Source organism: Bos javanicus, chromosome 13 (genome assembly GCF_032452875.1).
Source record: "Bos javanicus breed banteng chromosome 13, ARS-OSU_banteng_1.0, whole genome shotgun sequence".
In the NCBI taxonomy this organism is placed as follows: domain Eukaryota; kingdom Metazoa; phylum Chordata; class Mammalia; order Artiodactyla; family Bovidae; genus Bos; species Bos javanicus.
In genome coordinates, this window is record NC_083880.1 from 61,121,133 (window position 1) to 61,182,080 (window position 60,948).

Here is a 60,948-nt window from a genome sequence, read left to right on the forward strand (position 1 = left end):
GCCAACCCATGGCAGGATAAAGTGGAGGCTGTAGGAAGACTGTGGCTAGGTTTTTACTCTCTCCCAGCACACAAACTCAGTCTTATTCTAATGAATACACAAGGAAGGCCCTAAGGTAAAGGGGTTCCTTCCTAGTGGGATGTCAGGGACATAGGACACTGTCCCCAGAGTCTGAGCTTGTCTTCTTTTTTCAAGCCCATGCTTCTCTCCAAAAGCACCAGCTTTTTCAGGCCTACCCTGAGGAAATCTCCATTCACCTTTCGGAAAACCCTACTCCCTACTGACAGATGTAAGCCTTTCTTCAGAATTATCCCCCTCCCTCAGCAGTAATCTTCAGAAGTCTGAGTTATTGGGGTTGTATTAAGATCCCAGTTATTGGGCTTCCCTGGTAGCTCAGACGGTAAAGAATCTGCCTGCAATGCTGGAGACCTGGGGTCGAGTCCTAGGTCTGGAAGATCCCTTGGCAAAGGGATAGGCTACCCACTCCAGTATTCTTGGGCTTCCCTGGTGGCTCAGACGGTAAAGAATCTGCCTGCAATGTGGGAGACCTGGGTTTGGAAGGTCTCCTAGAGGAGGGCATGGCAAACTACTCCAGTATTCGTGCCTGGAGAATCCCTATGGACAGAGGAGCTTCGTGGGCTACAGTCCAAGGGGTTGCAAAGAGTCGGACACGACTGAGCAACTTTCACTTAAGACCCCAGGTGTTCCAGCAGGGCATTCAAGGGTGTTCTTGGCTCTTTTTTTACCGCTTCTAGTCTTACAAAACAGCCCACAGTAAATGTGACCACTCCAAACTTAGTCCTTTTTAAGGTCTGCCCACCTGTGTGAATAAGTTTCCATGCCTTTTCTCACAGTCTGTTGTCTAGGAAACAGTTGGATCTTATATACATGTGTGTATGTACGCACATGTGCACAGTGACTCCAAAACCAAAAAGGGTCACTAATGCAAGTGCTCACAGAATCAGAGAATATAAATCAGTGAAGTCAACGGGGTAACAGCATTAGGAAGCATCAAGTTCTGTGGCAAACTGAAGTCCTGCCTTGCCTAGAGAGACAGAACTAAGCTTCCTGTTAGTCCTGTTAGGATGTGAACCCATTGTTACCAGATATTTCAGTTTTTCTAAGAAAGGCAGCAAGCCAGATATTTATGTGAAGTATCCCAATTCCTAAATAATTACTGCTAATTCCAATTTTTTTAAAGCTCTAGACAGGAAAAATAAAACATGTCCCCCAGAAGGATTCTGACCAGAGGCTGAGAGTTTGTAACCTCTGGTCTAAACCCAAATAGTGATAGAGAAATGTATTTTAAGCCACCCCCTAGTCTGCAAGGCCACCCCTCATACCATGAAGTTAGTACTTAATTATAAAGAACAGTTTGTTCTTTTTGTTCAAGAGTGCCTCTTCAGACTTATTGGGATTCCAAAGGTGCCCAATGCCAAGTGGTACATTTTTTAAATTGAACTTTGAATTACATAAATAATACATTTTAATTATAAAGATAAATCAGAGCCACATAAAAGATACGGTAAAAATAAAAATGCATTTATCTGTTAAGCTGCCCTCAATTGCACATGATACAAATCCTTATAAGGATATTTTCTTATAGAATGTCCAGAAGTAAGCAATTCTAAGGTTGATTCACCCACCTTATAATATCAGGACACTGGGTCTGCATCCCCGTAAACCTCTAGGCATTTCCTTCATGGTTGCAACATGGCTGCCACAACTCCAAGCATCACATCCTCACACCAGTATTTCAAGCAAGAATGGACGGGGAAAGGACAGAAAGAGGTTTTCTTTTTATTAAATTAAGGAGAAAGTTATTCCCTTGACAGTTTCCTTTTGTATCTTCACTTACAAGACTGAGTCTCATAGCCATCGCTAACTGCAAGGGACTTTGAGAAAGCAACTATCAGTCAAAAAGGCATGAGATCACCATACCTGGCTTGAGCCAATGAGTCATTCCTTTTGCAAGCAACAGAGAAGCGGGTCAGGTTTATTGGATAACAGTTTTAGTACTTTCTACATGACTCCTTTCATTCTCCCCCCATCCCACTCCTCTCCCCAAAAGTACCTACTGTTAGCAATTTGGGGTGTATCCATTGTGATTTTACAGCCCACTTAGACATACACTGTAGCAGACATTTGGCCATATTTCTTTTCTTCCACACTGTCAAGAGTCACATTTTGCCCTGTTGTTCTCCTTTTCCACCTTGGAATAAAGAACAAATCCTGGTAATTCCCTCGTGGTCCAGTGTTTAGGACTCAGCATTCACATTGCCAAGGGCCCAGGTTCAATCCCTGGTCAGGAAACTAATAGACCACAAGCCCCACAACACAGCTTAATTAATTAATTAATTTAAATTAAAGATGGACCTACAAACTTGGAGGGTTCTTGAAGAAGTTTCTTTGCCTTTGAAAAAGAGATGAAAAACAAGCAAGCAAACAAAGAGTTGCAGCAAAAAGGGGAAGTCCTTTGTCTTCTGGTCATTGAAGTGTATGAACATGTTTCCCAGAGCTTGATCCCATCTTGCAATTATGATGGCATCTAGTCAGAAGGTGGCAAAGCTGAAAGATGGGAAGCCCCTGAGCCCTTGGTGATGAAGTTGAGCCACTGAATGAGCCAACTATGAAGCTGTCCCGCCTCTGGACTTACTGTTATGTAAGATAATACATCTTCAATGTATTATCTTGCAAATTACCTTGGGGATTTCTGTGTCGAAGTCAAAAATCAACCATCTAGCACACATATATAAGTTTGTTTGCTGTTTTTCCCCACATAAATGGGGTCATAGTAATATGTGTTTAGTTGCATAGGGATGAAAGCTACAAGGGACTGAAAAGTTGGAAGAGATGAAATCCAAAATAGCAGTGATGGAAACAAGATAGAAGTATGTGTCTCTCTCATAGAAAAGAAATCCAGAAGCAGACAGTCCAAGGCTGGCATGGCTCCTTCTATCTTGTGACTCCACCATCTTTGACCTATTATACTGCGTAGTCACATCCACATTTCAGCCAACAAGAAGTAGTTAGGAGCTCAAAAAAAAACACTGCCTCTCAGAAAATGTACGTATCACTTTTGCTTATATCCTATTATTGACCAGAGCTTAGTCACATCACCATACTTAATTGCAAAGAAGTCTAGGATACTTTATTTCTGAATAGCCATATACCAGCTCAAAATCAGGGAATATCAGGGATTCTATGTTTTAAAGAAAGAAGGGACAGCAAGGGGCAGCAAGCTATTGCTGCCTTGATGTTGTTGTTCAGTTGCTCAGTTGTGTCTGACTCTTTGTGACCCCATGGACTGTAGCATGCTAGGCTTCCCTGTCCTTCACCATCTCCCAGAGCTTGCTCAAACTCACGTCCATTTAGTCAGTGATGCCATTTAACTATCTTGTCCTCTGTCATCCCCTTCTCCTCCCTTCAATCTGTCCCAGCATCTTTTCTAATGAGTCAGCTAGTCACATCAGGTGGCCAAAGTATTGGAGCTTCAGCTTCAGCATCAGTCCTTCCAGTGAATATTCAGGATTGATTTCCTTTAGGATTGACTTGTTTGATCTCCTTGCAGTCCAAGGGACTCTCAAGAGTCTTCTCCAATACCACAGTTCAAAATCCATTCTTTGGCATTCAGCCTTCTTTACGGTCTATCTCTCACATCTACACATGACTACTGAAAAAATCATAGCCTTGACTATACAGACCTTTGTCAGCAAAGTAATGTCTCTGCTTTTAATACACTGTCTAGGTTTGTCATAGCTTTTCTTCCAAGGAACAGTGTCTTTTAATTTCGTGATTACAGTCACTATCTGCTGTGATTTTGGAGCCCAAGAAAATAAAGTCTGTCACTGTTTCCATTGTTTCCCCATCTATTTGCCATGAAGTGATGGGACCGGATGCCATGATCTTAGTTTTGTGAATTTTGAGTCTTAAGCCAGCTTTTGCACTCTCTTCTTTCACCTTCATCAAGAGGCTCTTTAGTTCCTCTTCACTTTCTGCCGTAAGGGTGGTGTCGTCTGCATATGTTTAGTCACTCAGTCGTGTCTGACTCTTTGCCCACCAGGCTCCTCTATCCATGGGGTTCTCCAGCAAGAATACTGGAGTGGGTTGCCATTTCCTTCTCCAGGGATGTATGAGGTTATTGATATTTCTCCCCTGATACTATACATATTATGTATAATCTGCTTTTATTTTTCATATTTATTTATTTGGCTGCACCAGGTCTTAGTTGGCAGCACTTGGGATCTTTGAACTTCGTTGTGGCATGCAGGATCTTTAGCTGTGGCGTGAGTCGCAGTATGTGAACTCAGTTATGGCTTGTGGGATCTAGTTCCCTGACCAGGGATCGAATCCAGGCCCCCGGCATTGGAAGTGCAGAGTTTTAGCCACTGGACCACCAGGGAAGTCCTTATAATTTGCTTTATTCACTTAATTTATCCCACCCTTCTATCCATGCCAGTACATATAGATGAACCTTATTATCTGGAGATTTATTTTGTCCTTCTTTTTCTAGCTTCTTAACATAGAAACTTAGATTATTTGGGGGGACCTTTCTTCGTTTATAATATAAGCACATAAAGCTATATTGGAAAAAAAAAGCTATCAACTATAAATTTTCCTCTAAGCAGTGCTCTAGATGCATCCTACAAATTGTAGTATGTTGTGTTTTTATTATTCAGTTCAAAATATTTTCCCTTTTCTCTGTGATTTCTTCTTCCCATAGGTTATGCAGAAATATATTAATTTCTAAGTATTTGAAAGGTTTTTATATGCCTTTTTGTTATTGATTTCTAATTTAATCCAACTGAGAATTTTAGATTTGTTTTATATATAGGGTCTATCACAATTCATGTTCCATGTGTGCATGAAAATAGTATGCACTCTGCCATTGTTGGGTGTAGTCTTCTTAAAATGTCAATTAGGTCTAAGTGATTGAACATGCTGTTCAAGTCGTCTATATACTCAGTGATTTTATGTCTACTTGTTTTATCAATTTGTGAGAAAGGAGTGTTGAAATCTTCTGACTGTGATGGGTCTTTTTCTCCTTTCAGTCCGTCCATTTTTCTTTAACTTATTCTCTTTCATTGCTGCAAAATATTCTACAATATGGATGTACATATTTTACCAATCAAAGGTGAGTGAATTTAGGTTAATGTAACTGTTTTGTAGTGTGGCAGTAAATATTCTTGCACTTAGAGGAGAAATTACCCAATCCACATTCACTAAGTCAGAGGGCATGTACATTTACATTTTGACAGACTGCCAGCTTGCCCTCCAAGAGAGGTCTTTTTATTTATATTCATATCAACACTGCCCAATTCCCCACACTAAATTTTACCAGTTGCTATAATGTAATTTATAGAAAATATATATTTGGTCATTCAGACAACCAAAATACATTCTTCATATATATTGGGTCTTCATCCACTGTTCTTGCCTCACAGATCCCAAAACTCTCGGGATAAGTCATAAGAGCAATGGGAGAATGTTTTGTTATAATATTTGGTCTCTTGTCCTCGTTTCTTGAAAACTAGCTTCAAGACCATAAAGATGAAACGAGTTTCTTGTTATTCATAAACCCTGTGTCACCACAACATGTTCATGAAGATGACTTTTGGAAAGCATCTAAGGATGGGGCCTGGTTGCCAGGGGAACCAACCCTGAATAGAGGGGTGGAACTTTTGTTTCCACCCTGTGATTTCCAGGGAGGGGTAAGGGGCTGAAGGTTCAATCAGTCACCAACGGTCAATGGGTTAATCCATCACGCCCAGGGGAAAACCCAAGAGAGGGTATTCAGAGAGCTTCCAGTTTGGGGAAACCAGACCATTTCCATGTATCTCCCTGGCAGACTCCAAGGACCTCACCCTACGTACCCTTCATCTGGCTGTTGATTCCATGTCCTTTTAATATCTTTTGTAATATATCAGTAAGCTAGTGAGTAAAAGGGTTTCCTGAGTTCTGTGCGCCATTCACCAAACCCAAGGGGATCGTGGGAACCTTTAATTTATAGCCAGTCAGCCAGAAGTATAGGTAACAACCCAGACTGGCAATTGGCATCCAAAATGGAGGACAGTCTGTTGGGACTGAGCCCTTTGCCTGCATGATTGGATGCTATCTCTGGGTAGATGGTGTCAGAATTGATACCAGCAAGGTGTCCAAGAATTGCTTGTTGGTATGAGGAAGCACACACAAACACAGACACTACACACCACACACACACACACATACACACACACACACACACATTCTCTCAGGCACAGGGTGAAAGAAGTTTGGGAGAAAAGGTGTCTCACTGTTGACTTGCATTTCTCCGATTCTTCCAAAGTTGAGCAATATTTCAACGATTGTGCCTATTCACTGCCCAAAATCCCAGTAAAGCTTTGAAATTGCAGCTTCCAAGTCCTGGAGTGAAATCTTAGCCTGGGCTACTCCATTCTTCATACTTTTCTGCCTGGAGTAGAGGGGTGTTCTTTCTTCTAGTTACCAGAGCTGTTTCAGTCATCTTCACAACAGTAAGAGACAACACCATCTTACAGGTGAGGAAAACCGAGGCTCCAAGAGACTAAGTATCTTGTCCGAAGTCACCCAGTTAGGAACCTGCAGAGCTAAGGATTAAATCAACAATGTCTGACTCCCAAACCTGCTTCCCAGGGTAGCTAGCTCATCTCATTGAATAGGAAACTGAGGTCCAGGGAGATAAAATAACATATAAAATTAAATTGTGAGTGAGCAGCAACCCGTTGACCAAATATTTCCCCTCCTGCTGGGTCTGGGTGACCAGCTGCAGAAGAGACAAGAGAGTGGAGGCAGGGACAGCCACCCAGCAGAGGAGTCAAGAGCATGGAAAATGTCTCTTTCAGCCAATTTTCCTGAGGAACCCTGGCTGAGGCTCAGGGCTGGGAATGGAAAGTGCGCAGGGAGGAGGCGGCAGCCGTGTCCACCCCCATCCGGAGAGGCTGTTTGCAAAGTCCTGCTGGGAGAGGCAAGGAGGTGAAAGCAGAGGGGAGGGGACCAGATCCGGGAGGCCAAGGGTCTGGCATCGGCCCAAGGCTTGGTCTCTCGGGAGAGGAGGAGCAGGCGTCCCCCGAGCTCCCTGCTTCCTCCTTGGGCTCTCCCGCTCTGCCAGCTCCTGCTGTGCCTTGCCCGCCTGTTTGGGCATCAGCCATCCTGAAACTGAGACACTGGCAAACCCGAGTCTCTGGGGACTGTGCACAGCTGACTCAGGGAGGTGCCCTGGCCAGGAAGAGGGACTGATTCTACTCTCAGAGATGTTGACCAGGGCTGGGCTTGAGAGTCATTGGTTTCACCAGTGCGGCCCCTTTGCCTGGAAAATCTCTCTTTGCTGCTCACAATGCCTGCAATTCCACTATCATAGATATGATTGGGGCTGGTGTTCAGCCAGGATGCAAAGTATGGTCACATTGGTTGTGAAAAAGATTTAGATACATTGCGACTAGCTGTTAAGAACCCCTGCCTTGAATGCCCCCAAGTACCCCACCCCGAGTAATGGCCACCCCAGACCCTCCCCTGGAACCACACAGACCTCCCCACTTACAGCCACTGAAGACTTAGTACCTGCCCATAATGTGTGGATACATTAGTGAGTGGCAGTCATCACAGTTAACACTTTTCATATCATTCCTGGAAATGACCCCCTTGCTTGGGCTTCGCTTGTGGCTCAGCTGGTAAAGAATCCACCTGCAATGCAGGAGACCTGGGTTTGATCCCTGGGTTGGGAAGATCCCCTGGAGAAGGGAAAGGCTACCCACTCCAGTATTCTGACCTGGAGAATGCTATGGACTGTAAAGAGTCGGACACGACTGAGCCACTTTCACTTTCACTTTGGCTCTTGTTTAAAAGCAAATTGATAGAAATTTAGAGATGAAAGGGCCTTACGCAAATCCTTCATTTTCCAGATGAGGAAACTAAGGCGGAGAGAAAAGCAGAGACTTGCCCAAGGTCACACAGCCTGTCAGCATAAGCAAGGGCGCTAGATCACAATGACTGACTCCTGACAAATCCCTGGGTCAACTTGTCTGGCCCCACAAACACTAAACTTTAGCAGGTGATGGTAGGAGGTGGCAGGGAGCAACCTGTCCCAAGACAGAACTGAGAGCCAATCACTTGGTTCTTGTACCTGGTAATCATAGACTTGGCAACAGTCTCCTTGGTCACCATCACCTCAGAGATAGTTGTCATGGCAATTACCACCCAGAGCCCCAACTTCCTGACACCAAGAGCCCTAAGATAAACCCTGAAGCAAGTTTGTTCCACAGCACTGACCTAGATCAGAGCTCGGCATAGGAAAGAAATTTGTCCAGCATCACAGAGCAAGTTTCTGGTGAAGCCAAGTTTCCTGAGTCCCGAGCCCAAGGTCACAGTAGCCCCGCCCTTTCCGTGGCTGACACCCCCGCCCCTGCCCCCGTTTTTATGCTTGCCTTCGTGCTTCCCATATTCCTCCTGCTCTCAGTCAAGGTCTCCTTCCCACGGCATCTCACCCTTGGCTGCCTGTCAGCTACTCATCTTCCTGGGAACTGGCTGACATAAGCTTAGTGGAGGATTCATCACAGGGGCTTTCATCATTACATTAGCTGGGGCTCCCTGAAGACTGAGAAGCCTTCAACACCCTAAGCACCGCAGAGGAAAAGATCTCCAGTGGCGGAACTTCAGGCACTGTTAGCTCAGAATCGAGGTGCTCTTTCTGGGTGGTCAGACCCTCTGTGATGCCAGACAGAGCTGCCTCATTGCAGAAAGTACTCTGGGCTGGGAGGCCAGCAACCTGCATTCTAGCCCCACTCCGAATCTCATCTCCTGTTTTGCTTTTATCAAGTTCCTTCTCTTCTCTGGGACTTTGTGTCCCACCAGAGAAATGGGGATGAGCATACGGTGTTCTATAAGCACCTCCCTCACCATCACCATCATAAGGTGGCTGGAGACCAGATACAATCTGGCATTGGAGTATCACCAGAAATGGGGTGGTGTGGCTTAAAGAACTGGCCCACCTTCCCGTTAGCATCTTCCAGAATAATGAAATCTCATTATTTATCTCTTCCAACCTCTGGTTTGGAAGGATGGTCCCCATATAGGGAAAAGCTTGAGCAAAAGCAGGGGGCTGGAAAGAATCTAGGAACCTGTGAGTAGTTCACTTGTGGAAGTGCAGGGTGTAAAGCTGGGAATGAAGAGAGGAGACTACAGGAGGGGTCAAAGGTGATTAAAAAGGATCAGTCACATTAGCCCCAAGGGTGAAGACATTGGCCCGTGGGCCTCAGGCACTCACTGAAGGCTCTGAGACAGTCCCCTTCCAGGGTCTGACCCACTTAATTACAATATTGTGGATACTACTATGTGAGATGAGGGACAGCCTGGAGGCAAAGAGAGCAAGGTGCATGCCAGGGAATCACTCATCCATTGATTCAATGAATGTCTGTTAGACACAGCCAAGCTGTGTGACCTTGGGTGAATTATTTGGCCTCTGTATTTCAGATTCCACTTGTATGAAGATGCCTGCCCATAGATAGGTGGTGTGAAGCTCAAATGAGTCAGTTAATACATACATGTAATTGTTAACCACAATGAATGAAAACAAGTGCTCCATAAATGCATGTTATGATTACTGAGCATCTGCTTTATGGCAGGCTTCCCTGGTGGCTCAGATGGTAAAGAATATGCCTGCAATGCAGGAGATCCAGGTTCGATCCCTGGGTCAGGAAAATCCCCTGGAGGAGGAAATAGCAACCCACTTCAGTATTCTTGCATAGAGGATTCTATGGACAGAGGAGCCTGATGGGCTACAGTACATGGGGTCGCAAAGAGTAGAACATGGCTGAGCAACTGATACTTTCCACTATGTGCTAACACTTTTTCTTTTACTATGTGCTTAGCACCCTCCAGACAGTAGATGTACAGTGTGGACCTTGGTAAACACAGTACATTTTTCTGCCCTCAAGGGGCTCACAGTCTAATGGGGGAAACAAGCTGAAAGCCAAAAACTTCATAAAAATGGAAACAGTAAAAATAATTGCAGGGACCTCCCTGGCGATCCTGTGGTTAAGACTCCAGGCTTCCACTTTAGGAGGCACAGGTTCAATCCCTAGTCAGGGAGATAAGACCCTGCATGCTGTGCTCCACTGAAAAATAATAATAATTACGAATCACTGCATCAGATGTAAATCTTAACCCCCAAACTCAGGTGGGCAAGAAATATTCATTTCCCTGTTTTCTCAAAAACCAAATTAAATTCTACTCCTATTCCCTAATCCTCTGGATTGAAAGGAAATTCAATCTTCATCCTTACCAGAGGCTACTTCTTGCCAGGGGACAAGGAGGGAAGCAAGCGGACTCTCCCTGGCACTGGACCACTTCTAAGTACAGTACCCAAGAGCCTGAGGTCCAGCAGCCCCTACTTCCAAGCCAAGGAGGGACTGGGAGTCTTGATGGAGGCTGGGATCACTAGGGCTGGGTCCAGCCTCTCAGCAGCACACTGTCCATTAATCCCCACAGTCTGACCACCTCTTGTGGCCCTGCCAAGAATGGAGAGGATCCCCTGATCCCAGACTCCACTGACATTCCTTCACTTCACAACCTCCAAGAGCCCCTTGCTCTCCCCCATACTAGACCTCCAAAGAAATGAGCCCCCTGTCTACACCAAAGCTTTACAAAGTCTTTAAGACTCCAGGGACCAAACAGGCAACCAAAAAAAAGTGTGAGACTTGGTGATCAGAGAGCACATGTCCCACCTAAAGAGGGCAACGCAGTTCAGCTCACCAAATTGCCAAAAGGCAGCTTTGCCTGGTGGTTAGGAGCCCACATTCTAGAGCTGTGTTGCCTAGGTTCAAATTCTGATGCTGCTGTTTAGCGTCCGTGGGTTTTTAGGCAAGTCACTTAACCACTCTGTGCCTGTTTTCCTAACCATGAGAAAGAATACTACTCATACCTCCTGTACAGCAACTTCAAGTGAGAAAGCACTTTGAACAGTGACATTAGTAGGTACTCAGTAACTATTAGTGCCCATCGCATGAAAATGCAGGGCTGAGCCTGCCAGATCTTCTAAATAGTCAAGAAAACCAAATACCCAAATTTTTATTTCGAAATTGCTCTGTTTTTTTACTTTGGCAACTGAGTGAACACAGTTGTTAGACCTTGGTGAAGGTCGTACAGAACACATCTGGGAGCAGGGTAGGGCCTAGGAAACACAGTTCGCAGTATCTGCTCTATGATGTTTAAACATGTGGAAAATGAAGCCAGAAAGGAAAAAGTCTTGGAGGCAACTGCTGCTGTGAATCCTATGACCCAGCCTCCCTTGAGAGTACTAGTCACTCAGTCGTGTCCGACTCTGTGCAACCCCATGGACTGCAGGTCACCAAGCTCTTCTGTTCATGGGATTCTTCAGGCAACCCACTTCAGGCTGGAGTGGGTTGCCATTCCCTTCTCCAGGGGATCATCCTGACCCAGGGATCAAACCCAGGTCGCCTACATTGCAGGCAGATTCTTTACCATCTGAGCCACCAGGGAAGCCTCCAAGGGTTTGCAGAAAGGGGATACAGAAAGGGAAGGAGAAAATAGAGGGAGCAAAAAAAAAAAAACAAATTAACATATCAGGTTATCCTGGTAGATGCTGCTGCTGCTGCTGCTGCTGCTGCTGCTAAGTCGCTTCAGTCATGTCCAACTCTGTGCGACCCCATAGACGGCAGCCCACCAGGCTCCCCCGTCCCTGGGATTCTCCAGGCAAGAACACTGGAGTGGGTTGCCATTTGCTTCTCCAATCCATGAAAGTGAAAAGTGAAAGTGAAATCGTGTCTGACTCCTAGCGGCCCCATGGACTGTAGCCCACCAGGCTCCTCCGTCCATGGGATTTTCCAGGCAAGGGTGCTGGAGTGGGGTGCCATTGCCTTCTCCAATCCTGGTAGATAGCACATTGCTAATGGAAGGGCGATGTGCTATGAGGACTTTTTTTTTAATAGCTGAGAAAGAATAGGAAAGTGGTCAGGTCCCGCGTAAACCAAGCTACTCAGCCTCTTTTCTCCACTGAATTTTTGATCCAGGGTATTCGAAGGAGAGACGGCATAGGCGAGGATCAGGATACAATAGCTTCAATTAGATATTAATTAAAGATATAAAGAGTAATAGAATAAGGATAGCTCAGTAGGAAAATTCAGTGGAGAAAAGAGGCTAGTAGCTTGGTTTACGCGGGAGACCAATAAAACTTCAAGACAAGAAGTTTGCACCACTTACGTAGGCCGCAGGCGTCCTTCCGTTCTCCCGAAGGAGAGGAGACACTGAGGCCTCCCCGGTCGGATCTTAGAAGCCCAGGCATAATTAGTAAGCATGGTGGGTTCCGCGCTCCAGATGGAGACTCAGCCAGAGTGAGAGAGAGAGCGACATGGGGAGACCAGTATTTCGAGAAACTGATCCCAATTCTTTATTTTCCAGAGTCTGTTTTTATACACTAAGATGTTATACAAAAGTCACGTGGGGACAGCAGTCCTGACTTTTATTAAAGTCAGGTGCTTCACACAAATGTATACAGAGGTCTTAGGGGTGTTACATCATCTTCTGGCCAGGGGGGCCTGCTGACAATTTACGACCCTCTCCTTGTGACAGCGGTCAGTCAATCAGGACACTTATTTCTCCAGGGCTGATTATTCTCAAAACAGACGCCACCCAAGTAAAGTTACATTCCTACAGGGTGAGGGTGTAGTGGGTTTTAGTTAAGGAAAGAATTTACTTAGCCTAAGGTCTAACGTGATTAATATCAAAGGTTAATACTTATTTGTTCTATATATTCATTAATGTGTGTAAAGGCAGGGGATGTGGAGACTTAGCAACAAACATTGGCTCAACAAATGAAAAACCCTTCACCAATACAATTTCTAATCAGCCCATTATACTAATAGTTTTCTAACTTTTCTAAGGAACCTGTTTTTAGAAGGTTTAAAGCATCTCGTGCCTCTCACGGTTGGGAGGCTGTGAGCAATCACATGTGGCCGGACGAGCCTGTCAGGCAGGCTAGAGAACCTTCAGAGGAGTTTGTAGGTTAAAACACTCTTGTCACACCCAAGAGTTTTTATTGACTGGAGCTCTAGGTTCTCCTTCTCCGAAAGAGGTGGTGGGGGACAGCCCCCCGTAAAGTCAGAGGTGTAGGTAAGAGCACAAAGTAGTAAAGTAGGCAGGCTCTGGTTATGGGGGTAGATGCTCGAGGATTTCCAGGGGGACTCCTGAGGCTCGATCCCGCCTTTGCGTATGTCGAGCCTCTTTCCTCATGACCTTTGCCATGGGCGGAGTACCTCACTCTGGCCCCCAACAGTCAGGGAAGGTGATGTAAGCTGAAATCCATGAGAAGGAACTAGCTTAACAAACCATCAGGGAGAGAGAAGATCTGGCAAGGGCAGAAACTTATGCAAATAGCCTGAGGCAGAAAAGAGCTTAATGCAAAAGAGGAGAGGAGTCATGGATGAGTTGGGCATGAGGGCAGGGGCAGTACAAGCAGGGCCTCAGAGCCCATAGTGAGGAGCATAAGGTCATTTCAAGGGCATATGGGAGACACTGAAGAGTCTCAAGCAAGGAGGCGTGATGTACAGGTGACTTCAGGAAACAAATAAGGAAGTTGTTAAAATAGCCTGGAAGAGGTGATGTGTCCTGGATTGGCCAGCTGCCTTGGACATGGACAGCCCAGATTTCTGCATCTGAATTGGCCTCAAAATCAAAGTCTGGATTTAAGCCTCAGAGCAGACCTGCTGTTTTTACATCAGCCAGGCAGTGGCCTTTCCCATAGCCAGGCCGGCTTTGGACATCCCCGTTTCACCCGGGGCCCAATCTGTAAACTGGCCTCGGCTGCCCTCTGCTGGCAGAGGAGTGGACTAGCGCAAGGGGAGCAGCTGCCTCCTGAAGCAGCACAATTAAGATAAAGAGAGGATATCTGGCTGGCATCCAATCTTCCCCCTTTGAGTTAATAGAATCTCTATCATCCAGTAGCTTTCCCTCAGTTCCCACCAGGGAGTCCTGTTGATCCTATTTTCTAAATAAAATCCTAAATCAGGAATGTCTTTATATCTAATCATGTCCACTTCTCTCCAACTTCATCAGCCACACCCTAGCCAAATCCACCACCATCTCTTCTTTGGTCTGTTTGTTCACTTTCATTCTTGTCCTGGCCAATCCATTTCCTACTCAGCAGGAAGAGTGCTCATGGTATATTCCGACTCCAAAATCTTTTCTCCTTAGTGTATATTTCCCCATACCATTGAAGTAAAGTGAAGTGAAAGTCATGTCTGACTCTTTGTAACCCCATGGACTATACAGTCCATGGAATTCTCCGGGCCAGAATACTAGAGTGGGTGGACATTCACTTCTCCAGGGAATCTTCCCAACCCAGGGATCAAATCCAAGTCTCCCGCATAGCAGGCAGATTCTTTACCAGCTAAGCCACCAGGGAAGCCCCCCATGCCATTCAATGTTGAACCAATAGGAAAATCCCCGATGTACACACAGCCCCATCCACCCAGGGCATACTGCAGGTATGGAAAACTGTATGAAGATTCAGGAGAAAAGAGATGCTCACATCAAAGCCTTACAAATGCATGTGCATGCCCACAGCTGGCATGTATCCTCTCTCTCCACACGGTGTCCCAGCCTCACCATCTCACTGGCTCCTCTCCTTTATCCATCCTCCCTTTCATTTCTGTCTGTCTTGTTCTCTTCTTCCCACAAATACCTGATCATTTCTAATGCAAAGCATATTTGCCATCTCTGTTTCTTTGGCACCTGCCAGAGAGGGTTCTTGGGGTCTCACATTCTCTCAAGCAGATTGTCAAGGTTCTCTTCCCATGCGTGTATGCATGCTAAGTCGCTTCAGTCATGTCTGTCTCTTTGCCACCCCATGGACTGCAGCCTGCCAGGCTCCTCTGTCCATGGGATTCTCCAGGCAAGAATACTGGAGCAGGTTGCCATGCCCTCCTCCAGGGGATCTTCCTGACCCAGGGGTCGAACCCATGTCTTTATGTCTCCTGCATTGGCAGGCGGGTTCTTTACCACTGGCACCACCTGGGAAATCTTTTCTCCCCATACTATATGTATATATATATACAGTTCCGTCCCCAGGAAAAATACCAATGCCAAGACAGTAACATTTTTACCTGAGTGCAGTGCAGTGCTAACATTCTATGACTAACATTCCATCATTCCAACATCTTATGGTATGGCCCAAGATTATGTAAATCCCCACTGACCCCAGACTCAGACCATGTAATATAAGCTTCATCCACCCACCCCCCCAAAAAAGAGGACTCGTGTCAGTACAGCTGGACACCCTGACCACACTGAGTCGAGAGAGCCTACAGTTTCCTGAGGCAAACACAGCATATTAACTCAAGCCATTGTCACACACAGGTTTGCTAGGGAAGAAAATAAAGACACTGTGCAGAGAAAAGCCAAGAAAAGATCCTGACAATACAGACATCCTGGTATTAAGTGGGTAACTGAAGTCCAGCTCTGTCCCTGCCTGTCCCAGCCAGGGGTTGGTTTTTCACCTCTTCCTAGGAGTTCTAGAACCCGTACATTCCTACCTTTGCCTAAAGTGCAGCTGGCTGGTCTTCTAGCCCTCACCAACCGCGTCACCCTGCCTCGCTGCTGTCAGAACAGGACTGTCTTTCCCTTGGCAAACCCAGCATCTGTCCCCAAACCAACAAGGAAGACAGGGAGTTCAAAGTGATGACTTTTTCTTAAAGTCTTCAAAGATCTTTTATTTCCTATTTGAATGTCAGGAGTAGAGGGATGAGTTCATCATACTCTTTCCTTCATAGTAGACTACCTTCACTATTTTCCACAAGGTCCCTACTTTACTTTTGTATGGTTTTTTTTTGCTTGTTTTCATTACCAACACCCACTCTTATTCCCATCCCTCTGTATGCAGCCATTCTAATGTGCTCAATGTGTGTTCTTTAATATGTAAATATCCTTGTTAGGTTTGCAATGTTGCTATGTAATATGTACTTTTAAAATTTATTTCATTGAAGTATAATTGATTTACAGTGTTGTGTTAATTTACATGGGGGCTTCCCCAGTGGCCCAGCGGTAAATAATCCACCTGCAGTACAGGAGGCATGGGTCCCATCCCTGGGTCAGAAAGATCCCCTGGAGGAGGGCATGGCAACCCACTCCAGTATTCTTGCCTGGAGAATGCCTATGGACAGAGGAGCCTGGTGAGTTAGAGTCCATGGGGTCACAAAGAGTTGGACACAACTGAAGCGACCTTAGCATGCGTGCACATTAATTTATATTGTACAGCAAAGTGATTAAGTTATGCATTCTTTTTCATATTCTTTTCCATTAGGGTTTATCAATGTGATATGTACTTTTAATTTACATAAACTGTATCACACATTTTTCTTAATGCTCAGCTCTATGTTTTAAAGATCGACACATGCTGAGGAGGGCAGGGGTATTGTAAGGGATGTAGTTGGAACCCCATTCAGATGCTCTTTACCAGACATAGTGACCTGACCCCTACTTGTTGTGAGTTTTGGCTAAGAAACACTCAGCTGCCACCTTCTCTGGAGAATTGCCCTTGGTCAAACAGAAGCCAACTAGACAGGGAGACTTCCCTTCCCTCCCTCACCCCTAGACTGTGGCCAGTGACTGACAGACACAGGGCACAGGAGGCCTCAAATTTGTGCAGTAGGTGTGCCCCAGAGGTCCCCTTGGAACCATGCTGGAGCAAGTCCCCAGCTGAGACCCCATTCTCACTTGGCCTTTTCTCCCCTTCCTTCCTTCCTTCCCTTCCTCCTAAGGACACTCCCCACCAAAGGCACTAAAACAAGAATTCTCATCTTAGGCCCTCTGACCTATGAGGGTGCCCATACATTATCATCCAAACTAGTATACCCTTGAGAATGCAAGGGGTTCTATTTGTATTACTAGTCGGCCAGGGACTTCCCTGATGGTCCAGTGGCTAAGACTCTGGGCCCCCCATGCAGGAGGTCTGGTATCGACCCCTGGTTGCGGAACTAGATCCCACATGCCGCAGCTAAAAGTCAGTATGCTCACTAAAGAGTCCATATGTCACAATTAAGACCTGGCACAGCCGAATAAGTAAATATTTTCTTTAAATGATAATAATCAGGGAGGTTCAAGAAGGAGGGGACAAATGTACACCTATGGCTGATTCATGTTGAGGTTTGACAGAAAACAACAAAATTCTGTAAAGCAATTATCCTTCAATTAAAAATAAATTAATAATAATAACAATCAGGGAATTCCCTGTGGTCCGGTGGCTAAGACTCCGTGCTTCCAACGCATGGGCCTAGGTTTGATCCCTGGTGAGAGAACTAGATTCCACACGCTGCAACTAAGAGTTAGCATGCCACAACGAAGATCAAAGATCCTGTGTGCCATAACTAAGACCCAGCGTGGGCAATAAATAAATAAGAATATTTTAAAAGAATAATAATAAGCCATGGCAAAAGGCAGAAACCATGCCTGTCCTGCCCAAACCAGGACACGCGCTAACCGAGCAGGTACTTGGCCATGGTATACACCCAACACATTTTGTCTATTTGTTCCCCAGGGGCACACACCTAGGTTCACTCTGACTTCCTGCTACCACCAGGGCAAAAAAGAAAAACAAACAAACAAAAAAACCCTGCAGGAAAATTCTCAGACAAGTTCCCTAATAGAGCTGGGTGAGAACTTCTCTAGGATAATAGAACTGAAAACATAGCCACATGAGCAGTTTGGGCCTCCAAGAAGATCTTCGCAAATGAGGATTCCGGCCTTACTGTAAGGAGGTATGGGGCACAGAGAATGCTTCTCCTGTTTCTTTTATCTTAGTAAAACTCCGGTGGCACTTACTGCTGGCTCTGTGCTGCTAGAAGTAACAGGAGTTCCCTGAGGTTCTCTGAGGAAATCACATGTGACTCAAGCTTTGAGGGATGCGCAGGGGTTAAGCAGGGTTGTGGGGAAAGATAAAGTAGGTTAGGTGGAGGGAACAATATACTCATTCATTCGTGTACAAATATTTATTGAGCACATATATTTAAAGGCCCTGTGACCTCAGCAGATAATATAACAGCAAACATTTACACAGAGTTACACTGTTTTCCTGCCTGTTCTCTCCGGGATCAAGAGGACAGGATCCCCTGGGCTCCTGAGGCAGGAATATACCTCCTACAAATGCAAGAGGTCTCCTACACCAGCATTTGTCACACAAAATGTGCATTTGGATCACCTGGAGATCTAGTAGGTCTGGTGGAGCCTGAGGATCTGCATTTCTTATAGCTTCCAGCCGATGCTGCTAGTCCAGGAATCACACCCTGATCAGCAAGGTCCGACTGAACCACAATACCATTATCACACCCAAACAATCTACATTCCAATTTTCCCAAGCGTCTGAAAATTATCTTTATAGCCTTCTTGAAAATGCTGTGATCCAAGATCCGATCAAGGATGATACATTACATTTGCTTTTTACCTCTCTTCAGTCTCTGTTCATCTACACCATGATTTTTTTTTCTTTCACAGCACTGGCATTTTTGAAGAGTTCTGGCTAGCTGTCCTGAATACGCCACAGTCTGACATCTTCAGATTTTTCCTGATGTTTCCTCATCAGTAGATACAGATTAAACATGTTTGGCAAGAAGACTGCTCAGGTGATGTGTCCCCCACATTGCATCACATCTAAGTCCTTTTGTCCCATCCCATCCAGTAATGGCTAAGTTTGATCACTTGGATAAGGGAGTGTCCACCAGATCACTCCACTATAAAGGCAAGTTTTTCCTTTTATAAATAACAAGTCATCTGTTATTGTGTGACTATCCTGCACCTTAAAAACCTTTCTCCCACAGCTTACCATCCAATAATGATCCTTGCTTAGTATTTTCAGAATTATTTAAGCATATAATAGGTGTGCAAGTGTGTGTGTGTGTGAGAGAGAGAGAGAGAGAGAGAGCATGTATGAGAAAAAAACTGGAAAACCTGAAATCCATTCACAGTGACCAAACACAGTAATAAGTAAAAGGGGAAGGAGTAGGATCTACATTTTTCTTTGGAGCAAGTGTTTGGTAATTTACCTATTCCAGGCTAACTAGACAGGCTCTGTTCTTGACCTTGGCTCAGATCTCCTCTGGGAAAGTAACACCATACAGGAGGTTCCAGCAGATAAAGCCTCAGGGCACCACCCCGCCTCCTCAAGATTGTCTTATCCCTGTCTCCAGAGACTATCAAGACAGGCTAGCTCCAAGCCAGAAATCCAACCCTTCAGAAGCCTTGACAGGAGCTTTCTGAACTTGAATCGACCCCTCAGTTCCCTGGGTCATATTCACAGTCTCCCACGAGGGTAAAGGTAGATGGCCAGATCTGCCCTGGGCCAAACTAAATCAAGTGCTCAGCCTAGCACGAAGCGAGAGTGTCTCTGATTTCCAATTGTACACTCTCAGATGAAGAGCCTGGAGCCATGAGGCCCAGCTGCTGGGCAAATCCTGTGGCCTGAATTATTGATGGATGAATTCATCAGGCACACTGCCTTCACCCATCCACTCAGGTCATGTCCAGCTTCTGAAAAACAGAGCCTGAAACTGTACACCATCTGCCCAGAACTAAGTCACTCTGGGAAAAACTCCTTAGCCTTCTTTGTAGCTGAAATATTAGAAAAAGCAGAGACTTTGGAGCCCTCTAGACCAGACTTCACGTCTCTCCTCTTCCTCTACTGAACTGTGTGACTTGGCTGGCTAGTTTATCTCTGTGAGCCTGCTTCATCATCTGCAAAATGGGACTAATCGTATCTCAGCAGTGTTACTGAGATCAAACAAAACACTCTTAAAGTTACTAGTACAGTGCCTGGCACTAATTAGGCAAACAACTCTATTATTCAATTTTTTTAGTGTGACTCCTTGCCTTTGTCTCCTCTCACTATGAACCCTATACTCCAATCCCACCTCACCACCTGTCCAGCTTTGACCCAGGCTGTTTGATTTTTACACTATCTGTATCACTAATCAACTTACTGCTCTAAATCTACTATTTTTGCCAGCTCTGTGATAATGGAGCTGGACCCTGTCAATATTTCTCCCTTAGCATCTGACATATGTTAAGTCTTTTCAGTAGAGTGTACTAGAGGAATACTGGAAGAGAATAGATCTTCCCTTCCTGGCTCGAGGTTGGCTCACTTCCTGGGTTCCTGGAGAGTATGCTCTTTTCCCACTGCTTGGTCCAGAGTTTCTCTGGTGCTTGGTGCCTGCAGGGTGCAGCTTTCTTCAGTTTATCTGCCACCTACTTTCTCCAGCTCTTAACTAGGGCATCAGAAGCAGCGCCAGGAACCTCAAACAGTCCAGGCATGCACCCAAGCCCGAGGCATTCCTCTCCACACCCTCTCCTCACCTCTGAACACACATGACACTGGGACCCCCACAGGCCTGGCCACCAGCAAAGCAAGCCTCCTGACCTTTGTCCCCTGGAACCGGCTGGAACCACTCTGGCCCAAGCCATATACAAAAATTCACTAGATTCCTAAAGAGAGAGGTCTCTCTAAATTATTAATCGCTCTTAACATGCTATATAACATATAACTACACAGTTACATCGATTTTTATTTTTATTCATTTAATTTATTGTCCTCCCAACACCCCCTCCCACCACACTAAAAATGCAAGCTTCATGAGAGCAGGGGCTGACTTTTGCCTATTTTGTTCCCTTCTGTGTCTCCAGAGCCTAGGACAGTGCCTGTAATGTAATGGGATACTCAGTATTTAAGGAATGAGGGGATGATTAAATATTGGATGAATGCATGCATGTGTAAACAAATCGTTAGTTATTAGGAATTTCGGGGAGTGGGGCATCCCGGGATTAAGGAGATTGACTGGGAATGGAGAATGGGGTCCTCGGGTCTCCCTCGGAGTGGATGCCCCCTGCAGTGGTCCAGCGCTACTTTCCCTACCACCAGCATGTTGCTTAGCAACCGGCCTCCTGGCCCTCCGCCTCCGCTAGAGGGCGCGCGGGCGTGGAGACATGAACGCGCACGCGTGCGCGGCGCGGGCCGGCGAGGGAGGCACGTCACTTCCTGTTTCCTTAGGGGAACGTGGCTTTCCCCAGAGCGCCGGATCTTTCTCTCTGCGTCTCCGCTGCAGCGGCTGGACCTGGAGTTGGACCCCGAGCGCAGCTTCGCCATGGACTCGGCCGTCAGCGACCCGCATAACGGCAGCGCCGAGGCAGGCGGCCCAACCAACGGCACGACGCGGCCACCTTCCACGCCAGAGGGCATCGCGCTGGCCTACGGCAGCCTCCTGCTCATGGCGCTACTGCCCATCTTCTTCGGCGCCCTGCGTTCCGTGCGCTGCGCCCGCGGCAAGGTAGGGTCCGCGGCAAAACCGGGCGCTGTCCACCTCCCACCCTGACACGGCTGACACGGACCCTCCCCCTACCCCCGCCCTAGACGGGACAGACACCTCTTCTGTCCGGACACTGGCCCTTCCCAATATCGCCCACCACGGCTTCCCCACGCCAGGTTCACATCCCGGGGCTGACCTTAGGTGCCTGAGGATGTGGGCACCCATCCGCGAACCGGGTTCCCGAACTGACCCCTTCCTCAAATAGGGACTGCGCCCTCCCTCTGTGCGTCGTGCTGGAAGCACCGTTGGCAGACCCTCACACTATGATTGAGCACTGTTTCGAGCCTCCTGGTCCTGGCCAGACCAGCTTCACCCTCGGCTCTCGCTGCTCATTCCACCTGGGACACTCGCCGCATCCCAGGCTCTGGGTCAGCATCCCTCTGTACCTGCTGGCTCGCTGGTCCTAACACCTCCTGAATGGTACAGTCTCTTGTCATTCCTCACCCTACCCCCCTCCCCGGGTAAGTTCTGGAACCCAGGCTCATCCCTAGGCTCTCACACCTGTCCGGCTGGAATCTGTGACCCATAGAGTCTTGCCCCACCTCAAAAAAAAAAAAAAATAACACAGAAATATTAACTCCTAGAACCCCTAGCTCAGGCCCCAGTTTTTTTGTATCACTTTGTGGAACCAGTTCCAGTCAGCCAGCTCCTCAAAACTTGGCACTTTGGTGCCTCTCTTTTTTAACCAGTCATAGACCCCAAGTTTGCTGGTTTCCTCTTCCCTGCCTAACACCCAAGCTTGGACCTATCCTAGCCTGAGTCCAGATGCTATTCCTAACCCTGTTCCCTCCCCAGACCCTGACCCTACCTCAAAGTAGCTCCTCTCTTCATGCCCCTTAAGACAGTCCTTCCACCAAATTGGAGTAACTCAGCTGAGTTAGTGAGCTGCCATTGGCCTCTCTTGTAAGACTGGGCCAGACTCCATCCCTGGTCTTCAACATCTGTCCCGTTGTATACCTAAGAGGATCCCAGGGCCTTCCACCTCCAGACTTCCTCCTTCCCACCCTCCTTCTCTATAAGAAGCTCTCTCTAGCCTTTTGCGCCAATGGCTTCTCACTTCCTGTCAGCCTGTCAGTCGTCCTCCAGCTCCTGATCTGCGGCTCCCTGCTGCTCCTCCCCACGCAAACCTGAAGTTGAACCTTAGCGGAAGCTCTCTTGCCCAAGGAGGGCAGACCCACAAAACAGCTGCCGCTTTTGAAACTGCTCTAACCCAGGTTCTCGAAACATTACCCAACTTGAGCAGTGACTGGGGCCTGCCACCTTTCTTTCCCAAAATCGGAGAACTTGCTGCTGGTTCCCTCTAGGTCAGATGCAGAGGGGATTGGTCAGGCAGGGCTTAGATGGCCCCGTTTGCCTTATTGTTCTGCCTGTTCTAAGCAGAGTTCAGGTGGCTTTCAGCCTCCCTGTCATGCCATACACGCAAACACTTGGTGCAGGGAGAAATTCTGAAATAGATCAGGACAAAGGAGGGGAAGGGCAGCATGGAATGAGCTAGGCACTTGATGTGAGGGGCTCCCCAAACTTGAGTAATTCTCCATAGCACCTTCTACACATGGATTACTAATCTCTTTAGAAAACATCTTCCAAACAACAGAATTTCCTGAACCTCCACTGTTGTCCAGGACAGAGGAATGCTGCAAAGATGAGTGGGTCAGAGCCCTATCACCACGGAGTTTGGGTGTGTGGATGAGCGAGGAATAACTAGATCTGAGATTGTAATACAAGTAGTGCTGCCGGGTTTAGGGAGAAGATTGAGCGCGCCTGGGGCTGGGCAGGGCAGCTTTGTGCTGGAGGTGGACTCGAGCCTTCATGTAGAGGTTGAATTTCAGCCAGAAGACATTCGAAGCAAAGGAAACTAGCGAAGTAGCTGCACACGGCAGTTCAGGAGTTGGTGGAAGGTCTGGAGTGGCTGGAGCAGAGGGTAATAGAAGAGAGCTTTAGATCTACTGTAGCATCTAAATACCTCTCCCCAGCATCTCCTGAGAGACAGGTGGACTGGAAGACTGTATGGAATTACAAACAGCTTGACCATTAGTAGCCTCCAATCACCAGGGTATCCTAAAGCTTACAAACCTTCACTCTGATTCTCCCAGCTACTGACTGAGGCAGGCAGAGCCAGTTTTATTATTACCATTGTATAGAGAAACTGGGAGGCAAAGAAAGGATTTCTCTGCCAGGTAGGGGCAGAACCAGATGTTCCTAGTCCTGGGCTCTCTCCTGGATGCAGTTGCCTGCATCACACAAGTGGCATTTTGGCCTGGGGAGAGGAGAGGCTAAATGACTCCCGTTTTCTACCCTGAGTCATGTTTCTGTGATCATTTGGCAAGGGGAGAAAAGTTAGCTTGGGGGCCCAGGAATTTTGATTTCACAGTAGGGTTGGACCCCCACCGCCAGCTGAGAGAGAGCATGTGAGGACAGAATTCTCCCTGGAGCCAAGTTGTCCGTGACAGAGTGAGTTGTGAAATCGTGGGAGGAGAAGGTGAAGCGTCCTGGAGTGTGTTGGGAGGAAGTAGCCATGGGCGGAGCCATCCAAGAGCAGTGCCTATCCCTGTCTGAGACCTGTGTTCCCAAAAGGGAGCAGGTCCCAGGAACAGCTACTCATCAGATTGATTCAAAGGCCTTTGGCTGGTAACTCAGAGGAGCCCCCCAGCCAGCCGGACTGGGCTCCTGCTCTATGCCAGGCCCTGGCTGGCTACCAGGAGTGCCGGACGAAGAGGCCAAGCCTTGCCCTCACAGAGCTCAGTCCCCAACAAGAAATAGCCATGTGACCAGCTGACTGCTCGAGGAGGCCGCCATGATCTTTGCCGGGGTGGGCAAGAGCTCAGCGGGCAGGACATGAAAGGGAGATGTAGGACCACAGGTGTGTTCTGGGAGGTGGTGAGCAGTTTGATGCGAGTCCAGTACAGGTGCTGGGGTGAGGTAACAAGAAGATGCTCCAGAAACCTGCAGCCTTTCTGAGGTAGGGAATCCGGAAGGCAATACAACAGCCGATCTTCATAGCCACTACATGTTTTGTGTTTGCAAAAGTTCAAGCAACACAGAAGCATGAAGGAAATCCCCGCCCCATACCACTTCCTTGGAAGTACCCAGTGAGCTGTTTGGTGTGCATCCTTCCCCATCTTTTTCTGTGCGTATACAGACATGTACGTGCCCGTGTATGTATACATATGTGAATTTATGTTTATAAAAATGAGATTTTGCAGTACCTACTGCTCTGAAACCTGATTCTTCGTTTTTTTTTCCCAAAGCAGTATATCTTGGTCATTCCCGTGTGTCAGTACATGTAGACCTATCTTATTGTTTTATGGCGGGGAGGGTAGGTTATGCACACCCGTGGTATAGAATTCCAGAAGGACTGAGCAAAATCTCCCTCCCACCCCAGCTGCCCAGTTTCCCTCCCCAGGGGCATCCCCTACTGCCTTTTTCTTGGATATCCATCAAGAGGTGTCTGTGCCTTTGCAAGTAAATAAGCACGTGCTTCCCCCACCTTTGCTATATAGCTGTTGCATTTTGGTATTTCTGTGGTTTAGTCGCTCAGTGGTGTCCGACTCTTTGAGACCCAATGGACTGTAGCCCACAGACTTCTCCATGGGATTTTCCAGGCAGGAATATTAGAGTGGGTTGCCATTTCCTTTTCCAGGGAATCTTCCCAACCCGGGGATCGAACCCATGGCTCCTGGCGTGTCTCCTGCATTCCAAGCAGATTTGTTACTGGGGAAGCGCACATTTTGTTGTAGACACACTCTTTTTTGCACCTTGCTGTCTCCACCACTTAATATGCTTCAAATCTAACACACCAGTACCCATGGAGAAGTTCTGTTCTTTAATAGCTGTATGGTGTCCCCCTGTACCCCACAGCCATGATTCTCAAAGTGTAATCCCTGTACCAGGAGAAGGCAATGGCACCCCACTCCAGTACTCCTGCCTGGAAAATCCCATGGACGGAGGAGCCTGGAAGGCTGCAGTCCATGGGGTCGCTGAGGGTCGGACACGACTGAGCGACTTCTTTCACTTTTCACTTTCATGCACTGGAGAAGGAAATGGCAACCCACTCCAGTGTTCTTGCCTGGAGAATCCCAGGGACGGGGGAGCCTGGTGGGCTGCCATCTATGGGGTCACACAGAGTCGGACACAACTGAAGCGACTTAGCAGCAATCCCTGTACCAGCAGCATCAGCATCACCTGGAAACTTGTTAGAAACACGTATCTGTTCACAAGCCCTACTGCCAATTCTGACATGTGCTCAAGTGTGAGGACCTCTAATTTGGAGTCCTCCGCTGGTCAGTTAGTTTGTGTCAATCTTCTGCTATCATAAGCCATGCTGAAATTAATCTCATTATACATTTGTTACTTCACGCTTCTCTGTGTATTTGTAGGATAGATTCCTTGAAATCGATTTGCTGGGTCAGAGGCTCTGTGCATGTTTAATTTAGATGGATTTCATCAAATTATCTAGTGCAGAGGTTGTACCAGTTGATAACTCCCACCCGCAGTGACCTTGATTCTCATTTAATGGCTGCTTGGTAGTCCATTCTCCAGAGGTTTCTGAGCTGTTGTGTGATGCGATCAGGTCCTTCAGAAAGAGCTCCTAATAGAGGAGGGGGCAGGCAGGAAGGGGGCTGGTGAGGTGGTGCTCATGGAGCCTGCAGTGGAGGGTGAAGGACTCGGGTGGGGGTAGTTTGGGAGATGCTTGGGTGAGTGAGTGCACGTGCAGTGAGGAGAGGAGACCTGGGGTGCCAGAATGGTCGGTGAATCCCAGATCCTTTGTAGGGCATGGCCTGGAAGCAGAACTCCCAGAGCTCCAGCAGAGCCAACGACTTCAATGAAGTTGGCATCCTTCTTCCTTTGCTACTTTTGCTTCCGCTCTGATAACTAAGCGTCCACAGTGTCACTGGAAGCTAAATTTATTTCTGCTCTTTCTGTCAGCTCCCAGCCACTCAAACCCACCCCAGGAGCCATTGCATTTGCATACGAACATCTAGTTTGAAAATCTAAATTGAATCAGTGGAGAATCTGGCCAACTTCTAGTATTTTTGAAACTACAGAGATTCTGTTGCTGTCAGGATTCTGTTCCTCAGAAAGGTCACAGGCCCCCTGAGCATTTTGACATAACTTGGCAGCAGAAATTTCCAGATAGGAAAGACAGAGGACTTCTAGGGGGTGATAGCCAAGAGTCTGGGCTCTGGAACCAGACTGCCTCAGCATGCCTCCTGGCTCTGCCACTTGGCCAGCTGTGTGACCTTAGAGCGAGTTACATCACCTCTCTGAGCCTCGGTTTCCTTATCTGTAAAATGGAGGTATTAAAAGTCCCTGCTGCCTGGGGTTATTGTGAGGATGAAATCATGTAAAGTACCTAGAATGCTTGGCACCTAGAAAGCCCTCAGTAAATGCTGTCCGTGTTACCGTCCTGGTCAGTCAGATTTTAAGTCTTCCGTGCTGACTCAACATTGCACGTGGGGTGTTTCTAACAGTCACCCACAGAAGACCGGATTTAACTGTGTGGTGGAGCATCTGTCCAACCTGGTTTGCCATCAAATAATACTGAGCCTCTTCCCACCCAGGATCCTGGGCTGAATTGAAGTGAATGTGTGGAAATGAGCAGTCACTCTGGTTTGCAGGTGATGCCAGAGTCTGTGGGTCCTTTCACACCACGTGCCCTGCATCTGCAAGTCCCTCTGCCTGTAAATGCTTCCCTTCCTTGTACACAAAGCAGACTCCTCAGCTCAGTCAGCATTTATCTGGCTCCTGCTGCATACCAGACCCTGTGCTTGGCCTTCACAGCTTTGCTTAAATAATACCTGCTCTAACCACCTCTGACACTCCCTGCTTCCTTGCAGAAGTAGTATCCTGTCCACTTTCACGTGACTCCCTTGTACATAATAATGATAGTTTGTACAACTTGTGGGAAGCTCAAGGCACAACACTTAAGTACTTCCAATGCAAAAATCATTGAATCCTGGCAACCCGTTTTACAGCTGAGGAAATTGAGGCTCTGAGAAAGAAAATAACTTGCCCAAGGTCCCACCGCTGGGAAGAAGCAGAGCTGGCAATGGGGCTGGGCCCGCTGACGTCAGAGCCCTCCTTCCACCACGGGCTGCTCGTGCCACGTATCGAGGCAGTTCTACCACGGGTCACGCTACCCGGGGATATTCTGTTTACACGTCAAAGCCTTGGCCTGCCTGCCTGTGAACACTTTAGAGTCGGGAGCTCATTTAGTTTTGTGCCCACCCTGCTGCTACACAGGAAATACAGTGACTCTGTGGAGGTCCACTGAGAGGGCCATGAATTTGCCCACACCCTACCACACAGTGCTGCCAAATGCAGAAATCAAGGGCTGGGAGGAAGGAAGGAAGATGGGCCTACCTCTCCATGTCATTATTGCTCATCTGCTCCTAGTGGAGCTGCCAGAGAGTGACTCACACAGCTACCTGGTCCTTCCAGGGGGGAGGATCTCCCTCAGCCCCGCCTGGGCTGCAGGGCTGTAATGTAGCCATGCCTATGTTGGGATTTGGCTTAGGGCCTCCCACCTGCCCCTCCCTGATAATCACAGCTCCTTGGACAGCCACAGTACTTGACAGTTTGCCAGGCTCTTGGACATCTCATTCGATTTAAGCCTCTTGGCCCTTTTAAGTGAAGTCGCTCAGTCGTGTCTGACTCTTTGTGACCCCATGGACTGTAGCCCACCAGACTCCTCCATCCATGGAATTTTCTAGGCAAGAGTACTGGAGTGGGTTGCCATTTCCTTCTCCAGGGGATCTTCCCAACTCAGAGATCGAACCCAGGTCTCCCACCTTGCAGGCAGGCCCTTTCCCTGGTCTGAGCCACCAGGGAAAGCTATAGACATTGTCGGTCTGTTTGACAGATGAGTGAACAGGCTTAGAGAGCACACGATCTGCCTGAGTCACCCAGCAAGCCATTGTTAGGGCGGTCACTCTAGGGGCATCGTCGTGCAGTGACGGTCGCTGGGTCCTTGTGGACTGTGAGCACAGAAGTGGGTGGGGAGCCTCGTGGTCCTGAAAGCTTTTGACCTTTAGATTTATATTTAAAATGTTTTTTAATATAAATTTAAACAGAATTATTGGAGAAGAAAATGGCAACCCACTCCAGTATTCTTGCCTGGAAAATCCCACGTCAGAGGAGCCTGGTGGGCTACAGTTCATGGGGCTGCACAGAGTCAAACACGCCTTAACGACTAAACAACAACCAGAATTACACCAATATAGATTTTCATTAGGAAATCTTTTTGTCATGAATTCCATGGAGCTGATTTAACTTTCTGTGTTGTACTGTTAATTCCATTTCCTTTTTTTTTTTTTTCATTTTAATAATACTGAAGTGATTTTGCTTGCATTCAGTTGTTTCATGTAAGTATTTATCCTCCGTCAGCTCTATACCCAGATCCCATTCCTGCTATCTGCCATTGTGAGTTTAACTGTGGCTTGTACTCTGACCAGATTCATTTTCCCAGTCACTTGAGTCTGAGTTTTGTCAAGATTTGCTTCTCCTTGCAGTTGTTGTCTTCCCAATGCTCAGTTTTAACCATTGTTAGTTTTGTTTTGTGGTTGGTCTGTTTCCACTTAGAATATTCACTACCTACTGAATAAAAGACTGGCTATCTTGACACCTCAGCTAATCTGTAAGGAAACTGGAAGTAGCCCTCATGAGGCCGAGGGCTGCTCTCCTGTCGCCAGTGTCCAGTGTTTTCTCTTGCAGTTGTTAGGCACCCACTGCTTCTGCCGCACACGCACTGGGTCCTCCAGGACTGTCCCTGTCGGGGTCCCGGTCTCGTCAATAGCAAGTCGGTGGGATCAGAGCATCCTGCCCCGGGGTGGATAGACCATAGCCCTGGCAGAGGGAACAGCACTAGCAAAGCCTTGAGTCAGGAAAACATGGGGACCCCTGAGGCACCTCAGTGACCAGGCATAAAGCGGGGAGATGAATGAGCTGTCATGGCACCAAGTTCCCACCAGTGTCCAACCCTTGCAGGCCAGAACCAGTCCCCTCTCAGCACGGCCTTTTTTCATCTAGAACGCCTCGGACATGCCCGAGACGATCACCAGTCGGGACGCCGCCCGGTTCCCCATCATCGCCAGCTGCACGCTCTTGGGACTCTACCTCTTTTTCAAAGTAAGTCCTTTGTCACCTGGTGTGTCATTTGGTTTAAATATTTTATTTTGTTCTGTTTTTCCCATCACAGGAGGCATGCATGTTCATTTATAGAAAATAAAGAGCAGGAAAAGTAATAACAATTCACCCCTCGCCCCCCTTCCCTGCTGTGATGTCGGGGGGCTCCTTCCCACCAGACTTTACTTCCCTTCTCCGTGGAGCTTTCTGTTCTGTTCTGGTTTCTGTTTTTGTACTCTCCATGTTGGGGTGGGGTATAGCTGTGTCTCGGACATACCTCTACCATACTAATTGCTTTTCTTTTTTTTTTTTTTAATTTATCGAGGTTTATTTTCCCAATAAAAGTTACACAGGCTCAGTGTTGAAAACCTGGAAAACACAGAAAAGTAAAAAGGGGAAAACAGCAGCCATCCAAAACCCCCCTGCCAGAGACAGTCACAGAGTCCCTTTGGAGGTGTGTCCTTCCCCTGCTGCTCCCGTGCATGGTTCCTCCGTAGCTGTGACCACGTGGCGTGTTCAGTCCTGTAGCCGCTTCCCTCACTTCACATTGATAGCATCATAAGCATTTTCTCATGCACTGCAGACTCACAAACTTTTTATCTTAGTCTAACATGTACTGTTTTCTGATGACAAAAGTAATTTATGCAGAAAACAGAGAGGAGAAAAACACGCAGGTCATCACCATTAGCACCTTGGCATATCTCCTCTCAGACTTTTCATAAGCATGTTTTTAACGTAATTATAGTCATTTTATAACTTTTTTTTTTTAAATAACACAGTACAAGCACTTTTTTCCTGGTCATTGAAAACTTTTCAAGGACTTTTTTTTTCTTTGCCACCCTTCATGGCCTTCCCTGACCAGGGATTGAACCTGTGCTCCCTGCAGTGGACGTGCAAAGTCCTAACCACTGGACCACAAGGAAAGTCCTTCCTTAAGGAACACTTTTCATTTACATTTTAAAAATACATGTATAGTTTAAAAAAAATTTTTTTTTCAATGTAAGAGGAGATGCAAATAAACCATAATACTCTCCCCAGCATAGTTTCTTGTGAGTTATTCCGTTATGCATAGATCCACATTTATGTAAAAATTTTCAAACAGCTATATATATATCAAACATACCGTTCTTTCCAGGGTGATATTTTTGTATGAGCACCATCAGCTCTGCCTCCTTCCCTGTAACAGCTGCCTGTGGTTCTGTTTCCCGGATGCACCCTGAGGGGGCATCCAGCGGTGGGAAGTCCCAGCACTGTAGCCGTGGGCATCGTCGTGGGCGCCTCAGCACAGTCACGTGTTGTCAGGTGTATCTGCAGTAGGACTGCCCGCTCAGACAGCATCTCCACGTGGCAATCGGAACAGACTGTGCCACATCCTTCTGATTTTACCAGTTTAAATGCCCTCCCAGCAGTTACGAGTGTGCTGGCTTCCCTGTACTCCCACCTACACCGAGCACCGTCAAAATCCTTGACTCTTACCAGTCTGTGGATGAGTCAAAAACAGCGCCTGTTTGCAGTTCCATCGCTCCCTCATTATTGGATCAGAACCACCCCTTTTAATGATTTCAGAATATCCCTTCCAAGCAGATACACCACGGCTGACTGACAGCATCCACCTCACTTCACACAGAAAACGTAGTTGTGATTTTTACTCCTGTCAGTGAGAAGGCATCAGGTCACATTAGGTGTTCACCGTTTTTCCTTTTCCTCTTTTCCTGGACCTCGGGAGAAGAGGTGGATTTCTCACGTGCTTTGGTTCACAGCACACCGCCATCAGCCATGCCGGGCTGCCCTGCTTGTTTTCTTCACCCCTGACGCCCATCTCCATCTTCCACCTTCATTTCCCTTCACCGGACGCACCTGCCCTCAGGCGTTTGTGTCGTTGGATGTGAGTCTTTTTCAAAGGCATATGGTCTGAGTGTATCTGTGTGTCTTTGGTGAGAGTCTCGTCTCCATACGTGGCACTGTGTCCCTTTCCGTTTCCCCTGTACTCTTGCGATCTCTCCGTGGCTCCGTGTACATGAGCGCGGTGCATCCGACTTGGCTTTTGGCAGATATTTCTCAAGTCTCTACTGTACTGAGTGCTAGGAATACACACCCAGGCCTTTGCCTCAGGACCATCTAATATTTTCAGTATTTAGGATTCTCTCCTTAGGTTAGATTCCCTAGAAAGGAATTTCTGGCAGCAGAGGGTGTGAACATTTTTATTTAAGGCTCCAGACACCTGTTGCTCAGCTTGTCCTCCTCTCCAGGCAGGTAAGCCCCAGCCTGCCTTGCGCCAGAAGACACAGTGTCCATCCCCACCAAGTCACAAGAGTGTCATGTTGTGATTTCTGAAAGGCAGCTGCCTGGATAACACAGACACCAGTTTCTTCCCAAATTCCAAACTGACCACTGGATATAGTTTGCATAACAGTGGCTCTCACTTTCTCACTAGGCCCCTTTCCTCCTCCTGGTTAGGGCACTGGAGTTTGTTGCATTTCTCAAGATCATAAAATTTACCTTATCGCACCTCATTTAAACCTGATTGCTTTGAGGCAGCTTATGAAAATTAAATCCAGTAGCATAAGGAAAATGAAGAAATTGGGGTAAAGGAGAAAAAAGAATAAAATAGTAGAAAGCAAGGAAGCTTTGGGTGAGGACCCTACCCAGACCCTGTGCTCTAGACTCTGCAGACTTGTGCTTCTGCCAGAAGTACCCCTGACACGGGTATAGCCCTGACTTCTAAAAGTTCAGAATTGGCGCACAATTCGTAGGCCACACAGTCAAGCTGACCAGAAACTCAAAGACATGGCCAGAGGGAAATTTCTTCCCCCGGCCCGTGTTGAAAGAGCACTGTGTAGTGGGGAAACACATCCTTGCGAGTTAACTCGGTCCACACGCCTGTGCGGGTCGGAGCGTTCGCCCTGTGCCCACTGATGTTCAGTCAGTCTACAAGTCTCTGTTGAGAACTCACACACAGGTGCTGTGCTGGGTGCTGGCACTGCAGTGGGGAAAACTGCTGGCCCACCCCTGCCCTCTAGGAGCTTCTTAAGTGGTGGAGACAGACACCAGTCTCGCAATCAGTAGATACACATGCAGTGAGAGTCCTAGGAAGCGCTGTGGAGTCGAGGCCTGTAGCACCAGAACGCACGGAAGGACCTGCCCCTGCCCAAGCCCCCACCTCAGACAGCAGCCCCTTACCTGCCTTGCTGCTCAGCCGAGAACCCTAGACGTGCCCTCCCCCCACAGCCCGCAGCCCTGGGCACGTCCTGCTTCTCTAGCTCAGAGAGCTGGAGTCTGACCCCCTTCTCGCCATGTCCTCCATCCTCCCACACGCAGTGCCCTTCTCGCTGGGCTGTCACCTTGGACTTCTGCCCTGTGGGGTGTGCCTTCCCCACAACTGCAGAGGAATCCTCTCAGGCCATCAGACTAGGTCACAGCCTTGCCCTCAGCCCTGCAACACCAGCGTGTCTTACCCAGACGAAGCTAAAGCCTTTTTCACAGCTCTGCAGCTTCTGTCTCCCTCCTGCCGTCCTGGCCTCGTCTCCTGACACTCTGCTTCCTCCCTCCGCTCCAGGCCTGCAGACCCTCACTGTTCCCTGCACACGGGCACACAAGGCCCCCTGGGGACCCTTCCCGCCGCCTCCAGGGCTCTTCCCCCAGACCTCCTCACAGCCGCTCCCGTTCTGCCTTCAGATCTACTCCTAGGTGAAGTGTCGGAGGCTTTCCTGGGCCACCTGGGTGACAGTCCCACCCCACTCTGCTTACACTGCTGTGCTTTTCTTAGCACCCGTCTCCATCTGACAGTGTGTTACACTTTCATCTCTTGAGATTCTCCCCCTCTGGAGCCTGAACTCCGTGAGAGCAGGGGCTTTTCTGCCTATTCCAGCACTGAGCACGGCGTACGGCACGTAGCAGACAGTAAACATGAGCTGAAATAATGAAGGTCATGTCGAGGAAAGCTTCTCAGAAGCCCAAGTGAGGAGAAGAGAGCTTCCCAGACAGAGGGGCATGTGCGCGGGCCGCCCGCGGGTGGGAACATAGCACACCAAGGCCAGTGTGGCGTGAGCTGCAGCCAGAGAGGCCTGCGGTGGTCACCACGAGGACACGAGAAGCCAAGGAGAGGGTGTGGACTTGAGCAGGGAAGCTCAAGCAGGGAACCTGCTGAGAGGTGTTAAGCAGGGGAGCAAGGTGATCAGACAGGCGTTTAAACAGATCCAAGAACAGCCTTGTTTGACAGTCATCAGTGGCCCTGTGTCCCACTCCACAGCACATTATTTCCCCCCCAGTAAGAGGGCCTCATGATAACAAAAGACAATATGATACTGTGACCGTGGAGCCATATAACACAGCCTTTCTAAAGTCCAGAGTTAACAACATGTGACCACTGGCTCTGGAGCCCTGTGAGAGAGAATGTTCCTCAGGTTCACCCAAATAAGACCCCGAAGCAGCTGTCAGGGCCTGCGTCAGAGCTTCAGGCATCGTTGTGGGAGAGGCGGCCCAGGAAAGGATGGAGAGGGGACGGGGTGCAGGTGACTCATAACCGGGTGGCCACCCACAGGCTCCCTCAGCCGTTGAGCAGAGAGGAGGAAGCTTGAAAGAGTTTGTTCTGGGGTTCAGACGGCTCTCTTGGGACTTTGAACATCAGGCTCCCCTCCCCTGTGTCTGCCCCCTACACACACACCCCATTGCCTGTCTCCAAGTGGAGCCACCAAGGGCAAACCTACAGACTGCTTTAGTCAGTTCAGTTCAGTCACTCAGTTGTGTCCGACTCTTGGCGACCACTTGGGGAGGCATATCTGAGGGCTTGAGGGTCCTTCCCTTTTTCCTGTTGCCATAGAAACCGGAAGCCCCCCTTCCCAGTACCATTTGAGATTCTTCCTGACACTGTTCCCCATCTCCAGAGCGGGGAGACCATCTCCAGAAGAAAAGCAGGGAATCTGGTTTCCTCATAGCCTCCAACAACCCTGACGTCCTGTTTCTCTTTGTATCTCTGCCTCAGATATTCTCCCAGGAGTACATCAACCTCTTGCTGTCCATGTATTTCTTCGTGCTGGGAATCCTGGCCCTGTCCCACACCATCAGGTCAGAAGGCATCTCTGCGACCTTTGAAGCAGCTTTCTCAAGAGCCAGTACAGGGTCTCGGATGAGAACATGACCTTTGGCGTCATTCAGAGCCAGGTTTGAGTCCTGGCTGTAAAAACCCAAGGGAACTTTTCCCCTGTGTTATACCGTGGGTGACCCTGCACAAGAACCGGAGCCTCTCTGGGCCCCGGTTTCTTTCCAAGGAAGGATAAGACTGTCCGGTGGGCGTTGGCCACCACAGTTGTTAGGGAAATTATCTGTGAACAGTAGTGTCGTGGTAGTTGTCACAGTACTGAGATGAGTGATGCCGGTGCCACCTGCTGCGTGTGGTGGCTGCTGCGCACGCGCTAAGCTGGCTTCTCACTTGTGGTCTCAGCTCATAAGAGAGCAAGGCAGTACTGAGAGAAGTTAGGAGCACAGGCTCTGGAATTTGACTACCTGACTTGGAATCCAGACTCTGCCACTTAATAGCCCTGTGACTTTGGGCAGGTTACTTAATCTCTCTGTCCTCAATTTCCTCACCTGAATGTGAAGGAAAATGATCATACCTTTCTCATTGGTCACGTAGAAACTTTTAGGACAGTATCTGACACTCGGTGTGTTCAGTAGCTGTTAGCCATTGTTGTAATCATTGTAATCTGTTGCTTTTAATCCTATGACACATTCAGAAATTGAAGCTCAGAGAGGTTAAGAAATTTGCTAGGATGATACAGCTGATAAGCAGCAGAACAAAGATTCAAATCTAAGTTTCTGTGGCCGCAGAGCCCATCCTCTTTTCACTGCCACCCTGTTCAGATCGTCACGTGCTGTGTCAGTTCAGTGGGGGTTGAAGGAACTAAACCAGGAGTCCTCAGGTGGGTCTGCTTACCCGACGGGAGTGGTGTCCCCAGCCCATCCCCTGGCTGTGACTGCACAAGCACCCCAACCTGCTTCCATCTGGCCCCTTGAAGAGGTACAGCCTCAGGCTGACAACCATGGAGGTGGTCAGCAGACCAGGAAAAGTTCCCGGAAGGCAGGAACGCAATTTGAACTCGGCTCCGAAGGGCAGGAAACCTGGAAGAGGGTGTAGGAGGGAGAGGCCAGGCCAGGAGCCAGAAGGTCTGTGCACATTGTAGGTGCAGTCAGAGAGGAAGAGCGGGATCCTCAGGGAAGCCCTGGGAGTGGGCGGAGCTTGGCCTGGTTCCTCGAGGCAGGATCTGGGAGTCAAGAATGTGGGCCCAAGAGACAGTCAGACCTGGAACCAAGGCTCAAGTTACTCAAGCTCTCTGAGCATGAGTTTCTTCACCTGTGAAATGGAGATACGGGGAGTACCTCCTTGGAGGGGCGTGGGAAGGTTCAAGTCAGCATGTCTGTGACATGCCCAGAGCAAGGGGGTATGTCCAGATTCCACCGAGAATGAGAGCAACTGGCTCAAGTTCACACAGACATATGGGACCGAGGTCAGTGTTGTCTTCAACTTCACCCACCTTCACCCACAAGGCCGTGTTCTAGGGCCACACCCCAGCCCCCCAATCCTTCTGGAGATCCAGACTGATGAGCCCAGCAAGATAGTGGCAGACCTAGTCACCCTTCCCCAGTGAACAGACCTCTTCTCTCCTGGTGGACCAAGTGAGGGAGGTCATTTCCCATGCTGGTTGTGCCAGTAACTCAGTTGTGTCCAGCTCTGTGACCCCTGAACTGTAGCCCACCAGGTTCCTCTGTCCATAGGGATTCTCCAGGACAGAGTGCTGGAGTGGGTTGCTGTGCCTGCCTCCAGGGGATCTTCCTGACCTGGGTTTGATCCCATGTTGCAGGTGGATTCTTTACCGTCTGAGCACCAGGGAAGCTCAAGAATACTGGAGTGGGTACCCTATCCCTTCTCCAGTAGATCTTCCCAACCCAGGAATCGGACCAGGGTCTGCTGCATTGCAGGCGGATTCTTTACCAGCTGACCTACCAGGGAATCCCATGCTGGTTAGGAGCCCCCCAGTTCTAGCGCATCCCACCCTCCTCAGCATCTGCAAGAGTCGTTACCACAGCCCAAGCACTGCCTTAGCATGAAAAAATATATTTTGTTTGACCAGGTGCTGAGGAGTTGATTATTTCACTTTATTTCAACAGTCCTACAAGAGAGATCACCAGCCACTGCCCAGCAGGCTATTTTGAACCTGTGTCATTTTGACACCCCAGATCTTTCTTTTTTCCTTTTAGGACAGTAACTGAGAAACATTGTCCAAAATTTCTCATGGATTAACCAAGAAAGAGTTGTCTGTCTTTTAACTAGTTCATAGTTTTTATTGATAGAAATTATCAGCAGAAAATAGAACCGAAGCCACTAAAACTGCACATGGTAAAATTTGCCAGTGACTGTCATTTTCTTGAGACGATTTAGAGCACACAGTGTGACTTGGGAAGGTGAGACCTTGTGAAAATGATGACTGGCCGTGGGCATAAGGGGTACTCACCATTCAGGGTCCAAGCTATCCTCTGAAACAGAAATTGATACAGACTGAAAAACTGGGATGAATGGGATTAAAGAAAGCCTTACTATAAAATGTACAGGGAAAAGAACTGAATCAGATAAAAATAATTTTAGCAGAAAAGGGGGAGGGCATAATTTAATTGTGCTATTTAGATAGTTGATCTAAGAATTAAGTTTACCTTCCTTTGATCGAATGGAGTTTTCTTAAGTATTTTCTCCTAGAAGTCTACAGTACTGTTAAAATTTTGGTTAGTTGTTTGTATGTATCCCCAAACATAGACCTTCCTCAGAATCCAAACAAGGACTGCAGGTTCAAGACAGGAAAACTGAGGCTCAGAGAGTGTCACAGCCTTCAGGAGCAGAGTGGTTTTGAGCACGGGTCTAACTGTGCAGCCACGTATTTTTTGTAGTTTTGGCGAAAATGAAGGAGAAAAGAGAGCTTAAAGATGGGACCTGGGCACGCGCTCTCCGATGGGCCTGTAGTCTCCTGAGGACAGCCAGAGGAGGGTTCTGTCTGCTGAGAGGCTGTGGGGGCTGAGCCCCAAGCCAGGGAATCCAGGCGGCGGTGTTTGTGGGATTCCTTCCACTTCCCCAGCTGCCGTGAGCCTCCCAGGGAAGAAACCACAGCCTACAGCAAAGTGAGGGCCCACAGCCTGCCTTCACCCTCTACAGCCACCAAGACTCATGCCTGTGCCAGTACCCTTCCTGCCAAGGGAACCGTGCAGCTTACTTTTACCACCTCTGAGCTCATATCCCACCTAGCTGACCTTTAGAGGATAAGGTCCCTAAGACCACGATCTGCAACCCCAGGAGGGAGAGGCCACACACCAGTTTGCCCTTTGCCTTCACCCCCAGGGGAGAAGGGCAGCAGGATGTGGTTTCCCAGCAGAAAGCAGTGACCTTTAGGCTTGACGTGAGCCATCAAGGGCTGGAAGGAGTGAGTCTCTGCCTGCTACAAAAACCTGCATTCAGCAAGCATTTACCAGCTGCCTCTCAGGACCCTTGCCCTTAAGGCAGGCTCACACCAGCCAGGTTGCTTGTCTCTTGCCCCGTATTATCCAGCAGCCCCTCTTCTTGGGATAACAAAGACATCTGTCTAGAGACTTCATACTTGGAGTTGAAGCTGCAGTTAAGCTTACAGGGTGCCAAACATTCATGTAATCCTCTTAATAATCCAATGAGAAAGGTATTGTTACAGTGTTCCAAATGAGGAGACAGTTGCAGGAACAGTTAAGTAACTTTGCCAAGGTCACACAGCTCAATGGCAGAGCCAGGATTTGAATCCAGGAAACCTGGCTCCAGAGTCCATGCTCTCAACCCCTTTCCCTCTGCTTGTAGGGCTCCTAAGTTTAGCGCCTCAGGCCTTCTCTCTGCCTCTACACACACCGTCTGGCTTCATGCTCCTGAAACGTGATTCAGTGAACTGAGCTGAAACTGGCTTCCAGCCTCATCCCTCCCAGCTGCTGCCTCCCACCTGCTCAGAGCCTGTTTGTGGAAACCCACTCCCAATTGCATCTTGTATCAGTCGTGTCTACATAATCACAAAGCCTTGTCATCATTCATGTCATACCTCTGTAGACGGGAAGGGATTGGCTGTGTGTTGAATGGAAACTTAAGGCCCAGAGATAGTTCTTAATCCACATTTTCTTCCTCCAAGCTCCAGGGTCTTAGAGAGCTCCCTTTTCCCTGCCTTTACCTCTGTGCCCTGGGTACCCCTTGGCCTGGGTCCATTTTCCTTTAGCTGGGAGCACCATTGTGGATTTGCCTGCCTCATCAGTCATCAGTCTGATCTGGTATTGCTGAATGCTTTCAAGTTCAACCACCTGCGATGATAGACATTGAGTACTTATGACCCCTGTTGAGGATCTAACGCTGGGCTAAACTTCTCCGTCTCCCCTACTTTCACAGCAGCTCTTTGAATCAGGTGGTATTATCCCCACATTCAGCAGAGAGACTGATGCACTGAAGTGAGCCCAGGGCCTCATGTGGCAGAGCAGGCATCAGGGCTGGGCCACCCCGGTTTGTGTCTGCTCCACGATACTGCTTAGTATCCAGACCCAGACTGAGCCAAAAGCCCTGGTTTTCCGTTCTGTTCTGAAGGCAATCCAAAAAAGAAAGTCTCTGCTCCCTGCCAGGCCAGGAAGTAGACCATGCTGAGTAATCAGAATGCTTCCAGAGACGAGGCCAAGCCCATCCTGAGCCACAAACAGGCCCCATGGAAGGAGTGAATGTGAGCCCGCTCTCGCCCAAGGGGCTGTGATTCATCTCACTTATCAAGTCCAGCCGAGTTTGTAAAAATCACAGGCCTGGCAAATTATGGAGTGGGGTGACCATCAGGTCATCTGACTTAATAGGTCTGGAAGGGAATCCAGGAATATGCAATCTTTTTTCTTCTCATGTTTAATTTCTTTTATTTGTATTACGAAACTGACAGCATGGTTATTACTCAAATTAGAGGTGACAATAATTCAGCTTATACTGTTTCCGCTTTATCTGTGTTGGCACAGTTTATATAATAGTTAAGGAATCATCTAGAAGGAATTGCTGCTTTCCAGCATCTCTAAGTGTTCTGGGAAACTGATAATTAAAGGAAATGGTCAAAACAAATCCCCTCAAGAAGAATACTAGTCAACTCAGGCTTGCTTCGGGTCTGCTAACTGCTAAAGTGTGCTAGATTTTTGCAGGATTTAAAAAACATATTAAAGTAGTTTCAGACACTTAGTAGGGTTTTTTTGGGGGGGTTGATCCCTGAGTCAGGAAGATCCCCTGGGGAAGGAAGTGGCAACCCACTCCAGTATTCTTGCCTGAAAAATCCCGTGGACAGAGGAGCCTGGGGCAGCAGTCCAAAGGGTTGCAAAGAGTCACTGAGTTCCAAGCACACACACAAGAGGCTACCTGTGAAAGAGTGATTAGATAGCCATTTTAATGGGAAGTCTCCAGTAGCCTCAGAACGCAAAGGAAACTGCAGCTTTGATTTGTCACACTGCACACACCTGGATTGCGCTTGAAATAAACAGACTTCTGAGAAATTGGGACAGAGGGTTTACCTTTTTGCTTCTAGAGTCAACAGCAAAACTCACGCCACCTCACCATCTACCTCTCTGCCTTGAGCCCAGGAGAAAGGGCTATGCATCTCATTTCCCTTATGAGTCTGCCCACAGTTTGTGCATCATGGCTTTACTGTGGACCAGGCTAGGTCCACTGCCTCTGGCTGGGCAGGGAGCTGGCAAGGATGTGGTTTATCTGGGGCTGTTTGCAGTTAATGGTCCCCTCTCAGCTGCTGGCCTTCCAGCCGCCTCAGCAATATGGGCCCAGGCAATCTCACTCTAAAGAGTCAGATCTCACCGGGCTACTAGTCGGCCCCTTATTTCAGCTCTGCTGTCTGCCTAGACTCAGCGGGTCTCCTTGAAGAGTCAGGACTTACCCTATGCAGGCTTAAGCCAGAATATGCATTCTTGACAGGACTCTCATACAGATTGTGGATAAACCAGACTTTGGAATCCATTGCTGTCCTAAAAACTGTTTTATGTGAAAGTCTGCCTCTTTTGTGTTTCTTGGGTAATAACTAGGAGGCTAGGTTCAGGTCTCAAATCAGCTCAAGATACTGATTTTCCATGTAACCCTGGGCAGTCACTTGCCCTCTGAGGGCCTGTTTTCACATCTCTACAATGGGCACAATAACACCTACCTCTCAGGGCAGCTGTGAGGTTGTTGGGAGATAACAGCTTGTAAACAAATGTCTGGGGTTGTGGGACCCCCACAGGGGCTCTGTTTGCCAACCTGCTTTATCTTTCCTTTCAGCCCTCTCATGAATAAGTTTTTTCCAGCCAACTTCCCAAACCGACAGTACCAGCTGCTGTTCACACAGGGCTCTGGGGAGAACAAGGAAGGTCAGTGCTGCCGCCACCCCCTGCCTTGGCCATACCTTGGATTTCTTCCCGCTCCCTCCCCTCCCCTTTGTCTCTCCGATACCGGGACTCCCTGGTACAGCGAGTGATGGGCAACGTGGGCTCTGGGATGACATCCCCACTCTGCCACTGGGTACACACTGTTACCTCTCTGAGCTTTGGGGGGTTTTGTTGGGCTTTTTTGGTTTTGTTTTGTTTTTTCATCTGTAAAATGAGCATCATAATGTAGTACCTCCCTTATAAGCATGTTGTTAGGACTGTGAGTAACTGATGAGTGGAAAGCATTCAGCACAGCGCCTGGCTCAGTAAACAGTAAACAGTCGGCTCCTGAAGCTATTTTTATCATGTCTGTTTTTAGTGTGATTACTTCCCTAGCTATGATTTGAAAAGGAGGTTCCATGGCTTTTGAAAAAAATGAAAGCCACAGGGAATTAGGGAAAGCCTGGGTCCTGTGAGTGAGTTAGGGTGTGGGTTCGACTGCTGTAACAGGATTATCAACAGCTTGGACAGGTGGAAGGTATTTCTCTTTTGTGTACAAGTCTGAGCTTGTGAATGTCACACTTGTTGGGGATGTGCCCAGCACACGCTGCCTTGTCCCTGGAGAGCAGCGATTTTATATGATTCCTTTGTGCATCTGTAGGCATCTGTGCCCAGTCAGTGACCATGGGGGTTTTCACCTGTCTTGTGCTCTGCTGCACTCGGGTCAGCGGGTCCAGGGTAGCACACCATTGCTCTGCAGACTGTCCCAAAGGACGGAGAGGCAGCTGTTCCGCAGGCCCATTTAGCTGCAGGGGAAGCTGGAAAATGTGGCTGAGAGCTAGTTGGCCTCGTTTCCATCAGGGTATTGTCACCACAGAGGGGTGAACAACGGTTGGGGCCAACCAGCAGTCCACTACAGTCTGGAATCTGAAAGGAAAGCCTGCGCTCTGTAACCCTGGGCAGGCTCCACCACCTCTCTGGGCCTCCTCAGTAGGACACTCGGAGATGATGGAGAAGGGGTCTAACGTCAGGATGTCTGCCACAGGCTCCCCAACAGAGCAGGCTCAGGGCCTCCCGCTTGCCGCTTCTCCAGGCCTCTCTCTCTCTCACCTGCTTCCTCCTCTACTGGTGACACAGGGCTACCAGCAACCTTCTTGACTCCTTTGGCGGCAGAGTAGAAAGATTCCTGAATGAACTGGGACCTTGTAAGGGCCTTGGGCTCAGTGCAGTCAGCATTGGTTGAGCACCCACTGTATGCAGGCTCTGTGCTGAGTGCTTTGTAAGGACCACCTCACTTGCTCCCCATGGCAGTCCTATCAGGGAGGTGCTGTGACCCCCATTTTTTTGTTTTGTGTTTATTTCTTTGGTCACACCTCTTGGCATGTGAACCTTCCCCAACCAGGGATCAAACCCGCGCCCCCTGCAGTGGAAAGGTGGAGTCTTAACCCCTGGACCACCAGGGAAGCCCTGTGATCCCCTTGTTACAGATGAGGAAACTAAAACTCGAAGAGGGAGCCGCCTCCCCAGCTGGCTGCCCAGCTGCTAGTGCAGAGCGTGGGCTTCCAGCACCGTGGACCACCTCCCACTGACCCTGCGTCAGGCCTGGGTTCCCTCCGGGCCTCCATTCCCTCCTCTAGGAAATTGGAGCGTCTGGGGTTGGGGAGGGCTCCAGTGAGCACCCCCAGCCTGTGGGTCTCTGACGGAGCCCACAGCCATACCCTCCTCCGTCCAGGGGCTGACAGGTGGGAGGGGCAGCCCCGCCCCGGGGAGTGGACTTACCCGGCCTCTCTGCCCAGAGATCATCAATTATGAGTTTGACACCAAGGACCTGGTGTGCCTGGGCCTGAGCAGCATCGTTGGCGTCTGGTACCTGCTGAGGAAGGTGAGTAGCCAGGGCCTAGGCAGTTGCGGGGGGTGCTGGAGCGCTGGAGGGGCAAGGTGGTGACCGGTGAGGTGGCCTCACTCTCTCCTTCCCCCAGCACTGGATTGCCAACAACCTCTTCGGCCTGGCCTTCTCCCTTAACGGGGTGGAGCTCCTGCACCTGAACAACGTCAGCACTGGCTGCATCCTGCTGGGCGGGCTCTTCATCTACGACATCTTCTGGGTGAGTCGGGCAGGGACGCGCGGGAGGTCCGGTGGAGGGCAGCCACCTTGACCTGCAGGTAAGGCCCTGGATCAGGTCCTTTCGGGGGCAGTGCCCTCGGCTGTGAAGTAGATGACAGAGCAGAGTCCCACCCCTGCTCTCCGAGAGCTCACCTTTCTTTGCCCTGTGCCTGCCAGCCGTCCTCTCTTCCTCACAGTGAGCCCGGCAGGGAATTGCTTATCCCATGTCTCTCCAGCAAGCAAGTTGAGGCTCAGAACAGCTGAGGCAGGGGTGGTTAAAGCAGAAGAGTGGACACTGTTGAGCAAGACACTGACCGTAAGGACAGAGACTGTGCGCTGGGCTAAGGGACCTGCCACCCTTGCTGAGAGGCACCCCTGAATGAGTGGTGCTGGAGGACTTCCTCTCTTGGGAAGGACAGAGCCCTGACCTGACAGGATGCCCAGCCAGGGCATCAGAGATCCTTTCCTAACTCCTTGGACTTGCCCCTCATTGCTGTCCAGACAAGGAGCCCCAGGAAGTGTCCATTTAGCCATGTCGTTGGCTGCCTCATCTCAACTTTACATCTGCTCTGGAACCCTTCTTGGCTCCCTGTCCCTCTCCCGCCCATCGCAGGCAGCCCCTTGTTGAAAAGCCACGCACAGCCATTCCTTCCCATCTGCACACACTTCCCTCCAGACTCCTCTCTTCTCCTTTTAGGTATTTGGCACCAATGTGATGGTGACAGTGGCAAAGTCCTTTGAGGCACCAATAAAATGTAAGTGACCACCCCACCATGGGGAGCCCGTCTGCCCCCACCCTGGTGTCGCATTCCCGCATGGTCCCTGATTCAGTTAATACCCTCCCTCAGCTGTTTCTTCTCCAAGTTCCCTGGTGTCTAGGGCCTGGTTTCCTTCTCTTTGATTTGTCAGCTGTATTCCCACACAGCCATCCTCTGGCCACCTGGTCATAGAGAGCGGTGTCTAAAACAGCCTGTGGCAAGGCAGGCGGGGCCTCCAGAGGAGGACACCCCCACATCAAGACCTGGAGCCCCCTTCCTGGATCCCTGTAACACACAACCAGCAGGTGTTGTCTGCCTCACTCCTCTCACACTTCCCTGGTTGTGTTCTTCAGTGTATCCATTGTTAGAAATATTAGAAACCTCACCTACAGACCTCTGTAATGTGGAAATGTTGTCCTTTCACTCGGCAACAAGCCCGGTGGCGGAGCATCTAGAGTTGGGTTTATGACCATCGGTGGCATTGCCAAGAGCCAGGGTCACCTCAGCCCTCCACCCCACCATTCTCAGCATGTTCAGGGGCAGAAAAGGGGAACTTTATGTCTCCCTTTCATCAGAGAGGGATGTTTTTTCCTGAATTCTCCCTGCAGCCTCTCTCATATTTCACAGGCCAGAATAAGGTCACAGGCCCAAGTTCATTGTTCCTCATCAGAGGGGGATGAGAAAAGCATGATGAGCTTGGGGTTTAAGCCTTAGACTATCAAGAACCACTCCCTGGCATCGCGAGACCCAAAGAGGAGGACGGAATCCATCAGACATGATGGAAGGAGGAAGGGGGATCCTGTTGGGCAGTCAGGATGGAGCCGGCCCCAAGAGCCAAGCAACAGCTGTGCTCCTCATGGTCTGACTCCACAGCTGCACACGGGTCCTCTCCGTGAGCCGGAGAGAGGCTCACGGTCACACGGCTGCTCCTAGATGCTGCACAGGGTCACGGCTCAGTGACCCCAGAGGAAAGTTCCTCCCAGCTTTGGCTTGGATGAACCCATGGGGCCTCTCCGGGCCCAGGAACTAGGTTCTCCCATTGGGAGTGGTACAGAGGACAGGGTCACCGCCTTCTGCAGTGCTTGGGGGCAGTGTTTTGAGTTGGCAGCCTCCCAGAACCAAGGGTGTAAGGTGAGGGCAGTCGTGCAGAGCAAGAGAACAGATGCTGGCCAAGCCAGAAGAGCAACTGTGCCTCACATGCTGTGATGGATGAACCCAGCCAACAGGTCAGGAAAGCTTTCCTGGGTCCCAAAGAATGCATATGCGTTTAGCAAGCGTGAAGGGGCAGTAGGGGCATTTGAAAGAGAGAACAGCTTCAGGCCAGCGCTGCAAGCAGAAGAATGCGTGAAAGGAGCAGAGAATCGGAGAAGGAGCATGGTGACTTTAGGGGAGCAGCAGAAAAGAGGCCAGATTTGAGGAAGCCGAGGATGGCATGTCAGGGAGCCCGGCTGCTGCCCAGCGGGCAGTGAATGAGCCATTGGAAGACTCTGGACAGGGAAATGACAGTCCCCTCTGGTTTCTGGTGTTTGGAATTGGGGATTTTGTCTTACGGGGAAAGCTTGTTGCCCTCTACTGCTAGGAGTAGTCTAGTAGAGTGGTTAAGTGGACAGTTAGTGAAGTCAGAAAGTCTGGATTTGAATCCCATATTTGATATGTGCTGGCTGTGTGGCCTGAGTGGGGAGACTTCACCTCTGTAGGTTTCCAGATCTGCCACTCAGGATTGAATGATAGGTTTAGGAGGCTCAGACAAGGAGGGCTGTAAATCGCTGTGACTGTATTCAAGGCAGGAAAAAGTGGACAGGGAAGGACTCTGTCCGATTCATTAGGGAAGCACAATCTTGGCCCAGAACCCACCCATCTTACCTCTGTTTATATGCCATTGGCTGGAGCTGGGTCACATGACCACCCCTAGCTGAAGGGAAGTCAGGAATTCGGAGACCAGATTGTCCTGACTGTCTTAGCCTTATACCACGCTTGATTCATCACCTAGGAGGGCAGCCTCACACAGAAGCAGGACTGGGTTAGTAAAGACGTAACAGTTAAAGTTAACAGTGTGTTCAAATAACCTAATCTTCATCACAACACTATAGGGTCAGTTCGGTTGTTATACCCATTTTACAGGTGAGACAATTAAGGCCCAGAGTAGTTAAGTAAACTGTACAAAGTCACACAGCAGATCCAGGATTCAGACCCACACAGTCTGACCCTGAAGCCCACACGTAACTGGTGAACTTCTGCTCCAAGGCTGTCTGGGTGAAATCCAGTTACAGCTGCCCCTTGCCATAACTGGACATACAGGGAGGCGTTTTCCTCAATCTGTATTTATCCAAACAAGTTGGCCAGCAGGATTTCTGAGTAAGGGGCTATAAGCAAGGGATTTGTAGGTATGTAGCCTCCTCCTTGACTGAAGTGACTTAGCAGCAGCAGCCTCCTCCTCATCAACAGGTACAGAAAGCCTGTAGCCCAAGCTCTTCCTTCTTCAGAACAAGGCTCTGTCCACATGTCCTGTGGTGAGATGGAAAGCCTATTAGATGCCAGCACTGTGTGGGCTCTTTCATCTTTTATATGCTGGGCTTTGGGGTCAGTCCCATTTAACCAAAGAGTTCTGGCTATTAAAAGGCATTGAAATTGTATGACATGTGAGTTATAGCTCAGTAAAGGCATTAAACCTTTAGCCTAGATGATTCTAGATTCTTCCTGCTCTAACTAGCTGTGATTCCAGATGGACACACCCCCCTTCAGCTCGTCAGCATCCTCTTGACTCCCCATTCCCATCCTCCCACCCAGCAACGCAAGTGTGTAAGTTCCATACACCAGAGATGGAGGCTAGGAGTGCATGAGCTGGCTCTCACCAGCTCCTCACATCCCTGCCTCCCCCTCCAGTGGTGTTTCCCCAGGACCTGCTGGAGAAGGGCCTGGAAGCGGACAACTTTGCCATGCTGGGACTCGGAGACATCGTCATTCCAGGTGACGGGGCCAGGGTAGGGGCCAAAGTGCAGGGGGTGGAAGGGGATTCCATGGAGAAGGAGTCGTCCTGTGAAACACAGCCTCACTCACCAGGAGAGGGAAGAAGGAAGGGTTAGGCTGTGCGATTCCCCCATCATCACCTGCCCAGGGTTTGGTGAAGGGGGTCTACCTCAGCACACATGGAGCAGAGACGTGGGCTGGACCCTCGGAGGAATGGTGGTGACTGCCCTCATGGAGCTTGGCTGGGTGAACAGACATTACTCGAGAGCTGCAGAAATAAATGTATATGACAGATTGAAATATAAGCACATTCAGTGGCAGTCTTAAAGGAATCTGGGCCCCTCACATTTGCACGTACACACACCCTTCCCAGCGTTTACAGGTGACACAGGTGTGCTAGAACTGCCACAGTCTCCTTGGCCCCCCTCTCCCCAGTGCTGGGAGGACACCAGGGAGAGCACGCACTGTGCGTGGACACGGGGCACACAGCTGTGCTCCTGTGTCTGCAGTTTTAGCAGAGGGACCAGTGGCCTGCACCTGCCTGGCCACACGACCTGGCCTCTGGGTCCATTATATGTGTGTGGGTGCTAGTCAGCACGCCTGTGGATATGGGCACAGGTACGCCTGTGTATGGGCCTGAGCATGGGCACGCATCCTGGGGGCCTGCAGCCCAAACTGCTGGTCAAGAAACTGGGCAAAGCTGAGCTGCCTCTCTCAGGGCAGGTAAAACGGCTGAGACTTGGATGCTGTGTGCCTGGAAGACCTAGGCCCGGTGACAGAGGTGCTGCACACCCAAAGAGCATTCTTACTCCCTAGTCACAGAGGCTCGGGTCAGAGGGTTAGAAGCACCCCTGGTGTTTGCTTAAAAGAAGAAAGCTTGAAACAAATTAAAAGCCAGTTTGTTTTCCAGTGTAGGAAGTAATAGCCATCCTGCTAGTGAGCGGGAGTGTACAGGCACTTCTGTGTGACACTTTCCTTTTATGATACGTATGGTGGTGAAGCAGAGGCTTTCTCTCTCGTAGCAGTGAGCAACCTGAGGCTCAGAGGTGAAGGGACTTAACGTAAATTCACACACTAGCCGGCAAGAGGGACAGGACTCAGACCAGGTCTATCTGACTGCAAAGAAAGGTGATGCTGTCAAAACTGCTTTTATGACAGTAACAACCATAGTAAGATCACGATCCTGGAGCCGTCGTTTGTTAAGCACCTGTTGTTTGCCAAGCAGTATGCTCAGTGTTTTCTTATATATTATCTTTGCTACTTTTAGCAGCCCGATGAGGTAGAGAGTATTTCCATTTTGCTGATGAAGAAACTGAGGTTAAGAGAGACTTGCCTAAGAGGTCATGCATGGTCTTGAATCCAGGTGTCCCATAGCTTGTGGTGCTGGGGGGCAGGGAAGAAGCCCCATCAGGGATGAAGAGATGTGTTCGGTTCGCCCTGCAGAGCAGGGTCTGTCCAGGCACCCACAGACTTCCCCAGGCGTCCTTGTTGGGTGGTGCTGGGCTCCAGGCCTGCACAGGACATCTCTGCATATCCACCAATCCCTGTATGTATCAGAAGTCTTCCAACAGTCACAGTTGGTGTGACAGTTGCATCCTCTCAGAGCCTCAGGGATAATCTTGAAGGAAGAATAGGTTGCGGGGTGTTATTTTAAGGATCAAATGCAGTATTATGAGTAGAAGAAGCTCTTGGGAGCTCTGACCTGTGGATTAGTTGAAGAGCAGTTGTAGAATTCAGCTGCCAGGGGCCACTGAATTCCTAGTTTTGTTTCCAGAAAGGCAGCATTTGTCTGTTCTCACCACCCACCAGCTCCCAGCTGTAGTCTTCGCTGGGGACTAAATCATTTTCTTCTTTGAAATGAATCACATGTTGCCAGTCGGTGCTTCTCATCAGCATAGAATGTTTGCTTCCTAAGAGCTTGCTCTCAACCAAATGAGGTTCAGCCCTGCTGTGTCTGAGCCCAAAGACAAGTCAGGGAGAGACACAGGGATGGCCATGTGTGTGCAACATACCGAGGCTGGACTGGGTGGCTGTGTCTCAGGGACTCAGGTTTCTGGGGATGACTAGGCCAGATTTCAAAGTGCAAATAGGAGTGCAGTGGGTGGACAGAGTTCACTGTCCCCACCTGAGCTCCTGCAGAGCCTCCTAGTGTCCGCTTCTGCGCTCTCCCACCCACCAAACAGCTGCCACATGGGTCTTTTTCGAAATCTTTTATGTTATTCTCCCACTTAGAACACTTCCAGAAGTGTCCCCTTACTCCTAGAATAAAGACCCAACTCTTCTCGCCCCCACGGGGCCCTGCCTGGCAGATCCGGCCCCCAGCATCTCCTACTCTGGGCTGCAGCCTGTCCTGCCACACCTCCTGAGCTCTGTTTCCTCAAGACCTTTGCACATGGTCTTCCCTCTCCCTGGCAAGTGTCACTTCCTCAAAAAAGCCCTCTTTCCTCCCCACCCAGCACCCCCAGCTTGGGTCTCATCCCATGATAGACCTTGCCATGACACAGGAGCACCCTTTCACAGTTACAGTCTCACACTGGTCTTTGTTAACATTTGATCAGCATGCCCGCCCCAGGTTTTGCTCCCACTGTATTGCCTACAGCATCTAGTGCCTAAGCATCCTGTAAATGTTTGGTTGCACCCCGGGTGGTACAGCAAATGGTGCTGTGAGGTGCCAGTCAGTGTGGTCCCAGGCCAAAACAGTCTACCTGGAACAGTTCTGCCACTTCCTCCCTCTTCCAGTGAGGCTCCCCCATTGTTCCAGGTGGACTGAAGGTAGAGAAACAGGATTTCTGCTGGCAGTTGGCAGTCTCAGCCACACCTTGTCCCCTGATGATTGCTCTGTGGCTGAGAGTGGCAGGCTGGGACCCAGCTGTCAGTTGTATGCTTCTTCCCTATCTCCATCTAACCCTGGTTTTCTCCCCGCAGGAATCTTCATTGCCTTGCTGCTGCGTTTCGACATCAGGTAAGCCACTTAGGAACCCTAGTCCTCAGGTTCTACAAGTGAGGCCTTCCCTGACCCAGGCAGGAGATTCTCTAGGGTTCCTCCATTTGGAGGAGCCCAAAGAGGGTAACTCAGGTCACAGACCCTCCACCCAACAGCAGCCGGAACAATTCTGATTTTATCTGCATTGTACATTCTGAGATTCTAAGTGCCCAGAGAGCCTGGAGAGGGTGGGGAAGGTGTGACTCACAGGCTGAGGTGGAATCCCAGAAGGTCCTGGTGGCGCCCCTAGTGCTTTCTCACTGAGTGGTCTTGGCAAGGAAACTGACCTTTTCAGGCAAGGTTTCTCATCCTGAAGCTAGTGGTCGTTCCTGCCTGGGGCTGACGGGGACAATGTGGAGGGAGTGCTGAGACCGGCTGGCCTCGGTGGCTCCCAGGGCATCCAGCAACAGGTGCAGCCCTCATTGCCACCGACTTTTATCAGCCACGGGTCAGGTCTCCGTATCCCAGCTGCTCTCACTGTTACCCACCCTCTCCTTACTCAGACATTCTTCAGTCCCTTGTAGAAAGTGAGCACAAGGGAGAGGGAAGGGGGCCAAGCTGAGCCACCACTTGAAACTCAGAAAAGGTTGCACCTTTTCAGGTGGGTGAATGCACCTGGGCAAAGCTGGGCCTGCCACCAGTAGGTGGCACCCAGTCTTCCTAGAGGAGGGCTTTCTGCATGTATATGCTTAATTTTGAGCTGGTTTATGGACTATTCCTTAATCTCCTTATGTCCAGTAGTTGCAAAAACAGTAATAATGTTGAAAGTGGTAGTGAGAAACCCATTGCCAGCATCATGGAAGTCCAGGCTGCATGCAGAACCGAACTTTTCCGCTGCTCACATCACTCTGGGTTGTTTGGGTAGGGCCACTGTGGAGCCTTTGGAAGGGACCTGGCCGGTCTCTAAGTAGAAACACGTCTGTGCTGTGCTGGCTGCTCTACTGCTAGGTTTCCAGAGGTCATACAAAGAGAAACCTATAGGAGTCTCCAGGCCATTTGCTAGAGAACCAGGTTCAGCTGGCAGCACCCTCCAAGGAAGAATCCTTGTCCTGCAGGTCCTTGGGAGCTTGTTCCAGAATCTGCACCATTCCCAAAGGGAGTCTCTTGTACTCCAGGCTGCACAGCAGGACTGTTCTCAGTGGACTGCGGCTCCCAGCTCGGAAGCCGCCAGGGCAAAGGGAAAGGAGTCGGTCCCCCTTCATTCCAAAGATGTTGCTAGACACACACAAAGGTCCTGAGCTGGCTTCGTGAAAGGGCATCAAGTGATGGCAATGCCAGGATGCTTGTGGGTCAGCTCTTATGAAGCTGATCTTAGGCGAATTGCCCAGGAAGCCACTGGCATTTTATCCTCGTAATCAGCATCTTTTTAGTATCCATAATGGGTTACTGAACTATTAGCTCCACTGCACTTAAAAGTAAGAACTTAACTTAAGTTTCTGCATCTTAGTTCCTCAAAACATGAGCCCCAAACCAGCAAGGACCTACAGTTTAGCAGAAGGAACTGTACTTAATACTCTGTAATCACTTATAAGGGAAGAGAATCTGAAGAATATATGAATATCTGAATCACAGTGTTATACACCTGAAACTAACATGATATTATAAATCAGCTACACATTTTTAAAAAGCCAAAAATAAAGTTATGAAACACACATACACACAAATACCAAAATGCAGATCCCCATACCCATTCAGATTAGACTCCCTGGGAACTAGGCCTAGCACTCTGTTCTGTTTTGGGGGGGTTTGGGTTCTGTGTGTGTTTTTTTGTTTTTTTTTTTGTTTTTTTTGACCATGCTGCTCAGCTTGTGGGATATCAGTCCCTTGACCAGGGGTTGAACCCAGGCCATGGCATTGAAAGCCTGGAATCCTAACCGCTAGGCCGCCACGGAATTCCCACACAGTTCTTTATTTTTTAACATGCTGTCCGGGTGATTTTTATGCTGACCTGAGCTTCATAGCCGCTGTTCTCGATTATAGCATTTGGTATTCAGCAACCATCAGGGAGATGGCGCGTGGCATTCCTGTTTTGCAGATGATTAAACTGAGGCTGAGCGAAGGAAAGTGATTGGTCCAGAGATGCTTAGATGGGGCAGAACCAGAGTGCACGCCCATCTCCACACCCCACAGCCCATAACCTCAGCCCCACACAGCTTCCAGGGTCTCCCCAGCTACTCTCCTAAGAGGGCATGTGGCTCTGCAGTGCTTGTGTCTCACTTTCTCTCTCTACCCCATGCCGTCGCTGAAGCTTGAAGAAGAACACCCACACCTACTTCTACACCAGCTTTGCAGCCTACATCTTCGGCCTGGGCCTTACCATTTTCATCATGCACATCTTCAAGCACGCCCAGGTGAGCATGACTGTCCTCCGTGTACAGGGCGTGCTTTCACTGCAGGTGACCAGGACTCCCATGTCACACGTGCAGGCGACCCAGGGGTGCAGAGCAGCTGTGTCTGTGATTCTCTCGGGCTTTCACCCATAGTTGGTGCAAGATGGCAGCCCGGCTTCAGGTAGTACATGCACGCTAGTGGTGAGGAGGGGGAGGAGGAAGGCTGCAGCCGAGCCTGTGACCTTCAAGGAAGGCAAAACCTTTCCCTGAGCCCTCTCAGCAGATTTTTGCCCACATCTGGGCCAGATGAGTGTTGCGTGGCCCCAGCTGTGGCTTCTCAGCCTCGGTAGTGGTGGCAGACAGAAGAACGGAATCGGGTGGGTGTTTGTTGCGGTCTCAGCCCATTGCCTGCCCCCCAGGCAAGTGATAGGATGTCAGGATCTCCCTCCCATCATCCCCCAAGCCAGCCAGGCTCTGCCTTCTCCTAGATGGGTGCTGAGCTGCCAAGTGGACCAGGCCAGGAGCTGTCAGTGTGGCCTGGAGAGGAGGAGTCGGGGAGGGGAAGCCAGCAGAGAGGGTTGCTCTCTGCTGGAAATCAGAGTACTTCCTTTGTGCCAGGCTCTGCTCGGTGCTTCGTGAGGGTTCTGTGAACAGATGAGGAGCTGCAGTTCAGGTGCTCCGTGGAAAGTGTGATGGACCCAGAATTCAAACCTGTGTCACACGAAGACCAAGCCCAGGTTATGAACCCCCAGCCATGGGAAAGGCCGTGTGGAATGGAGTCTAAGAGAGCCCTGGTGGCCATCCAGGCTCTACTGTCTGAAGTTACACTTAGGATTCCTCATTGATTCATGAAAACAGAAAATGAGGATAAATAGTAGTAGCCACCTTGGGGTTATTTGAGAGTGAAATGAGTTAATGTAAGTGAAGTGCTCAGATCCACGTCTGACCCAATTGGTATTGCTGTGCTCCCTCCATCCTTCCCCCTCCTCCTTTCTCCCTTCCCTGGGCACCGGCCACAGAGAAGCCACCTTTGAGTTAATCACAAAAGCTGCTGACCCAGTTAGTCTGTTAGTTTGCCAGGCACTGTGCAAACTAACCTTTTGCTCATTAACTCATTGAGTCCTTACAGACACTGTGAAATTGATACTAACACTATACAGAAAGTTCAAGGTCCTCATCAGTAGAGAAACCAAGAACCAGTGAGGAAGCCCCTTTCATTCACATCTGCTCCAGATGACCTCAGGAGCTGTGCAAGTTGAGAGGGACATGCACTTAGGAGTACTTGGGCCTTGTCTTGGGAGGTGTCTTCTCCAGCTGTCAGCCCCAGCAAGATTCCAAGCCCAGAGCTATCCCCTAGGTGGCCACCAGGTGGCAGGCTTGCCTTCTGCCTTAGACTCAGAGAAGGCTCCATTGGGAGCTCTCACACAGGCTGGGGGCAGAGGTGGGAGAGGTGGTCCTCTACATGAGAGAAAAGGAGCCTTCCCTACGTGACACAGCAAGTCAAGCTCGGCCCTGGCTGGAGCCCTAGACTCCTGACCACAAGCCGACCCTATTGCCTAGCAGCAGCCACCTATTCTCCCTGATCATCCACATGGGTATCTCCCTGAAAGTCTTCATTGAGGTGGGCTCTGGACACAAGGGGAACCTGTTCTTTGAGCTCCTCCTCCCTCACCAAGACATAGGCAGTCCCTATGCCAGCAGTTCCCTAGGGAGGGTGTCACCTCTGCCTGTGTGTCTTTTAACCTCTATCAAAAATGTACTCCAGGCCAAGACTAGCAACCTCCAAAGAAAGGTCCTTAATGATCATCAGGTGCCCTCACTGTACAGACGGAGAGGGAAGCCCAGACAGGAAAACGGACTATCTGTGGTCACAGAGCAAGCCAAGGCCTGATGGAGACCCAGGAGTCCTGACCCCCAGCTCACTGCCCCAAGCTGTACATCCCATCCTCTCCTTAGCACTGAATTTCTTTGGAGAGGTTCCCTGGTGCCTTGAGAGGAAAGAAAAGAATAGGTTTGTATCCCTCTGATACTAAGCAAACACTTCTTCCCAAAGGAGCACCTCAATTGCTGTTGGCTCTTAGGTGAGGAAGACCTTGGTGGGGCCAAATATCTACCCACCTTCCTCCCAGGAAGCCCTCTATTTTGCCCAGCCTGGCCTTGATGAAGAAGACACTGGATTTAAGTGACAGGGAATCCGTGTCTGTATCCTGACCAACTATGTGATTTAGGGCAGATCCTTTTTTCTCCTCTGATCTCAATTTCATCATCTCTTAAGTGTTCTGCTTTTCAGAAATTAAATTGTATTAAGTTTGTATTTGCTTTATTTCATTAATTTTTGTTTTGCCTTCATTCTTTTCCTCCTTCTTTGGGGCTTCCTGATTTGAAAACTTGCATTGTTTATTTCTAGTCTTCTCATAAATGCATTTAGAGTTATAAACTTTTCCCTTAGTACTGCTTTGGCTGCCCATCTTGAGTCCCGATGCAGGCTTTTGTCATGATTTCTGTCGTTCCTGGCCCAAAGCTGATCTCATAGCAAAGACTTGATGCAGGGGAAGAAGCTCAGCTGCCTGAGTTTAAATCCCAACTCAGCCACTTACACACCCTGTGTGACTGCAGGCAGGTCATTTCCCTCTGTCTGAACCTCAGTAGCAGCATCTATAAAACTCAGATCCAAGTGCTCAGGGTGTAATTAGGTTCAAGGTTAACCTGTGTGAAGTGGGGTAGTTCACAGCCCATCCATGGCAAGAGTCTGAAAATGGTCTGATGGTCAGCTTTCGGGGACTGTGGAGCCCTGTCCTCTAGCCGGGGGCTGGCTTGGCTTTAGGAACGAGGCTTGGCTTTAGGAACAATGTCTCCTTCACTCTTACCCAAGTCATCTCCAGGGCACCCTCTGTATTTTGTGAGGGAGCCATTAGCTTAGTATTCACCAGGCCCTCTTCTGAGTAGTAGGAAGACAGCAGTGAACAAGATAACTGTGGAGCCTGCCCTCACAGAGTTAACAGCCTAACAGGAGAGAATCTCCAGCCTGTAACAGCCCAGGGATGTTTCATTCCAAGTTGCTGGAGAATGCCGTGAAGAATTGCAGGGGCCCTGAGTGTGCAGCAAGAGGGCCTGACTCAGTGCGAGCAAAGGCTTCCCCACAGAAGTGACTGCTGAGCTGAAGTCTGAAGGAGAAGCAAAGTAGGCACAGATGGGAAGAACATCCTAGAAATGGCACGTGCCGAGATCCTGTGGCTGCAGGTGACAAAGAGGACCAAAACGAGACCAATGTGGCCAGAGCAGGGCAGGGCGGGTGAGGTTGGAGAGGGAAACAAGGGTCACATCTCCTGAGGACGTCAGGCCACTGGGAGCAGTAGGGGCCATGGAAGGCTGAGCAGTAGCATGAGGTCCAGCTTTCAGACACTGTGAGCAGAAGAATGGCTTTGGAGTCTAGGGGTACCCGAGTTCAACCCTCAGTTTACCACTTAGGCTCTCCAAGGCCTGAGCTGCCCACTCCCCACTCCCAAAGCACGAGCCTTCCGCTTGTACAGAAGGAGGAGGGTCATGGGGTTATGGAGGTGGACTGAAGTACTCGCCAGAGCCTGTGTTCAGGGCACAGAGTAGGTTCTCCAGGAACAGTGCCGGCCGGTATAATTGTCCTGTCCTCCAAACCCAGCTTCACCAGGAGTGTCCTCACAGGCTCTGGGCCCTGACCAGCTGGGTGACCTTGATCCCAGGACACAGCAGGTGCTCCATTCATAGCAGCTGTGTCATCATCATTGTCATTATAACAGCATCTCCTGGAGTGTCTTTAAAAGTGCAGACTTCCAGCCCCAGACCTAGGCAGTCAGGGTCTCTGGGAGTAGGACCAACTCACCAGGAACCTGGTGTCCTGGGCAGTGGGATGCTGCCAGCCAGACTCCAGGAGGCCCTGAAAGCCCTGCGTACTTGAGTTTCTTTGGGCTTCTTGCTGCTGCTTCTAGGGAAGTCAGGAGCCCCAGTGCAGGCACAGCCACTGACTTGCTTCGAGAACCTGTCCCTCAGTCACACCCAGAAGAGAGTTGGGGTGATAGGCCCGGCCCTGAGTGGGTGCCCTGCCCAGCATTGCCTCACCAGCCTTTGTCCTCTCACAGCCTGCCCTCCTGTACCTGGTCCCTGCATGTATCGGCTTTCCTGTCCTGGTGGCACTGGCCAAGGGAGAAGTGACCGAAATGTTCAGGTAAGAGGGGGCAGGGAGCAGGGGTCTGCCTAGCACTGCAGGCAGCTGGCGGAGCCTCTGAGGGCTGTGGGTACGTGCCTCCGGGGGAACACTGTTCATGCCACCAGCCTTGCCCTTTGCATCAGCACGTGGGTGCCCGTGGGCACCAGCAGAACCCTTCCGTGGGCCAGTAGCCAGGGGTGGGAATGGCCTTTGGGCTTTCAAGGCAGCCCCCACACCAGATGCCAGCTGAGTCATGAAAGGGGACTGGCTTGTGTAGACTCCCTACCGCAGGCTGCCCCACTGTCGGGAGCCCTGGGTTCCCATCCCGACCCTGCCACCATATGACTTCAGGCAGGTCTTTCCCCGCCCCCAGCCTCAGTGTCCACACGTGAGTGACACAGGGGACTCTACACTATGCTAAGTCACTTAAGTCGTGTCCGACTCTGTGCGACCCCATAGACGGCAGCCCACCAGGCTCCCCGTCCCTGGGATTCTCCAGGCAAGAACACTGGAGTGGGCTGCCATTTCCTTCTCCAATGCATGAAAGTGAAAAATGAAAGTGAAGTCGCTCAGTCATGTCCGACTCTTAGCGACCCCATGGATTGCAGCCTAACAGGCTCCTCCGTCCATGGGATTTTCCAAGTAAGAGTACTGGAGTGGGGTGCCATTGCCTTCTCCGCAGGGGGACTCTAGTGTGATGGAAATGCTTGGTTAGAACTCCAGCGTCAGTCTATGTCCAGTTGCCGCTGTGGCTGTAACCCAGAGCCGGCTGCTTTCTCTCCATCTTAGTCACACACATACCCCTTCTCTGTGGCCGTCCACACACCTGCCACACCCGTGATCAGCCCCACCCTGACCCCCAGGCCTGCGTGACTCCGACAGGTGTCTACACCCCAGCAGCACCAGCCCCACCCGCCAGGGACCCAGAAATAGCTGCCAGCTGCAGCTGAAGCTGCCCACTCTGGGGCCTTCCACCAGCTCCACCTGCCTAGCCTCCAGGTTGTCCCTCGAGTGCCTGCCAGAGCTTTCTGTGCACCTGGCTGCCTGTAGGGGAGCCTGTGACTCACCCCTCCCCCATACCTGCCCCTGCCCTCCCTGCCCTGCCTCAGAGCCCCAGGCTCCCAACCTGCCTGCCCAGGGCTGCTGACCTGGCAAAGCTCTGTGGACTCTGAGGCAAGGCTGGGGGTGAACCAGGGGGCAGATCTGGGGGCAGGAATGGGACCTGGGCCCTGAGCTCAGTCCCTACCCTCACCCTCGGCTCTCAGCCAGCCTCAGCCCCCAGCACCTACTGGGGGTGACCTCCCCAGCCAGGACAGAGGGTGCCTGCCTTCACCCACTTGGTGCTTGGTTTCTGTAAAAGTTTGCCCACATGGGTGCCCCACCTTTCTGCCCCCCACCCCCCCCAGGAGGTTTTTAGATTGAGGTGAAAAAGCAAATAGTCTCTCTTCTCTTCTGCCCATCTCTCTCCCTAATTCTCCACCTTATCTTTGGTTTTACTTTTCCCTTTAGTGGCACTCTCCTTTTTTTATTCATTTACTTTTTAAATGATAACACATTCACGTGGTTGCAAATTCCATAGCAGGGGAGGGACAACCAGCCCCCTCATAGCCCAGCCGCCCACGCAGCCAGCCCCGTCCCTGGCCATCCAGAGGTGTCTCTGCACCTGAAAGCGTGAATGTGTGTACACGTCCTCACGCAGGCGGTGGCGTTCTTGGGGCATTCTGCGTCCTGATTCTTCACACAAGGGTGTGTCTGAGAGATGTTTCACAGCAGCAGAACATCTCCGTGTGTGCTCAGTCGCTCAGTCGTGTCCGGCTCTTTGCGACCCCATGGACTGTAGCCCGCCAGGCTCCTCTGACCATGGGATTCTCCAGGCAAGAATACTGGAGTGGGTTGCCATTCCCTTCTCTAGGGATCTTCCCCACCCAGAGATGGAACCCACGTCGCTTATGTCTCCTGCATTGGCAGGCAGGTTCTCTACCACTAGCAGCACCTGAGACACGTACAGATACATCTAGGGCATCCCTGTTCTTCTGCAGAGTGTGTTCCTGTGTAGGTGCACCTTTTCTTTTTTATCCTCCAAGTAATACTGGCTTCTTTCCACAGAGTTCAAAAGTGCAGAGATAGATAAAAGTAAGACCCACTTCTGCTCCCTGGAAGAGAAATCTCTGTCCTCGTTAGTCTTTTCCTCTCCATCTCTTTTTTTCTGTCTCTGTCTGTCTCTCACACAGCTACGAGTCCTCAGCGGAAATCCTGCCTCACACCCCGAGGCTCACCCACTTCCCCACAGTCTCGGGCTCCCCAGCCAGCCTGGCGGACTCCATGCAGCAGAAGCTAGCTGGCCCTCGCCGCCGGCGCCCGCAGAATCCCAGCGCCATGTAATACCCAGCGGGTGCCCACCTGCCCACTTCCCCCTACTGCCCCGGGGCCCAAGGTAGGGCAGACACCCCCACTCCAGTGTACGGGGCAGGGAGCATTGCTGGGGCAGGCAGCAAGAGGCAGCTCCACCACCACCAGGCAGCCACAGTGCCCAGTCGAGGGGCGGGGGAGCAGGGCCCCAGAACCCCAGCGGCCTCACCAGTACTGTGGGGCTCACCTGAGAGTGGGGGTCAGCAGCCCTGGTCACACAGCCGTGGACACTGTTACCGCTCTGCATATACATAACCTGGGGCAAGTGTATAACCTTCACTTTCCCCTTTCGGAACCTCTCTTTGTTCATATAGAAGTGGGCACATACCTGCCTCACAGGGTTGATGTGGTGAGGAAATGTGAGCATTATCTTTGGCATGAACTCACTTGCTCAGTGAATGGAGCCCAAAGGAAGAGCTAAGCCAGGGTGTCTGCCTGCGAGAGTGGCACCTTGCCATTTGTCAGTAGAGCAGCCCCCCTGCCCACCCGCCCGCGCCCCTGGGGCTGAGCTTTCCGACTCCTGTTATGTGCCCTGGGAGGCAGCCATTCGTCCTGTAGCCTCATCCTGGCTGTCCCTGTTTTTCCCCACTCTCTTTCCCCAGTGGGAGGTCCAGGAAGCTTAAAATGGGTCTGCACAAGCCCAACCTCTCCTCCATTTGCCGCTGCCCTGCCACCTCTTGGCACCACCAGGCACAGAGAAAGTGGAACCAGCAGCCGGTCTGAGGAGGGCGCACGGCGGGGCCGGGCCAAGTCCTGGAAGGTGCTGGGCCAAGGATGTTTGTGCCCAGGGTTTTCCTGTGATGGTGGGAGGTGGGCACAAAGATTCTGCCCTTCCCTCCTCTAAGTGTGTCGTCCTTGTTCTGTCTTGTTTTTCCGGTCAGTTACGAGGAGTCAAATCCTAAGGATCCAGCAGCAGTGACAGAAACCAGAGAGGGAACAGAGGCCACCACATCGAAGGGGCTGGAGAAGAAGGAGAAGTGATGGAGCTGGTGCCTGACCCTGCAAGGGCCAGACACCCGGGCGGGCTGGCCGCACACCGGCCCGCACAGTGTGGATCTGCCGCTGAGGCAGGCAGCTCCCAGAGAAGGGCAGGGGCAGCAAGCTCCCTCCAGCGGGGCCTCCAGGGCCTGGTTCCCTCTCCCCCTTCTCTGGCCTTTCTCTGCTCCTCCCCATCTCCTGCCTGCAAAGGAAGCCCCCAACTGTCCCCACCCCCCCAATCCCTGGGTGCCAGGTGGGAAAAGTGGGTCTGATTTTTAGACTTTTGTATTGTGGACTGACTTTGCCTCACATTAAAAACTCATCCCGTTGCCTGGGCAGGCCACTGCACTTTGAGAACGTTGTCACCCAGTACCTTAGAGTGGGTTTACTACTCACCCTCCCCCCCAGAGACTTTCATGTAAGCCCCTTCCTGGGGATGGTGGACTGTCGCAACCTGCGGTGAGGCCCTGACCTTCTGGCCCCTCCATCCTGGTTGCCCACCCAGCGTGTGGCCAGTGTGCCAGCTTAGCACCCCCAGATGCCCTCTTACCAGCAGAGGGGGCCCTCGAGCCCTGTGCCCAGCCCTCCAGTTCTCCTGCCATGCTCCTCCCGGTACTTGGGGGCAGTGAGGGTGTTGGACAGGTACCGGCTACATCACATTCTGGAGGAAAGGCCTGTGGGGAAGAGGCTGTGGTATCCAAAGTCTGGCCTGACTCAGCAAGAGGGCCATTATCTGTGAAGCCAGGGAAGCAGCAGGGCCACGTGGGCCCCAGGAAAGAGTGGATTTTATTCCCAGGCTGGCAGAACCCATCCTCCGTGGTTTCAACGTTCACATGGCTTCAGCTGGGGAGCCTGGGACTCTAGATCACCCTAGACATGGAGGACCCACCACTCCCCTTCTGCCTGTTCCTGGGCTTCTTCCCAAAACTACTGCTGCAAAGCCAGAAGGATCCTGATCCTCGGAGCCATCCCCAGTGCCCCTGGAGAGGCTGGGGAGGGGGCTTCTGGGAGGCCATCCAGGCCCAAGAACTGGAGATCCCAGAGCCAGGGTTTCTCCACAGTTTGCCAAAGACAGCAGCCCTGGCCCGAAGGAGAACCCCCAGTGGACCAGGCAAGGGGTGGGCACAGCCTTCATTTACCTGCCTGGTATGGGGTCACTGGATAGAGAAACTAAGGTCGGGGAGGGTGGCCACTGGCCTGAGACTCAGACTTTCAACAGCCCAGAAATCTCTGCCTAAGCTTCCAGGTTTAAAGGCTGAAAATGACAGGGCTTCCAGTTTGGAGCTAAAGAACAAGTGGGAGCAGATAATGGGAGCTGCTGCAAGTACC

The 60,948-nt window shown here is 50.0% G+C and overlaps 1 protein-coding gene across 12 annotated transcripts; it reads left to right on the plus strand.

The window, feature by feature from the left end:
- The first annotated feature begins 21,022 nt into the window (after positions 1-21,022).
- Positions 21,023-59,967, plus strand: HM13 (histocompatibility minor 13). 12 transcript variants are annotated; one of them, XM_061437174.1, is made up of 13 exons: positions 21,033-21,335; positions 29,403-29,501; positions 34,480-34,562; positions 40,825-40,913; positions 42,653-42,792; positions 42,890-43,015; positions 43,712-43,769; positions 46,656-46,739; positions 49,665-49,701; positions 51,971-52,073; positions 56,165-56,250; positions 58,464-58,610; positions 59,244-59,500. In XM_061437174.1, the coding sequence occupies exons 1-13, from the start codon at positions 21,153-21,155 to the stop codon at positions 59,362-59,364; spliced, it is 1,356 nt and encodes a 451-aa protein (XP_061293158.1). In that variant the 5' UTR covers positions 21,033-21,152; the 3' UTR covers positions 59,365-59,500. The 12 variants fall into 12 exon arrangements, 11 of the variants coding, with proteins under 11 accessions (XP_061293162.1, XP_061293163.1, XP_061293160.1 ...); XR_009740446.1 differs by lacking the exon at positions 59,244-59,500 and adding an exon at positions 59,523-59,611 and having other exon boundaries at positions 21,034-21,335; positions 58,464-58,666; XM_061437175.1 differs by having other exon boundaries at positions 21,035-21,335; positions 42,707-42,792; positions 59,244-59,496.
- The last annotated feature ends 981 nt before the right edge of the window (positions 59,968-60,948 follow it).

Excerpts from the sequence above, each read along its gene's own strand:
- HM13 (XM_061437174.1), top strand. The coding sequence starts at position 21,153 with ATGGACTCGGCCGTCAGCGACCCGCATAACGGCAGCGCCGAGGCAGGC. Across the intron at positions 43,016-43,711 it reads TCATCTACGACATCTTCTGG|GTATTTGGCACCAATGTGAT; the intron begins GTGAGTCGGGCA and ends TTCTCCTTTTAG. Across the intron at positions 58,611-59,243 it reads CCGCAGAATCCCAGCGCCAT|TGGGAGGTCCAGGAAGCTTA; the intron begins GTAATACCCAGC and ends CTCTTTCCCCAG.